We start from the raw sequence: 59,857 nt of genomic DNA on the forward strand, positions 1-59,857 counted from the left end.
TATTGGTGCCAGACAAATTGTCCTTGAATCAGACCAATTGCTTTTTAAAAGTGCGAGATTTAGAGTCTAATGTCTCCTTGATGTTCCAAAACAAGAGAAGGATGGTGCTTAGATAGTGCTCTCTGGGAACTTGAGGATTCATTTTGTATTTAATTCTCTCTGGAAATGGTGTGCCATTGACGGTCAAATTTCTTGACAAATTTTGATGAATGCATAGAAAATAACAAAGGATTTATAACTTTGTTCCTTGGTATAGTTTTTGTTCATCTAAAACCTTTTCTACTTCCTGTGTTGTGGCATTAAAAGGCACGCTGTTGACTGGTTCAGTCTCTTAATAACCAAGATTTGCATGCGTGTTCATTTATTTCAGTTTCAGTGAATGGGAACAAAACAATTGAACTCCCATCATCACATGGGAACTGAGCCTTCTGGCCTTCAAAGTTCCCTTCAAAGTTAATTAGGGTTTGAGACTTTTCACTTGCATCTGCAATTTATTTGCTTTCCATTGGATTTTAAGGCAACTACAACATTCAAAATGAGACAGCATAGTATGCATATTTTAACACTGGACTGGAGGTGATGGTTTCCAACCTATAAGCTAGTCCTGACTGGAATACAGAAAATCTTCATGACCTTCAAGATACGATTTCTAACTTATCTGGTAGATCCTTGGTGTTTCTGAAGAACAGAAAATTTAACCTGAGACTGACAGCGAAGTATAGCCTCTTCCTGGGGGAACTCAAGTATAAATAGCAGAATATCTTTCACTACCCACATTCAATGGGTGTGGGCCGCGTTGCTCACTTGAGATGTGAAACTGGCAGTTGGAGGAACAAGATGGAAGTGCAGGAAATGAATGCTTGCCATGAACATGATAAAGGAGAAGATAAACTGGACTTAAATAAAGGATGGCATAAATAACCATCCGTCTTGAATGCGTAGATTCTTAGCATCATACAAGATCTAATCTAATTGCTTTCGGATCCAATGAAACTACAAATATTTTATCTTGAATCCTGACCATTCTAGCAAAATAATGAGCATCTTTTGCCAGCATCCTTGCCCTGGGAAATGATAATCCATGACTTAACTTTGAATGGCACATTGAGAAGAAAGAATATCATGAGTTAGGGTTAAGTCTAGTTCACATCTCCACTTGGTCAAAGCCAGGGATGAGCTAAAGAATTTGTTGATGTAGAAAGCAAGCCCCTTCAGTTGACTGTTGAGCACATCTGGGAAACAAGCTTGACTACCGCCCACATGGGTGCATCATCCTGCAAGAAACAAATTTACATCAAAATTTGCAGTGGCCACCATAAATGAGGGGGCAGTTTTTCATAAATTATCTCTCTGCATCACTCTCTCTAGTCTCTCCCCAGCCTCTCAAAATTTGTGATGTATTACAGCATTTAAAAGGATTTAATAGGAGGGAAAATCGAGAGAGATAAGAAAAGTGTGAACTTTTACGAGTTATTGACTAGTCAAAGCGTAAATTGAAATCTTTTGGTTACTATAGGAGTAACACTGAAACAACTTAAACTACAAGGATATAATTAAGCAATATTAACATATATAGGGACTAAAGTAAAGTTTTATGTTTACTTAGTAAGAATCCATCCTAAACGTGACGTTTTCCCTTCATTGGGAGTTGGGTTTGTAAGGATTCCTGACTTTGAAGGCAACAACCAGTCCATTAAAACCACACAGCGTTATGCTCTTGAACTTGAACTCCAATTTCTTTTTCTGAAGACAGAGAGAAGATACTTAATGGGTTTTGTCTTTCAACAATTTTGAGCACTCGTTTCTCAAATTAAGAACCGCCAAGGTAACATTTTTCTTCTTCTTTTTCCAAGATAGGTTTTCCTTGTTTTGCTTTTATTCTCCATGTATTGTCTCAGTTAACTTGAAGTCAATGATCTTGATTGATTCTGAAATTGATTTTGTTTAAAGTTCATTTTTTGGAAGTTTTTCACTAGGATATTAAGTTTTGATGGCGGGTTCTTGTATGTTGGAGCTTGTTGGTCTAATAGGCCCTAAACATACTAATTAGTGCATTTTGTGGCGATTTTCACATGTCTTAAACAGGGTTTTGATGGATATAGGTTAACTTAACGCACTGTTCGTTTTTGCATAGATATATACATAGGCAATGTCAAAGGGGTGTTGACTTTGGTTTGTGTATCTGAATAAGGGTTACTTAACTGGTTTTTGCGGTTTGGAATAGTAAGATGGCTAGACAGGCTAATACACTTTTCCTTGAAGAATGGCTGAAGATCTGTAGTGGTAGCAGCAGCAACACTTCTGCAGACCAATCTTCTTCATCGTCTGCCCGTGCCATCATTCAAGCATGGGCTGAGCTTAGAGATTGCCATCAACACCAATCATTTGAGCCCCATCACTTTCAGTCTTTGAAAATTCTTCTTGATGCTCGCACATCCCTTCATGTCGCTGAACCCCAAGCGAAGCTTCTAGTTTCAATTTTATCCTCCACAAACCTCGTCATTCCTCTTGAGGCATATCCTCTCCTTCTCCGGCTTCTTTATATCTGGGTCAGAAAGTCTTTTAGACCCTCTTCTGCACTCATTGATTCAGCTGTGGAGACACTGTCTCACCTTTTAGCTACTGAATTTGGTTCTAAGAAGAGCCCTGAGTTTTTCTCAGAGGGTGTACTGCTACTGGGTGCCTTTTCTTCTGTGCCTTCCGTTTCAGAATCCTCTAAAACAGTCTGCTTGGAGTTGCTCTGTAGGTTATTGGAGGATGAGTACAGACTGGTTAGTCCATTTGGTGGGCTCATTCCAGATGTTCTTGCAGGTATTGGGTATGCTCTATGTTCTTCTGTGATTGTTTATTATGCTAGAACTTTGAATGCATTGCTGGGGATCTGGGGAAGGGAAGATGGACCGCCTGGTAGTGTTTCTCATGGGCTCATGATTTTACATTTGGTTGAATGGGTAATGTCTAGTTTCATCAAGTCACGTTCACAAGATAAATTGCAAATATTTTCTAAAGAGACTTTAGACACTTCGAGGAAAGACCATGTTCCATTTGCTGTTGTCATGGCTGCTGCTGGTGTTCTGAGAGCAATGAATAGATCTGCACCAAGTCAACAGGGATTGCAGATCCTTTCCAGCCTAAGGATTTCTGCAGAAAATAGGATAGAGTCTGTGGCACAATATTTTATTTCTAAAAGTAGAGACTATGATAATTCAGGTGATGATTATGCAACCAGTCTTTTGCTTCAGTGCATTTCATTAGCTTTGGCTCGGAGTGGTTCAGTGTCTTCCCGGCCTCCTCTGCTTCTATCCCTTGCCTCAGCGTTATTAACTGAGATATTTCCTTTGCGGCGTCTACATGCAAGGATTCTTGAGTCAACACATGGAACTTCAGGGGGCCTCGAGCCTGTCAAGATTAAAGAACATCTAAGCAGTGTCACTTTTAAGGAAGCAGGGGCAATTAGCAGTGTTTTCTGCAATCAATACATTTCAGTAGATGACGAGAACAAGATGATAGTGGAAAATATGATATGGCGCTTCTGCCAAGAACTCTACTCAGGGCATCGGAAGGTGGCTTTCTTGCTACATGGGAAAGCAGATGAGTTGCTTGAAGATGTAGAGAAAATTGCTGAATCTGCTTTCCTTATGATCGTGGTGTTTGCTTCGGCTGTTACAAAGCAGAAACTGAATTCAAAATTCTCAACTGAAAGTCAGATGGAGATGTCTGTCCTGATACTAGTTTCATTCTCCTGTTTAGAGTATTTCCGGCGTGTGCGTTTGTCAGAATATATGGATACAATACGAGGGGTTGTTGTGAGTGCACAGGAGAACGAGACCGCGTGTGTCTCATTTGTAGAATCTATGCCCCCTTATGTTGATCTGACAAATCCCCAAGGTATGTGTTCTTTGAATTTTCATTTCAATCTTTTAACATGATAAATTAGGTCTCATAATGGTTTTACTCATTTCACTCAAAAAATTGTTGCTTGTTCACAAGATTTGCAATTTTCTCTTAATGTCTTTGTAGAATTCCAGCAGAAAGTGGACTACATATGGTTCAAGGATGAAGTGCAGACCGCCCGCATTTTGTTTTACCTGCGGGTTATTCCGACTTGCATTGAACGTTTGCCCGGATCTGTTTTTAGCAGAGTTGTTGCTCCAACAATGTTCTTGTATCCTACATTTAACAACTAATTAGATTCATTAGGGAGCTCGCTTCTTATGTAGTGTGTTCCTTATTACAATTGCGATTAGATATATGGGACATCCAAATGGAAAAGTAGCTCGAGCTTCACATTCTATGTTTGCCGCATTCATATCCTCGGGGAAGGACTCTAATGAGAATGAAAGATCATTACTGAAGGAGCAACTTGTTTTCTACTACATGCAGAGATCTTTAGCAGTATGTTAAGCAGTTAAACACCAAATTTGTTAAACATGAACATGATTTCGTTGTTAAAGAAAACCAAGGCTCTAGCTTTTTCCTTTTGTATGAATGTAGGGATTTCCTGGTATCACTCCTTTTGAGGGTATGGCTTCTGGAGTTGCAGCCTTGGTTCGAAATCTTCCTGCTGGAAGTCCAGCCACATTTTATTGTATCCACAGTCTCGTTGAAAAAGCAAGCAAGCTCTGCGCTGATATTGCCACCCAAAAGCCTGATATGTGGAAAAACTGGGAAGGGGAATCAGAGCCTTGTAAGAAAATCCTAGAATTGCTTTTACGGCTTATTTCCCTTGTTGATATACAAGTAAGTGGTGGTCTTTTCATTACACTTTCCATGTTCCTTTGTGTCTGATATCAATTTGGAACATTTGTTAAATTAAGTTGGTGTGCTTCGCTGTGCAGCCATGTTCTGACCTTTGGGCATTGATGATGTTATCGTTTTCTTGGTTTCAGGTACTGCCAGACTTGATGAAGAAGTTGGCGCAGCTATTTGTTGAGTTACCGAAAGAAGGACAGAATGTGGTTCTAAATGAGTTATATGCACAGGTTGCTGAATCTGATGATGTTACACGCAAGCCAACATTAGTTTCATGGCTGCAGTCAGTATCGTACCTTTGTTCTCAATCAACTAGTGGAAGTGCACCATCAAAAGGCATTGGGGGTGAAGGAAGTTCTGCTTCTCTTAGAGACCCATCAAACCGGGATGGAATAAACGCAAGACTGTGAACTATTGAGGTGCACATTTCATTTACCTTCATTTCCTTTTGGTGAAGGTTTTTGTAGTTTAATAATAAAGTCCAGCTAGTGCTGCATTGCTGAATTAGAATTTCGGATTGTTTTAAGGAATGCTAAGATGAAAACTTTTGGCTTGGTCAAGGGAAGGGCTACTTTTACCAGCATTACTTCATATATATTTTCAGCCGACATTTACAATACAAGACATATTGCTTTTCCAGTTTCTGGAACTGCAGATTTTTGGATTTATATAACATTGTGTCAGATGCACAAGCAAAGGACTTGTCAGGTTCTCTTGCTACCTGCCTGCCTGTGTTTACCTGGTGTCCTTGTCTGTTAGATTATGTTATAGGATATCTTTCTTTCAACTGTGAACTGATACAACTTTAAACACCATTTAATTAAATACGTCTCCAGGCTCATAATGCTTCCTGTTAAAAGCTCGAGGAAAGAGTAGTCTTTGGAATAGTTGAGAAGCTAACAGTGTAAGGTTCATCTTGGAAGTGAATTTCAAGTCAGTCCCAAGGCTATTGATATGTTGCAGGTGGTGTGCATCACTTGATTGGTTGCAGTGAGACATCAGTTCGAGTAAAGGCATATGGACAGAAAATGGTGGTGAAACAACTGAGCACCGAATTGGTAGTGCTTGGGAGATTTTGGAGGGTGTGTGCTGGCGTAAAATGCTGAATGCTGGAATTTGTGCGTATTCCACATGGTTCTGGTCGTGGAAACTGTCCTTTGTTGCTGCTGGCCTTTTGGATGGTGCATTTGATGTCTGTTGCGTGAGCTCTTACATGTCTTTGTCGGGCAATTGAAGAGAGAACGCAGGACATGAGCATGTGAGAAGTCTTAATTACCTAGAGTTGGCTTGCATACGGTGCATCATGCCTTTCCTATCTGGCCTGTTGAAAAAGCTTGGGAGGCATTTAATAAATGGCCAAGATATATGCTTTGTATGCTAGGCAGGAAGAATATTAGTTTGACCTATATCTCTTTCTCAATATAAAGTGCAGAGTTTTTTGCCAGGTTATGTAATGGATGTAATCATAAAGATCCATTCATTACACTTGATGATCATGATCTAAAAAACAGTCTTGGCACATCATCAAAGTGTTAACTCATGGAGCTGCTTTTCTTGACAACTTGGTTTTGATGCTTGAAAATGGGGTGAGAAATAAACTCGAAAACTTTTATGCTTATGCCATCTAAATGGCTCAGTTGCTGCTAAAGTAGTTCATCAAGATACCCATGTTTCACAAAGAATGCTGACAAGAATGCTGAAAGGTATAATATGCGTATTCTCCTTTTATTTTACAGAGGTGAATATGGAAAAACTGATTCCAATTCACAAACTAGTACACAATAAAACACCCAAAGATTCCATATTCTTCCAGGGGCATTACAAAAAGAATAGGAAAGAATCCTCCAAACAAGCCTTGAAAGATGCTGAAAAAAATATGTAAGTTATACAAAAGGGACAAATTCAGTACAATTATCTTCAACAGCAAAGGGGACAGGTTACCAGACCGTTCTCATTACAATCCTGGCATATATTTGACAACCCATTTTCGGCGACAACCTTATGGCTGCCACTGCAATTGAAACAGAGAACAAACCTAACACCAGCACATCCTTCACATGGTGAGCCAATGAATCTGTCAATTGGGATCCCGTCAAAGAGTACTCTAAACCAGCCTTGCTCATGCAAACCCAAAACCTCCTCATATCCTCCTATGTATCTCCCCTTGATGAAAAGCCTTGGAGGGTTCACCTTGCCATCCAAAATCCTCCATAACTCCTCCTTAAACTCCATGTGCATTGACACATCTCTCTCAAAAAAAAGTACCTGAAAACTCTCTAAAAGAAAGCGAATGCTGTTACAATCCTCAAAAGTCTTTCTTATCCCTCTAAGTGTTGTTGTGTAGAGAATTACTGAGTCACTGCCTCCTGGTGGACACTTCACTGGGAAGCCTAATATAGGGTCACCTGTATCATCATCGTCTTCGATTCGACGAGCTTTTAAGGGTGGCTCTTCTTCCCTGTCTTCAAGATTCCTCTCTGCTTCTCGGCTCTTTTCAAGATTTTCTTGCTGAGTTCTTGCCTGTGTTTCTGCTTCCCTTATTCTTTCAAGATTCTCCCTGTCAATACTTTCTCTTCTCTCCTCTTCACTCACTCCCATGTGCTCTTTCGCTGCTTTTTCAAAGGCAGTCAATAAATTCGGGTAAAAAAGGCCATCAGACTTCAAATCCGGTCGCTGGAAAGATGAGATATCAATCTCTGACAAAGGGATTTGCCTAAAATGAGACCCTTTTGACTCCACCTTATCTTTAACCCCAAAAAGACCCACTCTTGCCTTCAATACTGGCCTAACATTCTCCTTGTCTTCATCAACCTCCATTTCCATTTCCTCCTCCTCCCCCTGTTCCTCTTCTTCAAGATCTTTCATAAGCTCATTTACATCAATAACATCAGGTTCTTGATCAGCAACAAAGCTACAATCTTTAACCTTTTCTTTTTCCACTTCTTTGGGTACCATCAACTCTGGGGTTTCAGCCTGAGCCTGAGCTTCGAGACTAGGCTTCGTTATCAATGTATCAATGAACCCATCTGCTGCATTTACGTGGAGAACTCTAGTTTCCTTCAGGTACCCTGTTGGCTTCATTGACAACAGCTTCTTCACCAACTTCCCTTTCATTATTCCTTTCATCTTTTCAGCCCCTCTAGACTTGGGTCTTCAAGATTTGATGTGGAGAAGAAAGCAGAAGAAGATTTGAAACCGATTAAAGAAGGTTTAGGTGACAAGATTAGGGCAGAGATGGAGACAAATTTTTCACCTTTTTGTTCTCTTTGACAAAGATGGAGAGGATTTCAGCCTCAACGGCTATAAAGCTGTTTATGGCTTTAAAATCTTTTTTATAAAAAAAAAAAAAAGTGGTGGGGACAGAAGGGAGAGATCCCGTGAGGTAGGACTAGAATTAGGGTATCTACAGCCTACCGTCATCAGGAAGTTGAGTGTGGTGGTGATTTTATAGGGTAACGGTCATGATTAATGTTTGGGGCCCTTCTGCCCTTAGGCCTTTACTTGAGTAGATCCATAATTCTTTGTCTGCCTTTCCCACCTTCCTTTTTCAAAATGAAATTACAAAAGTCTCTCATACTTCTCGCATGTGTAACAAGCCTCTGATTTGTATATAAAAAAAAAACAAGAAGAAGAAGGATTTAGAATATTCTATTTATTTTTACGTTTTAAAATATTTTTAAAATATTTTAATTTTTTTTAATATTTTTACTTTACTTTAAATTAATTTTTTTATATATTTTTAGATCATTTTAATACACTAATGTTAAAAATAAATTTTTAAAAATAAATAAATATTATTAAAATAAAAAATATTTATAAAAACAACTAAAATCACCTTTTCAAACCTAAAAAAACCAGTATCGCCAAGACTTTTCTCAAAGAGAATAAAAAATCATGGAAAGTCGGAATATTCAACTAAACTACCCAAAAAAGCACGAAACATGACTAACGACCCGCCAAATCCTTTTCAACATGAGGAGGCCTTAAGGGTCCCAATTAAAAATAGTCAAACTTGATAAGTCATTGTGATGAGTTATCAACCTGATCGTTATATTGAATTAAGTTTCAAAATGAATTTTGTGAAAGCTGATCAAATATAACTTAACTAACTTCACAGATGCACAGGTGAATCGATGAAGACTCTTCTTGACTCTTTTAAGAAAAAATATTGTAAAACAACACTTATTTAACATTATTTTTATAAAAAAAAAAACATAAAATGATGATTTTTTTTACTAACTTGTTCGGCACTAACAGGGTTTAATAATCTTGCTTTATAGAACATTTTTTTATTTAGTTAATCAATTTTAGAAATATATATACATTTACAAGAATGACCATAAGTCAATGTATTTTCTTATCTAGATTATATTTTATTATCCTTGTATTTTTTTTTAATGACAACATGGACCAATGAACAAAAATACATAAATCAAAACATCTATCCGGAATAGCATAAAAAATGAGAACTGTGATTTTGAAAGAAAAATATAAACAATTCAGGATGGAAAATATAAAAATTATACATATGTATTTTATTTTTATTCAATATTACTACACAAACCATCATAGAAATTCTATATATTATATTAATACATAATATAAACATGAAAAAGTAACGATCTTTTTAAAAATAACTTCATATTTTCTTAAACAAGTCCATATTTTTTTATAATAAAAGACAATGACAATAGAAATAGAGGTTTTCTTTAGAAATTTAAATTGTTTAAAATAAGTAGAAAAAATATATTTCTTCAATTAATTTTTGTTTTTATCAATGCATCTCTCAAGTTGTTTTAGTGAAAAAGTGCCTTTTTAAAATAAAAATTTTAAAAAGTATTTTCTTGATTATAAATATCAATGAGTTTGTTTTTATAGTAGGTACATAGCTATTAAAAAAAAAGCAGTAATACCATCATTAAAATCTACAATATCATTGTAAAACCATTGAAATAGTGATTAAAATATATTGCTAAGTTTTTTTATATATATACTACATTCAAATATAAATAATAATAATAAAAAGTATTAGGAAGTTGGGTTATTGAGAAGTATTTCTATAGTTAATAAACCAATCATGCTTTCCATGCCATGAAAATCCACTTTTATTTTGAATAGATGCATCCATTGTTGCCAATTTTATGATTTGTGAACTAATACTAATTTTTGTTTTTGAGCGGGGGGGTGTAGAAACAAAATAAATGTTGGTGGTTAATAATTTATATATGTGGCTTGAAATCCTCATTAGAATATTATTATAAATTTTAATTTGAATTTTAATAATTTATTTTTCAATTATTATGTATCGAATTTAAAAATAACAATACTAATAATAAATTATTAATGAAGATTATATTGAAATTGGTTTTTTATCATTAAAAGTTGTAAATGGGCTTTGAATATTATTTCATCATATTTATAATTTTTTTTAGCTTTTAATTATGTAAAATATAAATATATTATTTTGAGATTATTTATTAACTTGTTTTAGCAATTATAAAATATATTTTTTAACAAAAACAATAACTTTAGTTAAAAATATTATACTAGCTAAGATAAATAAGAAATTCCAGATATTTTTATAGGACTAAAAAGAAAAGGCCCTTGATAGATTTCTTAAAACTATAGTCGCTGTAATTTTATATCTTATGAAGCATGAAATCTTCGATCCAGCAATAACAGTCCAAGTTAATGAAGATTAAACTATATATTTTTTTATACTAATTTGATATATTTTTTAAAAATTAAATAGCTCTACTGGCTGTTGGTTTTAAAATTTAAAAACAAGTTCAGTCGTGCTTTTCCAAGCCATGAAAATACAATTTTATATTTTTATAGAAGCATTCCATATATATTGCCGATATTATTATATGTGGGGTCTTTATTAGAAGATCGATACTATTAAATTATATATTTTTTTATATTAATTGATACTATTCAGCACTTAACAACAAATACATCTTCTTTCTTTTCCTATCTAACAACAAATTACTTATACATTCATCAATTAATTTATTATTTTTTAAACTTTTTGGATAATTCAGTGTTTTTGAAAATCTCACAACTTTACCTTATTTTTCTATCTGAAAATATTTTTAAAATTTATTAGAATTTTTAATTTTTTTTACCTTTTTTTTGTTCTTTTAAAATATCTAAAATGATTTAAGAAATACGGGTAGTTAAATTTTTTTAATTGAGCACAACTTATTAGCCCATATCTTAATCAAACTAAGACCCAATAGTTGAGCCCTTATAAGCAATTTCTCTAGATGGGTAGGTGGCATAAAAAGGTTTAAATAGAAGAGAAATCACTTGAAACCCTAATTTTTTGCAAACCAAGTTTTCTTCTTCCTTTTTTGTTTTCCTTTTGCAGAGGGGGACTGATGGCTACCTCTTTAGATGGAAAAGCAGGTGAGAGCAAGAACTGCAGCTGTACTAGTTTTCTTTGTTCAAGCTTACCAGATGATGTGTTGGTTGAAATCCTCTGTCGGGTTACTGATCGCAAGCATCTCATTAGATTTAAAAGTGTTTGCAAATGTTGGAACAATCTTATTACTGATGCTTGTGTTCCAAAAATCTCAGATTCTTCACCTCTTCGTGGCTTTATTTATCATGCGTTGAGGTTCAGTAGCGGGAAAACATACATTGATTATATCCCCCACACCAAGACTCCAGCAGTTGCACCGGAACCGCATGAATTTGTCAAGTCCTATTCTTCGTTGTTGCCTTTTGAACCTGCCCGGGGTGATTTCCTTGATTGTTGCAATGGTTTGCTTTTGTTTGTTGAGGGTTCTATTCCGCAGTACTATGTGTGCAACCCTGTGACAAAACAGTGTGTGGCGATTCCTAGAGATTTTACGCTCGAAAACATATGTACATCCGAAATCTCATCCCTTGCATTTGATCCTTTCAAATCACCTCACTACAGAGTTGTTTGCGTTGATTATTCAGAGTCCAAGCCCTTCCAAAGATTCCGCGTGTTCTCATCAGAGACTGGCAGTTGGACTATCCAAGAAACCGCTTTTGGATATGGATCTAAGAAGTCTACAGTGGCCAAGCATTGTATTTACTTGGATGGAGTGTTGTACCGTCAATCTGTCTCAAAACAGATTGGCTCAAAACGACTTTTATGTTTTGATCTTAACAGAGGAAATTCTCGTGCCATTGAGCTTCCAGAGAAGGAGAGACTTGCTCCCAATGACTATGGATGCATTGGGCTGTCTAGGCGCCATTTATGTTATTCCGATCTTGTTGGAACTGCATTACACTTTTGGTTGCTTGAGGATCGTTGCAAGAATGGCAGATGGACTCTGATTCACAATATCAATGTTGATTATTTGGGAAACCACGTGCATCGGCTGGATAGGATTACTATTGCCAGATTTGGTAAAATTTCAGCTTTGAGGCCCTTTGCTTTGCATCCAACTTCTGAAGTTATCTTCTTTGGGACTCGGGGTGCTATGCTCAGTTATCATCCCGAAGACAGAAGGGTGGAATTGATTTATAGAACAAAGAAAGACAGGCAAATAATGAAGGGGCAGATCTCGGTCTTTCCATACACACCATGCCTGGTGAATTTGAAAGATTTTGGTCAATTGGATTGCAGTTTGAGCCAGCCATGAGTAGCCAGCCCACTTCTTTTGTCTCACTTGATGATATTTTTCCGTATCCTCGTTTTCTTTTAATACCATTTATGCTATTGATGGAACATTCAAGCTGTAAAAGTTTTGGTTATTCAGTTAATTTGTGTGTGTGTGTGTGGAGGAGTGGGTCAGGGTTTTACAAGATTGGTTCTTGGTCCAGTAGAATCAAACCAGCAATTTTACGAGATTAAAAGGATTCTTGATCTCCTTCATTGGCAGTTGGATTGTAAGGGTTTCTGAATTTCAAGGCAACAACCAGTCCATTAGAGCCACACAGCTTCTTGCTTTTGAACTTGAATTCCAACTTCTTTTTCCCAGGGCAGAGAGAAGATACTTAATGGGTTTTGTCTTGCAACAATTTTAGATTTCTCATTTCTCAAATTAAGAATCACCAAGGCAACAAGTTTTTCTTCCTTCCCCTCCTTTTTCCAATATGGTTTTCCTTGTTTTACCTGCTTTCTCCATATTTTGTCTCAGTTAACTTGAAATCAATGATCTTTTTGTTACACTTTCCATGTTACTTCGTGTCTGATCTCTATTTGGAACATTTGTTAAGCTGCTTCGCTTTGCAGCCATGTTCTGACCTTTAGGCATTGATGGTGTTGTCATTTTCTTGGTTCCGGGTATTACCAGACTTGAAGTTGTTGTTCTCGAAAGGAGGACAGACTGCGGTCCTAAGCGACAGGTTGCTGAATCTGATGATGTTACACGCAAACCACCATTGGTTTCGTGGCCGCATCATTATTTCTGGTTTTCATTCACTCAATTTTCATTGCCAAATAAAAACAATTTACTGGTGATTCTTTAAACTGAATTTTTTTTCACTACCCGCATTCAATGGGTGTGGGCCGCGTTGCTCACTTGAGATATGAAACTGGCAGTTGGAGGAACAAGATGGAAGTGCAGGAAATGAATGCTTACCATGAACATGATAAAGGAGAAGATAAACTGGACTTAAATAAAGGATGGCATAAATAACCATCCGTCTTGAATACGTAGATTCTTAGCATCATACAAGATCTAATTGCTTTCGGATCCAATGAAACTACAAATATTTTATCTTGAATCCTGACCATTCTAGCAAAATAATGAGCATCTTTTGCCGGCATCCTTGCCCTGGGAAATGATAATCCATGACTTACTTTGAATGGCACATTGAGAAGAAAGAATATCATGAGTTAGGGTTAAGTCTAGTTCACATCTCCACTTGGTCAAAGCCAGGGATGAGCTAAAGAATTTGTTGATGTAGAAAGCAAGCCCCTTCTGTTGACTGTTGAGCACATCTGGGAAACAAGCTTGACTACCGCCCACATGGGTGCATCATCCTGCAAGAAACAAACTTACATCAAAATTTGCAGTAGCCACCATTAATGAGGGGGCAGTTTTTCATAAATTATCTCTCTGCAACACTCTCTCTAGTCTCTCCCCAGCCTCTCATTACAAGTAAGAGATCCTCCTGCAAGATTTGATAGTATTCGTACAATGCCTGTCTTTTATTATCATAGTCTGCATTTCCCTGCCTCAAAATTCCGTGACTGCCTACAAATTTCCATCACATGAAACTCAAAAAACCAAACTTTCTTACAGATTTTCACTCACACAAACTGAAGAACCATAATTAAGACAGTTACATACTTTGCCCTCGACGACCATTCACAAAATATTTGGTTAATGTTCCATCAAAATCTGCTATCACCTTATTTAAGGTCATTAACAGCAAAAATTTATTAAAAGACCGTCTTTGTCAATTATTAAGAGAAAAACATAAATCATCATCACATCACCATGACAAAAAAAATCTCTTGATTCCAATAAACAAAATCAAGAAACCAAAAAAGGGGTTCTTTATTAAACTCAAAAATCAAGAAACTAACATAAAGGAACCTGAAAAAAGATTGAAAGATAAAGAAAAGAAAGACCTGGAGTTTAGTAGGACCAGCCAAACGAACTGCATTAACTTTGTTTTGGAGTAACTGAGGATCACCAGCCACTGTAACCTTTGAAAGATCATGATGACCCTCCTCCATTTTCTTCACTTGATTCCTGAAACTATAACCGCAACACAAAACCCTGCAAAAAAGAAGAAGTGTACAACGAATCTTAGTGCTGAACGAGGAGGACACTTCTCATAATATTTGCAAGAAGACAAAACCTGGAGTTGTTCGAGAGGGATGAAGGAGATGTGGAGCAGCAGGGTTGGGGTTTGGAAGGGATATTAACGCGAGCAGGGAGAGTGGTGACTGGTGAGGCTGTTTTGGAGATGATGACTACTCATTTGAGAGCACAAAATCAGAAGAGAAGGGTTACTCAGTACTATACAACTATGGCCGGGCACTGCAGCTAAACTGTGTAAGCGAAATTAAATTTTATATAATAAGTTTTTTTAAAAACAAATTGTTAAAAATAAAGTTTTAACTTTTAATTAAAACTTATGAGTTATATTTACATTTTCTAATTACACCTTTACCCCTAACATCAAATGTTACACTTCCAAGTTCCACCCCTTAAAAATCCAAATGCTGTGGCCTCCAACAAAAAATTAGCCCACTTTTTATTTTTTTGTGATGTATTATAGCTTTTAAAAGGATTTAGGAGGGAAAATCGAGAGAGATAAGAAAAGTGTGAACTTTTACGAGTTATTGACTAGTCAAAGCGTAAATTGAAATCTTTTGGTTACTATAGGAGTAACACTGAAACAACTTAACCTACAAGGATATAATTAAGAAATATTAAAAGATATAGGGACTAAAGTAAATTTTACCGTTTACTTAGTAAGACACAATCCATCCTAAACGTGACGTTTTCCCTTCATTGGGAGTTGGGTTTGCAAGGATTCCTGACTTAGAAGGCAACAACCAGTCCATTAAAACCACACAGCGGCATGCTCTTGAACTTGAACTCCAATTTCTTTTTCTGAAGACAGAGAGAAGATACTTAATGGGTTTTGTCTTTCAACAATTCTGAGCACTCGTTTCTCAAATTAAGAACCGCCAAGGTAACATTTTTCTTCTTCTTTTTCCAAGATAGGTTTTCCTTGTTTTGCTTTTATTCTCCATTTATTGTCTCAGTTAACTTGAAGTCAATGATCTTGATTGATTCTGAAATTGATTTTGTTTAAAGTTCATTTTTTGGAAGTTTTTCACTAGGATATTAAGTTTTGATGGCGGGTTCTTGTATGTTGGAGCTTGTTGGTCTAATAGGTCCTAAACATACTAATTAGTGCATTTTGTGGCCATTTTCACATGTCTTAAACAGGGTTTTGATGGATATAGGTTAACTTAACGCCCTGTTGTTTTTGCATAGATATATACATAGGCAATGTCAAAGGGGTGTTGACTTTGGTTTGTGTATCTGAATAAGGGTTACTTAACTGGTTTTTGCAGTTTGGAATAGTAAGATGGCTAGACAGGCTAATACACTTTTCCTGGAAGAATGGCTGAGGATCAGTAGTGGTAGCAGCAGCAACACTTCTGCAGACCAATCTTCTTCATCGTCTGCCCGTGCCATCATTCAAGCATGGGCTGAGCTTAGAGACTGCCATCAACACCAATCATTTGAGCCCCATCACTTTCAGTCTTTGAAAATTCTTCTTGATGCTCGCACATCCCTTCATGTCGCTGAACCCCAAGCGAAGCTTCTAGTTTCAATTTTATCCTCCACAAACCTCGTCATTCCTCTTGAGGCATATCCTCTCCTTCTCCGGCTTCTTTATATCTGGGTCAGAAAGTCTTTTAGACCCTCTTCTGCACTCATTGATTCAGCTGTGGAGACACTGTCTCGCCTTTTAGCTACTGAATTTGGTTCTAAGAAGATCCCTGAGTTTTTCTCAGAGGGTGTACTGATACTGGGTGCCTTTTCTTCTGTGCCTTCCGTTTCAGAATCCTCAAAAACAGTCTGCTTGGAGTTGCTCTGTAGGTTATTGGAGGATGAGTACAGACTGGTTAGTCCATTTGGTGGGCTCATTCCAGATGTTCTTGCAGGTATTGGGTATGCTCTATGTTCTTCTGTGATTGTTTATTATGCTAGAACTTTGAATGCATTGCTGGGGATCTGGGGAAGGGAAGATGGACCGCCTGGTAGTGTTTCTCATGGGCTCATGATTTTACATTTGGTTGAATGGGTAATGTCTAGTTTCATCAAGTCACGTTCACAAGATAAATTGCAAATATTTATAAAGAGACTATAGACATTTCGAGGAAAGACCATGTTCCATTTGCTGTTGTCATGGCTGCTGCTGGTGTTCTGAGAGCATTGAATAGATCTGCACCAAGTCAACAGGGATTGCAGATCCTTTCCAGCCTAAGGATTTCTGCAGAAAATAGATAGAGTCTGTGGCACAATATTTTATTTCTAAAAGTAGAGACTATGATAATTCAGGTGATGATTATGCAACCAGTCTTTTGCTTCAGTGCATTTCATTAGCTTTGGCTCGGAGTGGTTCAGTGTCTTCCCGGCCTCCTCTGCTTCTATCCCTTGCCTCAGCGTTATTAACTGAGATATTTCCTTAGCGGCGCCTACATGCAAGGATTCTTGAGTCAACACATGGAAGTTCAGGGGGACTCGAGCCTGTCAAGATTAAAGAACATCTAAGCAGTGTCACTTTTAAGGAAGCAGGGGCAATTAGCAGTGTTTTCTGCAATCAATACATTTCAGTAGACGACGAGAACAAGATGATAGTGGAAAATATGATATGGCGATTCTGCCAAGAACTCTACTCAGGGCATCGGAAGGTGGCTTTCTTGCTACATGGGAAAGCAGATGAGTTGCTTGAAGATGTAGAGAAAATTGCTGAGTCTGCTTTCCTTATGATCGTGGTGTTTGCTTCGGCTGTTACAAAGCAGAAACTGAATTCAAAATTCTCAACTGAAAGTCAGATGGAGATGTCTGTCCTGATACTAGTTTCATTCTCCTGTTTAGAGTATTTCCGGCGTGTGTGTTTGTCAGAATATATGGATACAATACGAGGGGTTGTTGTGAGTGCACAGGTGAACGAGACCGTGTGTGTCTCATTTGTAGAATCTATGCCCCCTTATGTTGATCAGACAAATCCCCAAGGTATGTGTTCCTTGAATTTTCATTTCAATCTTTTAACATGATAAATTAGGTCTCATGATGGTTTTACTCATTTCACTCAAAAAATTGTTGCTTGTTCACAAGATTTGCAATTTTCGCTTAATATCTTTGTAGAATTCCAGCAGAAAGTGGACTACATATGGTTCAAGGATGAAGTGCAGACCACCCGCATTTTGTTTTACCTGCGGGTTATTCCGACTTGTTGCATTGAACGTTTGCCCGGACCTGTTTTTAGCAGAGTTGTTGCTCCAACAATGTTCTTGTATCCTACATTTAACAACTAATTAGATTCATTAGGGAGCTCGCTTCTTATGTAGTGTGTTCCTTATTACAATTGCGATTAGATATATGGGACATCCAAATGGAAAGGTAGCTCGAGCTTCACATTCTATGTTTGCGGCATTCATATCCTCGGGGAAGGACTCTAATGAGAATGAAAGATCATATTTTTCATCACTCGCATTCTATATTTGCTTAGCAGTGTGTTAAGCAGTTAAACACCAAATTGGTTAAACATGAACATGATTTCGTTGTTAAAGAAAACCAATGCTCTAGCTTTTTCCTTTTGTATGAATGTAGGGATTTCCTGGTATCACTCCTTTTGAGGGTATGGCTTCTGGAGTTGCAGCCTTGGTTCGAAATCTTCCTGCTGGAAGTCCGGCCACATTTTATTGTATCCACAGTCTCGTTGAAAAAGCAAGCAAGCTCTGCGCTGATATTGCCACCCAAAAGCCAATTTTATGCTTTATAGAAGCATTCCTTATATATTTTCGATTTTATTATTTATAGGGTTTTTATTAGAAGATCAATACTATTAAATTATATATTTTTTATATTAATTGATACTATTCAGCAAGAACAAAAAACTTACTATTTAACAACAAATACATCTTCTTTCTTTTCCTATCTAACAACAAATTACTTATACATTCATGAATTAATTTATTATTTTTTAAACTTTTGGATAATTCAGTGTTTTTGAAAATCTCGCAATATTTTTCTCTCTGAAAATATTTTTAAAATTTATTAGAATTTTTTATTTTTTAACTTTTGTTTTTCTTAAAAAATATCTTAGATTTAAGAAATACGAGTAGTTAAATTTTTTTAATTGAGCACAACTTATTAGCCCAATCTTAATCAAACTAAGACCCAATAGTTGAGACTTTATAAGCAATTTCTTTAGATGGTAGGTGGCATAAAAAAAGGTTTAAATAGAAGACAAATCACTTGAAACCTTAATTTTTTGCAAACCAGGTTTTCTTTTGTGATCTTATTTACCTTCTTAATTATATTTATATTATTTTTAGTTACTGGTGATCCGACAACTACATGCATCTAATAAATCAGAGAGAGACTTTACCTTAAATTTTTACAATAAGTTATCTATTGTTATTGTTTTCTGCTGATCATTTTTTTCGGTTTCTTCAATTATTCATCTCTACCATCGTTTTGTATATTTAATAACATTGTGTTTTTTGTTTTGTGATTTTCAGCACGCTTTTGTTTTAAATAATGAATGAAAAACCTATTTTAAATCTCTGAAATAAGTTATCACCTTCTGATCTCAAAAGCTATTCTTTTGGTTTTTTTTTTTTTTTTTTTTCTGGCAAAGAGGAGGGCTTGTTGCGGTATTAATTGTTTTTGAAGGGGATGGATTCTCAAATTGCATCTGAAAAGTCAAAAACAGTATGTGGCTAATTTCTTTTCTTTTCCTCTTGTTTTCCCTTTGCTTGTCAAATGCTCAATGAGTTATCTATTGTTTTCTTCTGATCATGTTTTGGTTTCTTTAATTAATTTAGAAAACTATTTATCTCTACCATTGTTTTGTGTATTTAATTAATTCTGTTGTTTTATTTTCCATGTTAGGTAATGTTAGTGTTTTTAATTTTGTGATTTTCAGCATTTTTTGTTTTCAGTCATGAAAACCCTATTTTAAATCTCTGAAACAAGTTACCATATTTATTTTTTTTGGCAAAGAGGAGGACTATCTTAATTATTTCTGAAGAGGATGGATTCCCAAATTGCATCTGATAAGTCAGAAACGGTAAAAGTAGTCACGGGGCTAATGAGAACTGTGATTTTGCAATAAAAATATAAACAATTCAGGATGGAAAATATAAAAATTATACATATGTATTCTATTTTTATTCAATATTACTACCCAAACCATCATAGAAATTCTATATATTAGATTAATACCTAATATATAATCTATAAAGCAATCAATAATATAAACATAAAAAAGTAACGACCTTTTTAAAAATAACATCATATTTTCTTAAACAAGTCCATATTTTTTTATAATAAAAGACAATGACAATAGAAATAGGGGTTTTCTTTAGAAATTTAAATTGTTTAAAATAAGTAGAAAAATATATTTTTTCATTTTTTTTTATCAATGCATCTCTAAAGTTGTTTTAGTGAAAAGTGCCTTTTTAACTACAAATATTATTTTTGTAAACAAAAACCTTTTTAAAAAGTGAAAAAGTGCCTTTTTAAAATAAAAATTTTAAAATTATTTTCTTGATTAAATATCAATTAGTTTGTTTTTATAGTAGGTGCATAGCAATTAAAAAAAGTAGTAATACCATCATTAAAATCTACAACATCATTGTAAAACCATTGAAATAGTGATTAAAATATATTGCCAAGTTTTTTTTTTATATATATACACTACATTCAAATCTAAATAATAAAAAAAGTATTAGGAAGTTGGTTTATTGAGAAGTATTTCTATAGTTAATAAACCAATCGTGCTTTCCATGCCATGAAAATCCAATTTTATTTTGAATAGATGCATCCATTGTTGCCAATTTTATGATTTGTGAACTAATACTAATTTTTGTTTTTGAGCGGGGGGGTGTAGAAACAAAATAAATGTTGGTGGTTAATAATTTATATATGTGGCTTGAAATCCTCATTAGAATATTATTATAAATTTTAATTTGAATTTTAATAATTTATTTTTCAATTATTATGTATCGAATTTAAAAATAACAATACTAATAATAAATTATTCATGAAGATTATATTGAAATCGGTTTTTATTATTAAAAGTTGTAAATGGGCTTTGAATATTATTTCATCATATTTATAATTTTTTTAGCTTTTAATTATGTAAAATATAGACATATTATTTTGAGATTATTTATTAACTAGTTTTAACAATTATAAAATATTTTTTTTAATAAAAAAAATAATTTTAGATAAAAATATTATATTGGCTTAAGATAAATAAGAAATTCCAGATATTTTTACTGGACTAAAAAGAAAAAGCCCTTGATAGATTTCTTAAAACTATAGTCGCTGTAATTTTATATCTTATGAAGCATGAAATCTTCAATCCAACAATAACAGTCCAAGTTAATGAAGATTAAATTATATTTTTTTATACTAATTTGATATATGTTTTAAAAATTAACTAGCTCTACTAGCTGTTGATTTTAAAATTTAAAAACAAGTTCAGTCGTGCTTTTCCAAGCCATGAAAATACAATTTTCTATTTTATAGAAGCATTCCATATATATTGCCGATTTTATTATCTATGGGGTTTTTTATTAGAAGATCGATACTATTAAATTATATATTTTTTTATATTCATTGATACTATTCAGCAAGAACAAAAAACTTACTATTTAACAACAAATACATCTTCTTTCTTTTTCTCTCTAACAACAAATTACTTATACATTCATGAAATAATTTATTATTTTTTAAACTTTTGGATAATTCAGTGTTTTTGAAAATATCACAACTTTACCTTATATTTCTCTCTGAAAATATTTTTAAAATTTATTAGAATTTTTAATTTTTTTTACCTTTTTTTTCTTCTTAAAGAATATCTAAGATGATTTAAGAAATACGGGTAGTTAAATTTTCTTAATTGAGCACAACTTATTAGCCCATATCTTAATCAAATTAAGACCCAATAGTGGAGCCCTTATAAGCAATTTCTCTAGATGGGTAGTGGCATAAAAAAAGGTTTAAATAGAAGAGAACTCACTTGAAACCCTAATTTTTTGCAAACCTAGTTTTCTTCTTCCTTTTTTGTTTTCCTTTTGCAGAGGGGGACTGATGACTACCTCTTTAGATGGAAAAGCAGGTGAGAGCAAGAACTGCAGCTGTGTTGGTTTTCTTTGTTCAAGCTTACCAGATGATATGCTGGTTGAAATCCTCTATCGGATTACTGATCGCAAGCATCTCATTAGACTTAAAAGTGTTTGCAAATATTGGAACAATCTGATTAGTGATGTTTGTGTTCCAAAAATCTCAGATTCTTCACCTTTTCGTGGCTTTATTTACCATGCGCTGAGGGTCAGTAGCCGGGAAACATACATTGATTATATTCCCTGCGCCATGACTCCAGCAAATGCACCAGAACCACATGAATTTGTCAAGTCCTATTCTTCGCTGTTGCCTTTTGAACCTGCCCGGGGTGATTTCCTTGATTGTTGCAATGGTTTGCTTTTGTTTGTTGAGGGTTCTATTCCGCAGTACTATGTGTGCAATCCTGTGACAAAACAGTGTGCGGCGATTCCCAGAGATTTTACGCTCGAAAACATATGTACTGCATCCCTGGCATTTGATCCTTTCAAATCACCTCACTACAGAGTTGTTTGCTTTGATTATTCAGAGCCCAAGCCCCCCCAAAGATCGCGCGTGTTCTCATCGGAGACTGGCAGTTGGACTATCCAAGAAACCGCTTTTGGATATGGACCTAAGAAGTCTAGATTGGCCAAGCATTGTATTTACTTGGATGGAGTGTTGTACCGTCAAACTGCCTCAAAACAGATTGACTCAAAACGACTTTTATGTTTTGATCTTAACAGAGGAAATTCTCGTGCCATTGAACTTCCAGAGAAGGAGAGACTTGCTCCCAATGACTATGGATGCATTGGGCTGTTGAGGCGCCATTTATGTTATTCCGATCTTCTTGGAACTGCGTTACACTTTTGGTTGCTTGAGGATCGTTGCAAGAATGGCAGATGGACTCTGATTCACAATATCAATGTTGATTATTTGGGAAACCACGTGCATCGGCTGGATAGGATTACTATTGCCAGATTTGGTGAAATTTCAGCTTTGAGGCCCTTTGCTTTGCATCCAACTTCTGAAGTTATCTTCTTTGGGACTCGGGGTGCTATGCTCAGTTATCATCCCGAAGACAGAAGGGTGGAATTGATTTATAGAACAAAGAAAGACAGGCAAATAATGAAGGGGCAGATCTCGGTCTTTCCATACACACCATGCCTGGTGAATTTGAAAGATTTTGGTCAATTGGATTGCAGTTTGAGCCAGCCATGAGTAGCCAGCCCCCTTCTTTTGTCTCACTAGATGATATTTTTCTGTATCCTCGTTTTCTTTTAATACCATTTATGCTATTGATGGAACATTCAAGCTGTAAAAGTTTTGGTTATTCAGTTAATTTGTGTGTGTGTGTGTGGAGGAGTGGGTCAGGGTTTTACAAGATTGGTTCTTGGTCCAGTAGAATCAAACCAGCAATTTTACGAGATTAGAAGGATTCTTGATCTCCTTCATTGGCAGTTGGATTGTAAGGGTTTCTGAATTTCAAGGCAACAACCAGTCCATTAGAGCCACACAGCTTCTTGCTTTTGAACTTGAACTCCAACTTCTTTTTCCCAGGGCAGAGAGAAGATACTTAATAGGTTTTGTCTTGCAACAATTTTAGAGTTCTCATTTCTCAAATTAAGAATCACCAAGGCAACAAAGTTTTTCTTCCTTCCCCGCCTTTTTCCAAGATGGTTTTCCTTGTTTTACTTGCTATCTCCTTATTTTGTCTAAGTTGACTTGAAATCAATGATCTTTTTGTTACACTTTCCATGTTACTTCGTGTCTGATCTCTATTTGGAACATTTGTTAAGCTGCTTCGCTTTGCAGCCATGTTCTGACCTTTAGGCATTGATGGTGTTGTCATTTTCTTGGTTCCGGGTATTACCAGACTTGAAGTTGTTGTTCTCGAAAGGAGGACAGACTGCGGTCCTAAGCGACAGGTTGCTGAATCTGATGATGTTACACGCAAACCACCATTGGTTTCGTGGCCGCATCATTATTTCTTGTTTTCATTCACTCAATTTTCATTGCCAAATAAAAACAATTTACTGGTGATTCTTTAAACTGAATTTTTTTTCACTACCCGCATTCAATGGGTGTGGGCCGCGTTGCTCACTTGAGATATGAAACTGGCAGTTGGAGGAACAAGATGGAAGTGCAGGAAATGAATGCTTGCCATGAACATGGTAAAGGAGAAGATAAACTGGACTTAAATAAAGGATGGCATAAATAACCATCCGTCTTGAATACGTAGATTCTTAGCATCATACAAGATCTAATTGCTTTCGGATCCAATGAAACTACAAATATTTTATCTTGAATCCTGACCATTCTAGCAAAATAATGAGCATCTTTTGCCGGCATCCTTGCCCTGGGAAATGATAATCCATGACTTACTTTGAATGGCACATTGAGAAGAAAGAATATCATGAGTTAGGGTTAAGTCTAGCCACATCTCCACTTGGTCAAAGCCAGGGATGAGCTAAAGAATTTGTTGATGTAGAAAGCAAGCCCCTTCTGTTGACTGTTGAGCACATCTGGGAAACAAGCTTGACTACCGCCCACATGGGTGCATCATCCTGCAAGAAACAAACTTACATCAAAATTTGCAGTAGCCACCATTAATGAGGGGGCAGTTTTTCATAAATTATCTCTCTGCATCACTCTCTCTAGTCTCTCCCCAGCCTCTCATTACAAGTAAGAGATCCTCCTGCAAGATTTGATAATATTCGTATAATGCCTGTCTTTTATTATCATAGTCTGCATTTCCCTGCCTCAAAATTCCGTGACTGCATTCAAATTTCCATCACATGAAACTCAAAAAACCAAACTTTCTTACAGATTTTCACTCACACAAACTGAAGAACCATAATTAAGACAGTTACATACTTTGCCCTCGACGACCATTCACAAAATATTTGGTTAATGTTCCATCAAAATCTGCTATCACCTTATTTAAGGCCATTAACAGCAAAAATTTATTAAAAGACCGTCTTTGTCAATTATTAAGAGAAAAACATAAATCATCATCACATCACCATGACAAAAAAAATCTCTTGATTCCAATAAACATAATCAAGAAACCAAAAAAGGGGTTCTTTATTAAACTCAAAAATCAAGAAACTAACATAAAGGAACCTGAAAAAAGATTGCAAGATAAAGAAAAGAAAGACTGGAGTTTAGCAGGACCAGCCAAACGAACTGTATTAACTTTGTTTTGGAGTAACTGAGGATCACCAGCCACTGTAACCTTTGAAAGATCATGATGACCCTCCTCCATTTTCTTCACTTGATTCCTGAAACTATAACCGCAACACAAAACCCTGCAAAAAAGAAGAAGTGTACAACGAATCTTAGTGCTGAACGAGGAGGACACTTCTCATAATATTTGCAAGAAGACAAAACCTGGAGTTGTTCGAGAGGGATGAAGGAGATGTGGAGCAGCAGGGTTGGGGTTTGGAAGGGATATTAACGCGAGCAGGGAGAGTGGTGACTGGTGAGGCTGTTTTGGAGACGATGACTACTCATTTGAGAGCACAAAATCAGAAGAGAAGGGTTACTCAGTACTATACAACTATGGCCGGGCACTGCAGCTAAACTGTGTAAGCGAAATTAAATTTTATATAATAAGTTTTTTTAAAAACAAATTGTTAAAAATAAAGTTTTAACTTTTAATTAAAACTTATGAGTTATATTTACATATTCTAATTACACCTTTACCCCTAACATCAAATGTTACACTTCCAAGTTCCACCCCTTAAAAATCCAAATGCTGGTGCCTCCAACAAAAAATTAGCCCACTTTTTATTTATTTTTATTTTTTTGTGATGTATTACAGCTTTTAAAAGGATTTAATAGGAGGGAAAATCGAGAGAGATAAGAAAAGTGTGAACTTTTACGAGTTATTGACTAGTCAAAGCGTAAATTGAAATCTTTTGGTTACTATAGGAGTAACACTGAAACAACTTAACCTATAAGGATATAATTAAGATATATTAAAATATATAGGGACTAAAGTAAATTTTACCGTTTACTTAGTAAGATACAATCCATCCTAAACGTGACGTTTTCCCTTCATTGGGAGTTGGGTTTGTAAGGATTCCTGATTAGAAGGCAACAACCAGTCCATTAAAAGTTAAAACCACACAGCGTCATACTCTTGAACTTGAACTCCAATTTCTTTTTCTGAAGACAGAGAGAAGATACTTTTAATGGGTTTTGTCTTTCTACAATTTTGAGCACTCGTTTCTCAAATTAAGAACCGCCAAGTTAACATTTTCTTCTTCTTTTTCCAAGATAGGTTTTCCTTGTTTTGCTTTTATTCTCCTTATATCGTCTCAGTTAACTTGAAGTCAATGATCTTGATTGATTCTGAAATTGATTTTGTTTAAAGTTCATTTCTTTTTTCATGTATTTTCATTGTCGGTTTTTTTTTTTTTTTTTTTTTTTTAACTTTGAAGCAAATATTTTGATGGTTTGTGGATTGTTGTTTAAAGATCACTTCTTTTTCACACATGCGTGCTCCTACATGGTTTTCTGCTATTCAAATTTGATGTTGGAAGCGAATTGGTAGCTTCCATTGGAAGTTTTTCACTTGGATATTAAGTTTTGATGGTGGGTTCTTGCATGTTGGAAGGAGGACAGACTGCGGTCCTAAGCGACAAGTTGCTGAATCTGATGATGTTACACGCAAACCACCATTGGTTTCGTGGCCGCATTCTGTATCGTGCCATTGTTCTCAACAATTGGAAGTTCACCATCAAAAGGCATTTGATCCTTCCAAATCACCTCACTAGAGTTCAAAACACATGCTAAAGACTTAAACCTATGAATGTCACTGTACACTCACAGGCATTCATTATTCACCAAACAATGGATACCAGATCAAAAGGTTCTCCATACAAAAATACAAGTCTGTATATGTATAGTAAAAGATATGACAAGTCTGTATATGTATAGTAAAAGATATGACAAGTCTGTCTTTGTCCTGATCAATTAGAAATCTCGTCTTCCAGATTCTGCAATCGAAACAAAAAAAAAAAATTAATTTAGAAGAGGAATCAATAGTGTCAAACAAAATATACAATTCAATCTTCTTAATACCCTAACCTTATCCTGCACATCATCAGCATCTTCCAAATCTGGCATGATGCATGTCATCATCAGCATCTTCCAGCTCTGGCATGTCATCATCAGCATTTTCCAACCCTGGCATGTCATCATCTGCTGCTTGGTGGTCATCACCAATCCGTATCGGGACTCTGTCATCATTCTCTGCCTCTGAAGATGAAACATCAGCCCATATTGGCCATGTGAGAATCTCTTTAGTCGATGGCCTCTCTTCGGGAGAAAATGCAACCAATTGTAAGATGTAATCTTCATATTTGGATATGCTCTCAGGCAACACTCTCATTTCTCGCAGATTGTTAATGGCATGGGCCCGCTCAGACATCGTGGTGAAGCTCCCGAGCAACTCCAAAAACAGGATACCAAGACTATATATGTCCACTTTTTGGTCGATGGGAGCCCCCTTTTCTGCTTCTGGAGCAAGATAAGACTTTGTGCCGGAACTTCCAGATTTAATAGCAGTAGCAGAATTGCCCAATAGTTTGGCTGCAAACAAAAGTTTTTTGGTTAAAAGGTAACAATGAATCTAAACCTAAAAATTTATTAACTTGAAAAGGAAACCTATACCTAAGCCGAAGTCAGCCACCTTGATCACCTTGTTAGCGTCAATGAAGATGTTTTTCCTTGACAGATCCCCATGGATTATTTTCTTCCCATATATGTGGTCCAGACCTTTCACCATCCCTTGAAAGTACTTCAGAGCTGTACCCTCAGTTATGGTTGATTGCTCCAGTAGATTGTCAAGATTCCTATGGAAAAGTAAGCTTGTTAGAATAAAAAACAACCACGGTTCTAAAACAAAATTTAACGGTTTAAGTATTAAAAATTCATTTACTGATGACAATGCTCCATCTGTATGAAAAGCATAGCATCCAAACTCTTAGAAGAAGCACCATCATCATCTCCTTCTTTATCATCATCTTCATCTTCATCAGAAGACTGTACCACTATCCATTCAATCCACGCATTGAAGTATCTAACCACGTTGCTGTGGTTACATTTAGCTAAGGCTTTCACTTCTCTTAAAACCTTATCTTGATCATAATGTCTATTAAATTTTACTATTTTCACTGCATATGCTTGTCCATCCAACTTATGCATGCATGAAAAAACTGTTTCATATGCTCCTTTTCCTGAAATATTTAATGAAATAAATCCAATGAAATTTAACAAAAAAAAAAGTATTATTGAAAATAAAAGTGAAAAAAATACCAACCAATGCCTTTGATTTTATAAAATTCTTTATGAAATCTGGTTGCTTCCATTTTGAAGGATGCTGCATGAAACACCAGCAGAATCATAGAGATAAAGACACTGTACTACTAATGATTTTTCTAGTGATTAATACAAGAAAACTAATTCTCTTATCAGTACAAGAAAAGATAAAATAATACATGGAATGAAACAGTGAGAATGCTAATATTGTTTGGCAAGCTCAGTATCGTATTTATTGACGAAATTATGCAGATATTCTACTAATTGATTAGTTTTTATTTCTGATGAAAATTTAAAAAACATACAAACAAGTCATGGTTCTATTTATCATTATCGAACAAACAAGGAACTAGCAGATCTTAACAATATATTAAATATAAAAAGAAACTATCATCCTGTCCTAATTAATTTGTCTTTTTCTTCGGGTGTTAAGGCATTGAAAGCAGGCATTTTATTTTTTCCAGTAATTAAATGAAGAATTTAACAGAAAGACTTACCTTTAGTGCAATGCACGTGGCTTTGTCTCCGAATAAAAGGACACGTGGGGTAGTGGACTCCTTTTTATAGACAAGATTCACCTGGCACTTCTTTTTTGTTTTCGATGTGGGATGGTCTTACAATGCAAGGGACACTTACATAAGCAATGCATGGCCTGCTATCTGGCTCTGCAGTGGCATCCTTCGCTCCGCCCGGAGCAACCCATGATGGAGCAGCTGTCTTTGTTATGCACCGAGGTAATGTCAAATGCTCATGCTCATTTCCTCTCTTTCTTCACCGAATTCTGGCGTGGGAAGGAAGTGCTAGGAAATGAAGGAAAATTAGAAAACTTGCATCCTAGAAGGGAAAAGGATCTACTGCAATAGCCAATAATTATACTGAAAACATCTCTTATAAAACGATTAACAGAAGAAAGAAGAGCAAGAGGGAGAGAAGGAAATGAAATAGCCATACTGTTCCCTTCATGTAAAAAATTATTGGATGAAGGTTAAAAAATATAGTGCGGAAGATAACGGATGGAGGTTAAAAAATTACACAAACCAGAGTTATCCAAAATTAGAAGAAAAAAAAACAAAATAATTCGTGAATGTATAAGTAATTCGTCGTTAGGTTGGAAAAGAAATGAATGCAGTGAGACAAAGGGAGATTTAAATTATTTTCGATCCATTAATAAATATTCAAGCCTGGATTTATTGTTTTCCTACCAAAAAAATTCGTGGCATTGTCGAGGTACAGGAAGAGAAGACGGTAGCGGACTGCTTTTTATAGAGAGGAATGGCAGTTACCATTTGTTTTCGATGTGGGATTGGTGTACACTGGGGACACTTGCCAGCGCTTTCTGGCTGCAGTGCTATGCGCGATGAGTGATGAAGCCCTTTTCATAGGATGTACTTCTGGGCTTGGCAAGCTAACTTTTCTGGTAATGCCCACTTTTCTTGAGATGCTTCTCCAGTCACCTTCACCGAATCTACTCAATTCAATAAAAAGAACCTGTTACAATGCAAGTTGCAGATGCTAGAAGATGACAGTTTAAACATTTAATGGGTATGATGAAAACATACAACATTCTTTATGAAAGAGGGACCCGGCAAGATTCATTCATCTCCCTCGCAATCCACAATTCTCTCCTGGAGTAGAGCTCTCTGGGTTTCCTCTGTCCCAGAAGAAGAAGAAGAAGAAGAAGAAGAAGAAGATCTATCTTTCCTTCCAAGTAGGCACTCTGTGCGAAAAATCATCTCTACAGCACGCTAACAATACCTTCAAATCTCATGCGTCTAGGAATGTTCGGATGAAGAACAATTGCATCCTAGAAGGGGAAAAAAACTTTCGCAGCAGTCAATACTAGAACTAGCATGATTAAAAAGAAGAAATAGAGAGGAGAGAAAAGGAAATGAAATAGCCATACTGTTCCCTTCATGTAAAGATTGGTTATCTAGAATTATACCCTGTTCATTATGCCATGAATCTTTCCACGTGAAGTGTCTCCTCTGGGTTTTCGCCGTTACCTAATCCCCACCTCTTGAAAAGATAATGATAGCTTATTTTTTGCAAAATTAGGGTTTTGATTTTATCTTCCAAAACGGTTTTAGAAAACTAGACATGCCACAGACCCATCTCCAATTATCGGGCCCTTGTTTTGATTAACGTTTGGGCTAGTTGGTTGGGCTCAGATCAATTTTTTTGGCATTATCCCTGAAGATCACTGTTATATATATTCAAATGGAGAGTTCTATAATGTAAACTTGTTTTCGAAACTAAAAAAAAAAATCATTAAAACCACATACCGTTGTGATTTTATATTCTGTGAAGCACGATTTTTTCAATCCAATAATTACCTAATCAATCTTCTTTTTATGGTACTTCGTTAATTATATAAACAGTGAAGTATCTAAAAATATTATTTTTAATTATAATTTTATGTCGCGGTTGAGTTGGGTAGCGTGCAGGACAAACTTAAAATTACAGGTACTAATATTGAAAGAACAAATATTTTTTGCATTGTTACAGAAAAATAATATAGCAAAGTTGGGTGCGTGTAAATTTATTGAAAAATGACTTATTGTAAATTTACAATAAGTAAAATAAACTAATTTACAATAAGTCATCTTAAGTGAGGTATTGTTTTCCACGTTGATTTTTAGTTTCTTTAATTATATCGATAATTTATAAAATTATTTATTTTTACAAGCCGGTTTGTATAATCGATTAATTCTGCTGTTTTTGCCATGTTAGGGAATATTATTTTTTAATAAAATTGTGCTTTTTGTTTTGTGATTTTCAGTACGCTTTTGTTTTCAATCATGGATGAAAAACCTATTCTACATCTCTGAAATAAGATTTCGTCTTCTGATCTCAAATGTTATAATTTTGGTTTTTTTTCTGGCAAAGAGGAGGACTTGTTACGGTTTTAATTATTTTTGAAGAGAATGGATTCCCAAAGCGCATCTGATAAGTCAGAAACGGTATGTGGCTAATTTCTTTTCTTTTCCTTTTTTTTTTTTTCCCTTTGCTTGTCAAATTGATTAAGTGCGTGTGAAAAAGACAGAGGAGGATTGATGGCTGCTTCTTTAGATGGAAAAGCAAGAGCAAGAACTGCAGCTGTGCAAGTTTTCTTCGTTCAAATTTACCAGATGATGTGCTGGTTGAAATCTTCTGTCGAGTTACTGATCGCAAGCATCTCATTAGACTTAAAAGTATTTGCAAATCTTGGAACAATCTGATCATTGATGCTTGTGTTCCAAAAATCTCAACTTCCTCCCTTGTGCCATTACTCCAGCAGTTGCACCAGAACCACATGAATTTGTCAAGTCCTATTCTTCGCTGTTGCCTTTTGAACCTGCCCGGGGTGAGTTCCTTGATTGTTGCAACGGTTTGCTTTTGTTTGTTGAGGGTTGCACTCTGCAGTACTATGTATGCAATCCCGCGACAAAACACTGTGTAGCGATTCCCAGAGATTCTATGCTCGAGAACATAATTTTTGCGGCTCTGGCTTTTGATCCTTCCTCATCACCTCACTACAGAGTTGTTTGCTTTGATTATTCAGAATCCAGGCCCCCTGTAAGATTGCAAGTGTTCTCATCCGAGACTGGCAACTGGACTGGGCATGAAACACCTTTTGGATATTCAAATAAGAAGTGTAAAGTGGTCAAGCATTGTATTTACTTGGATGGAGCGCTGTACTGTATATCTACCTCAAAACACATCATCTGTTTTGATCTTAACAGAGGGAATTCCCGTGCCATTGAGCTTCCGGAGAAGGAGAGACTTGATCCTAATGGCTTTGGATGCGTTGGGCAGTGGAGGGGCCATTTATGCTATTCTGATCTTGTTGGAACTGCATTTAACTTTTGGTTGCTTGAGGATCGTTGCAAGAATGACAGATGGACTCTGGTTCACAATATCGATGTTGATTATTTGGGAAAGCTCTGGCTTCAGCGGGATAGTATGATTGCTATTGGCAGATTTGGTAAAATCTCATCTTTCAGGCCCTTCGCCTTGCATCCAACCTCTGATGTTATTTTCTTTGGGACACCGGGTGTTATGGCCAGTTATCATCTTGAAGACAAGAGGTTGAAATTGATTTATAGAACAAAGAAAGACAGGCTAATACTCATGGGGCAGCTCATGGTCTTTCCATACACCCCATGCCTGGTGAATTTGAAAGACTTCGGTGGTTAAACGGATTGCAGTTTGAGCCGGCCAGAAGTAGCCAGCCTACTTTGTTTGTCTGATATTTTTCTGAAACTTCGGTTTCGGTTTCTTTTAATACCTTTATGCTATTGATGGAACGTTATCATCTACGGATATGATAAGCAAAATAATCAATACAATTCTAGCTGTAGAAGTTTTGGTTATTCGGTTAATTTTTGGCTATCTGACCCTGCAGTGGCGGAGTGATGCTCCACAATCACAGTAGAGGGCATCAAACAAAGATTGAAGCAAACTCATTCAGCTGGACAATTGGACATCAAACAAAGATCGAAGCCACACAATTAGAAATTAAGAAAAGAATTACTATTGAAAAATTTAACAACTCTAAGTCTCTGTTCATACAGTCTCTTCCATGGTCTCCGCATAGAGCTAAAATCAACACCAACGGACAGTACCGACTAATACCCTACAAATGTAAAAGTTCGATACAATGAAACGCACCGAGTATAATGATGTTGCAAATTACAAAATACAACTATCTTTACAAGGGGAATCTAAAGTCTTGATAACCCTATACCGGTGCCCCACCTCGATCAGTTGGAGGACCAGGCTGAGCAATCCAATTATCTTCAGATGACGGGGCAACTGTCTTGGTATCCACGGCGGTAATGTCAAGAGTGCTCGCCCTTCTCCTCCCTCGCCTCTCATTATTCGCAGAATTCTGTCGCAGGAAGTAGTTCTGAGCATGACTAGTTACTTGAACGGGTGTTTTGGTAATGACTACATTTATTGAGATGCTTCTCCAGTCACCTCTACCAAACCTTCTCAATCCAGTCAAAAACCTCCTGTTTCAATGCTAGCAGAGAGTCATTTACCAGAATGCAAAGATCTGAAGACATCAGTTTAAACATTTAATACACAGAATGGAGACATAACATTCTACAATCTCAAGTATATCAAAGAGGGAGGCAACAACATCCATTCATCTCAATTCTCTCCTGGAGTAGAGCTCTCCGGGGTCCCCTCGGAAGGAGATCTCCTGGAGAAATTCGTTTCTCTGATCTTTCCTACACCATTGTAACAATACCCTTAAAATCTTATTTTTCTATAAAAATCCCAACAAACATTTACAGTCCATATAATTAAATACGAAGAAAAATGGCATCTTTCTGGGAAAAATTTAGAAAGAAAGAAAAATTGCATCTTTCTAGGAAAAAAAATCCAACCGCAGGTCACAACAGCCAATGCCAGTAACAAATACTCAAATTACGATATTGTGTTCAAAATCCACAAAAATCTGCAGAAATTGTTGGGGACAAAGATTCAAGATTCTTAAATTTCAGGGAAAAAAAATTATAAACAAAGATTATAAATTTATTTACTCCAACTTACTCATGTTCTTCCTCTGTCCAAGGGTTGCCTTTCCTTCCCTCGGCTTCTTGTTTTGCTTTACCACCACAAGAAATCTGACCCGACGGCGCTGCAGCCGCCACCATGCCGCCGGAGTCCCAACTCACAGCTTCTTCATCTTTATAACTTGGCAATTCAATACAGTCCGAATCAATCTCATAGACATCCTTTATTAGAATCTCGTAGCGGTCTTTAACTTCCCACGCCGATTGTCCCACGTAAGCTCCGATTCTTTGCCACCGATCCCGGAATTCCTCGGGAAAGTTCACCAGAGCCGCTTCAAAAATCTTGTCCTCCTCGCGAGTCCACAGAGCGGAGGAATGATGAGGGGACTGGGTGAAACGCCGAGTTGGAGGGTTAGTGTATTGATGCATTATGGTTCTTGAAAGTTTACGGAGAGCTTTTTAATGGGGTTTGGCGGGAGAAACTGAGAAGATGATAGTTGGTTGGGACTTGGGAGTGTTACTAAGGATTTTGGACTTTGCAACAGTGAAAGTTTTGTTGAATTGAGTTATAATTGTCTAGTTCAATTTAATGGTAGCTAGATATTTTGCATATAAATTAAGGAGCAGAATAATATTAATTATACAACTATAATAATTAAATTTATCATGCACGTAAATAACGTAAATAAATATTAAACTAGAAGCACAAACTATTTAACAAATTCGAAAACAATTATCTCTACTATAATAAAACTAAAAACTTAAATTCATATCTTGAACTAGAATCTAAATCAGGTTCAATTTAAATTAGAAAATATATTAATCAAGATAAACTTGATTCATCTAGTTAAATTTTATATTAAAAAGTTTTTTTTAAAAAAAATAAAAATAACTTCTTTTAATAAAAAAAATATTAATTCGAATTAACTAGAGACACCTGTTTAATCTTATAGTTTTCTCGGATAACACTATGATCCAAAGTTGTGTCTCAACCTGTCCGGAAACTATCATCCAAAGTTGTGTCTGGATAATTGAAATCTTGTAATTGCATGTTTAAGTAGCCTTAGTTTGCATGATAGAACTGAGTAGAGGAAACAAATCTTGACAACTTCATAAATCACAGCTGGCCATCAAGCCTGCAACGAACAGTGTTCATGCATGACAAAAAATGTTCAAGGGCACAACTATAAGTGCCTGATTCAGTGGAATTACTCAGCACAGAAAGCACAAATCACCCATTCCATCACATATTCAATTTGTTGGAAGGATATGTATACTACTATCCAGAAGATCAAAGCAGGTCTCGCCATGAAGGCATGACATGATCCTAGTCTTGCTACTGTAGCTACATTTAGCTTTAGTTACTTCTTCTTTCTACCTGATCTTTACCATTTCTTCATTCGATTGTTTTCTGCAGAGAAAGAATGAATGTTGTGGTAATAAAACGTTTGCAGTCTGGTTCTTGTAGAATTCTTTTGGCTAAACTTTTCAACTTGAATCCTACTTTATCTGGACCTGCAAAGCGACCATTTCGCATGTCCTTAAGATCAGTTAGACACCAGAAAAATCAATATAAAACAGTCCTAGTTTTTGTGAAATAAAAGTTAATCAATGATATGCAAACGACAAAGGAATTTAAGTATGGTCTGCCTATGAAAAAAGGCATGGCTGAACCCTTGAAATGGATCACAAAAATTAAAAATCAATAAAAAAGAAACAAAGAGAAATGATGATGCTGTTATATAAGGCTCAATGCTGCAGCAGTCTGGTACTTCGGTGAACATACTGCACATTATGTGCTTTTCACTTGAAGCTGAGACACCTGATACTTCATATCTTCATTTGTCATTTAGAAGAAGTGAGAAGGCATATGTTCAGTGAACTCTTTTCTGACAAAGAAGAATGAAGGGTACGTTTAGGTTTATCAATGAATACCATAGACTTCCTCGTGCTCCATCTTCGAACAAAATTAAACCGACAAGTGCTTCGGGTTTTCCGAGGGGAAAGTTACTAACGAAGCAACAGATTGATAATGTGAGAGAATTTCAGAGTCAGCGTGCGACTGGCAAACTGTATAAACTTTGCTACACTGTTATTTATCATCATTTGCTCATGAGTTAGAAACAAAATGAAGAAATACACCAAATGAAAATAAAATCACCACAAAATCCTTCATTGAGCCGTGATAAACACTTATTCACTTCATAAATAAGATGGAAAAAACTGGGAACGTTATGTTAGAGCTGCATCTCAGGCCTTGGGTGCCAAACCTGCCTTGAGTTTTTCTATGGTAGCAACATCAGTCTTGAAAGCCTTAGCCAAAATCCCACTATCAATGCCAGTTGTGAATAAAGTGCTCGGAATCGACCCGGTTCCAGAACTTGCACTACCAAAGGCAGACACTGCTGCAGCCAGATTGTTAGGATCATTATTATACTGGCAGTGAACAAGTCCCTTTGAAAACACAAACATGTCCCCAGATTCAAGTATCTTAGTAAAAAGCTTGTTAGTTGTGTCAACAAAGCCCACTTCAAGGCAACCATCAACAAGAAACAGCAGCTCAGCTGATCGAGGTTGTGTGTGAGGAGGGTTCAGTGTACCGGATGGATATTGTAAAACTGCATAAGAAACACAGTCCATTGAGAGCTGGAAATTCTGCCATTCTTACTTTTGAGGCGGTGAAAGCTGTTGGTGGTTTAGCCCCAACAAGAGACCTTAAGCTGGTAAAAGTGAACAACTTGCCATCAACTTTGGTAACATTTGGCGACACTACAAAATCAGAGATTATATCTGCATGCATCTCCGAATATTGATATTTGATAGCAGGAAAAGGTCAGCACTAATATCAAGAAGAAACCTTGGTTACTGTTTGAAGCCATTAAAAGATCTTTAATGATCCTACAACAACCTGCTATGCCTTTTTGCATTTAAGAAGAAGGTTCCCGTTTATACTACTAATTAGCCCTTCAGTAACTACTTTTGCAGGCCTTGGCAAGCTGGAGTTCCTTGGCATTGTCGATTTATATTTTCTTTCACAGCTAATCCACACGAATACAGAAAATGCCAAAAATTCTAATCGTCATCAAGGCTTCTTATCTCTTCTGTTTACTGCATTTGAGGCTATATACATTGAACTGTTTAATGGCTTTCGAACTGTTTAAAAGATCAAATGATCAGACTATATAGTTTTGGTTGCACAAGGCAGACCAATAAATACAGAATTTCAATATATATATATATTAAAACCCTCTGGACTAAGGTCGGAAGTTGGGGCTCGTAGCAAAGATTTTAACTTATTATCCCAACTTACTGAAAATATTTTGCCTCCTTCAACCAAGCTGTAAAGATGCCCTGCTTCAGTATATACCCACTATGAATTGAGCCTGAAAGAGAAATTTAAAGACCCTTTTCGATAAGGTCTTCGGGTACACAGCCTGCTTGGAAAATCTCAGAAGAGTCCAATTCCCATCTAGCTGGCGAGTGCTATTATAGAGGAATGCGATTGATTTCTTCGTTGAAAACATGGAAGTAACATAGAAATGTCAGCACTTTCTAGCAAGCAGGAGGTTTTTCAGCCTCCAAGAAGCTATAAAAGCATTGCTAGACTATGATCCAGACAACCAAATCCAATCAGCACAAAACTTGAAAGCTCAATATTCAACTGTTGAGCTTACAGCTTATCGATCATGGCCATGAATTCACTCAAACCTATTTCCTTGGTCACTGCCAAGACTGCCTTAGCAAGTGATCCTGATATCCTTTCGGATTTCATTGCACCAACTAACACAAGTGTTGATGGAAAGTTGTTCACTTTCACAGGAATGCGTGGGGTTCTTACTAAATTTCCTCAAAACTTCACTTTAACAAAAGCAACCATGAATGAGTTCCCAGCTCTCAACGGGAAGAGCGTGTCATATGCTGTGCTTCAATACCCTGCCGATGGTCTGAACCCACCTCACACCCACCCTCGCGCTGCTGAACTCTTGTTCCTTGTGTATGGTAGCCTTGAAGTTGGATTTGTTGACACCAAAAATGTGCTTTACACCCATAACCTCCAAGTTGGAGATGTGTTTATTTTTCCAAAGGGTCTTGTGTACTATCAATACAACCCAACCCAGAAATCAGCAATTGCGATTTCTTCTTTTGGTAGTGCAAATACTGGAACAGTTTCTGTGCCTTTGTCTGTCTTTTCAACTGGAATCGATGATCGTATTCTTGCCAAGGCATTCAAGACTGATTTATATACCATTCAGAAGATCAAGTCTGGCTTTGGCAAGCCCTAAACTGAAGGCTAGCTAGCTACTTCCTGCCTCGAAAAATATGCTAGTACCTCAAATTGTTGCTGGCTATCTCAAATAACATGGCATCATCATGTATTTTCATCCTTTCTAGTGATTTTCCTCTTGTACTCCAAGCTATCAATAATGTTCTCGTGGCTCAGAGTCATGTAATCTTTGTTTGTTCATCATTGTCATAAATTTCACTGACTTGAACCCTTCAGTCAAGACTACTGATATTTCAAGCAGCACGTTGCTGTAGTTGAATCCCTTTGGATTTAGATGCTTTTCGTGATCTTCAAAGGAAGATTTGAACCAAATTCGTCAAAAAGTGACCACTTGTGATCAGAAATGAAGTAGCAAAACACCCATCCAGTCAAAGACCTCTTTTCTACTTTCAGACAACAAATTAGTAGCAGGTAGGTCAGCTGGTTTTAGGTCAAGCATCAACAATTGCCGCATGAACTCAATTGTATGATGGGAAATCGTTCAGAGCATCAACAAAAGTAAAGATAAAACGAACTACGAACCCATATCGGTCAAAATTAGGAAAGGAAAACTTCCATCAGGTACAGAACCAGGTAGACGAGCATGGCTATGTTTATGACTGACCGTGCAAGAGTTTTCAAAAGACAAGTCTGTACAAACACCAAATCTCAATACGAGTCACATTTATTTCAGAAGATTATTGCCACAGCAACATTACAGCCTCTGGTGCAGATAACCCCCATCAGGATTTCTGGCTCCCTTCAGCTTTCTGCAAAAAAGGACACAATTGAGGTAGATGAAACTTAATTTTCAAAGACAAACTGCAATAACCAAAAGAAGAGGAAATCAGGTAGAAATCTGCGTCAAGCGTAACAATCACCAAATCCGCAGTTTACACCACATCAAGATATCAATGTCACGCCACCAACCATCTCCTCATATAGTATGATACTAGAATGCATAAACTCAATCCATGTAACCAAAACTGCAGTTTTCACTACATCAAGATATCGATGTCGCACCACCGACCATTTCCTAGTGTAGTATGTTACTAGAATGCATAAACATAATCTATATAACCCAGTATCGATTACTTGAACGACATGCATTTAAAATCATTCAGGTAGTCATTACATTAAACATCAAAGTTGGTGAAAGTAGGGAGTATTGATTTTGAAACACGATAGAAAACCAAGTCACCATCTTCTCATAATTAACCCATCACCCCGACGCATTCCATTAACAACAATGCAACCCTATATCATGCTTAACCAAAAGTAAAACATGACGGAGAAAATGTTGTTACAGGAGCAATGTGACAGCTTTACTTCCATAATGAGGAGCAAAATTACCTTGTCACTACCCTGATTCTCATTCTCTGTCTTCTCTTTCTCCTGCTTTAGCTTCAGTTTCTCCGACCTTTCCTTCTCCATTTTCTACCGCAAAAAAAAAATATATCATACTACAATTATCAATCATCAAGCTCAGTTTGAGGGAACATTTTTCATTAACTGAAGCAAAACCAAATCTAACTCGTGTAATTCATTTATTTTTCCCTTTACTCTATCATCTTCCTGCACTTTATCAGCTGGAGGCGGAAAACAATCAATGGAAAAATTGTAGATAAATCAAGAAACAATAAACTTAACTCATAATACACTGATTTTCTCTATTGCTTTCACTGTATCTTTCATTTTCCTGGAGTTTATAAGGGGAACCAAACAGGAGCTAAAATAAAACGACAAAACATTTTTCAAGCTCGATCGATCGCCAAAAGCAATGGTTTCCTACTCTTTCTCAGCAACCAAACAGAACCGGTAGAACCGTTAAGAAGAGGAAGAGAGAAGCGAGGAGGGGGAAACCTTAATATAGACGTTCTCAGCAGCGCGTTCCTCTTCGCTCAGAACTCGGCCCCTGTCATCACTGAAGTAACGAGTAGCTCCACGAGCCGGCTCCATCGAGCGAGTAGCAGTTAAGCTAAGTCGGCTCAGTGCGGATCTCGATGCCATTTTTCTAGGTTGACTTCTGCTTTCTTAACACGACAAGTAAACAAGGAACTCTCTCGCTTCCTTTAAACCCCTAGAAGGCGGCTATAACTAGGACCTTCTGCATGACGGCTGACATGTCGTCTGGTAGACAAAGCCCAAGGATAGGTGATATGGGCCACGATAGAGCGTGGATTTAGGCCAACCTTCCCACCGAACCCATCTCGAAAGATAGCTTACATGGGCTCCAATTGCTGGTGCCTTGTTTTGATTAGGGCTTGGGCTAGTAATTAGCTCTCTGTCCACTCACTGTTTCAACTTAGATGAATTATCTTTTTATTATTATTATTATTATTATTATTATTTAATATAAAATGAATTGTCATGGTAAGATGGACATCTAGAAGCATGCTTAGTATAGGACATAGGTCGACGGCTAAGATTGAGATTGGTTCAACAACTAGTGGAAATCTACCTACAAGAATAAGAGACCGTTCAACAAAGCAGCCAATATTGTTGACAAAAGAGAGGGAAAAGGCACACGTGACAATCCAACACATAAAATATATGTACAAATATAGGTATGGAACTAGAAAAGTACTTTATATTATTTTGATAAGTTTAATTTAATAAATTACTCTAGATTTTTCAAATCGACTAAAAATCTACGTGAAAACAGGGTATGATAGCCATGAAAACACTCTTTTTTATATATATATATTCTGGACACGGAAGAACTATATATTACATGGAAGAATTGGAATTTTATATCAAAACACCATGTATGTATGTATGGATGGTATCATTTGAAACCAAAGCCTCAATCACAAGTTGAAGGAAAAAAGAGAGAATGTTGTGGCTTCTGCGTGGGCGTTTGGTAATGAGGTTACGTCTGCGTTTTAAACAAAACGCAGATGCAACCCGTTTGGTAAATATAAAAAGCAACTTACTATTCATGGGTCCCACACTGTTTTTTCGTTCAAAACGCTGGGTAAAGAAAAGCAGACGAATCCTGCTTCCTACGCACTTCATGCAAATTAGCATGAACAGTGGATAGTCATGCTCCACTGTTCATGCTAATTAATCCGTTCTCCTATTTGTTCAGAAAAGAAAACGAAAGATCACTCTTCTAAATATTTTTTATTATGGTTAAAAGGAACAGTGTAGCATGCTACACTGTTCCGGTCCGACCAGTTTTGGCCAGACCGGTCCCAGGATCAAAATACATTGAACCATGTCCGACTCAGTAAAATAAAAAATAAAAATTATGTTTTTTTTTTATTTTTTAATTGTGTTTTATTCAAAAAACTAGTGTTTAACATTATTCAATGACACTATATAAATTAGACAAAGATCGCTTGATGACGTAACATTTGCAGAATTTAATTGTAATTTCAATTTTTTTCCTGATTATATTTTACCTGATATTATTACGTGCTTAAAAAAAAAAAACTATAGTCCTTGTCAAATGTATTTTATACATAGTGGAATTGTAGATAGTTTAATGGAATAATAAAAAATATTTTATATAAAATATTATTTATTTCATAATGTAATAACAATAGTTAAATCTATAATATTTAAATTAAAAACCATCAATATTAATAATAATTTTTTAAAATTATTTTATAACCTTAATTTCAAAAGCATTATTAACCAAACACATTAAACAACTTTTTGCTCAACCTCAATTTTAACCACAGTTTTAACCAAACACCTATTTTTTCAAACCAACCTCAATTAAAAGTACTTTTTATAAAACAATTTTTTTCAAACCACAATCACAACAGCTACCGCAATATCAAACACACCCTGCGTGTCGAGTTAAAAAAAAACATGATCAATAAATAAGAAGGTTGAGAGTGGCGACGATTAGGGGCTAGGATTGTCGAAGCCCTTTGACATAGCAACATGCTCGAAGCATCCTAGACTTTCTCTCCCTCATAAATATCTTGTCGGGTCCCAAAAGCAAAATAAGTTGACCGGTAAAAACTTCTGGGGTATCCAACCTGGCAATGACCGACCCCACTTGTTAATTTAACTCAAAGTCAAACCCCACTGGCCTCTGACAAGAAGGTCATCCCTTACGTCACTGCCGCTACTAAAACATCTCTTTTTTTTTTTTTTTTTGTACGTTGCTACTAAAACATTTCGATAGACTTGAAACTAGCTGACCCGAGATTTTTATACGGGCCGGATGATACCTCAGTCTTCTCCTCCAAGACCCGTTTAGGCCCTCTTCTCCTCCTATTCCAGATCTTATAACCTCCATACCCAAGCACAACTCCGGTCAGAACCACAATAACCGCCCCAAGAACCCGAATACCCACTTTCATTTTCTTATGCCAACTACTTTTGGTTCGCACCTTGAAATACCCGACTTTACTCTCATCACCCACACCCACCAGTGTTTGGATCGGGTAACTCAAAGGGTAACAAAACCGGGTTGCGTTGTTGTAAACTGCACCCCAGCAGCTGCAGTTCCTCTGACAAGATAGCTCACATTCCTCCACAGACGATGATGTTGTGTCCGACTCCATCAACTCCTTAAACGGTAACTCCACCCCTTTCCTTCTCAGAACCCAGAAATCATCACTTCCAGTGCAAAAATCGCCGGACTGATCATCCCCATCAATGCACTGAAATGACGCGGTGTCCACCTGGGTCCGGTTATCCAAACAGGAGCAGCCCGACCCGGGTCTGCACAAACCGTAGGGACCGCAGGGACTGGGCAACTCACACGTTTCAGTGATAGCCTGGTAGTCCAAGACCCAGTCGGTTTGAGCCCAGTAATAGCCTTTGAGGTTCCCGTCCGGTTCTAACTGGACCATCAGGAATCTGTCAATAGGTCGATGAAAGCTGTTGAAAGGTTGAATATCTACCGGGGTTTTTCCAATTTGGTACATGCCCAAAAACCCATCGGATTCGAGTCGGGCATGGATCGGACCTTGTCCTTGAACAACTTCTGCTTTAGCTTCCAAGGCTTTGTGTTTCCAGTACATTTGTTGCGTTTTCCCATCTTTGAACCCTGCGTACAGGGCCATGAAGTCATCTCCTAAGCGCATGGAGTAAAGCCCATTGGAGGAAACGAGAGACATGTTAGAAGTGAAATTCTGGTTCTCGACGAGGGTACTTGTGGGAAAATCGAAACTTTGCCAGAGTACAACTTGTTTTTGTAGTATTTGTAGGTTTGAGGAGTTGAGGAGGACAACTTTGTCACCTTGTTGGGACGTTCCTGTGGACCAAAATGACCTCTTTTGTGGATCAGATATCACAAGACTACCATTGAAGAAGAGCTGGGTCTCGTCTGACCAACGAAACGAGCTTGTTGGGTTGGCCTGCCAGAGTGGCCGGAGGGAAGGGAGGTGGATGACTGTGAGGGCGAGTTGAGTTTGGTTGACTCGGAGGAAACCTAGAGAAAAGGTGCTTGTTGAGTCATTCAAGAGAGACTGAAAGGATGAGACTGATGAACTTGGGTTGGCTTTGAAGCCAACGAGAAGCTCTTGAGCTGTGGCCGAAGTGCACGTGTAGAGAATACTTGAAATTAGGAAGAGAAGCTGAGTGGCTAGTGATCGGGTTGCTGAGATTACTGGTTTCTTTTCCATTTTGACCTGTGAGATGAGAAGGGAAGGGAGAGGTAGTGGAAAGATAAGAGTGTTGTGGAAGAAGACATGCAAAGAATATATAATGATTTCTTGTTTTGGAAATGGGTGTCCATGCACCAAATTATTATGATTTTAAAATTGGATGCTGTGGATCTTTGATTATGAAAAAAACAATTGCTGGCTACGACTATATATATATATATATATATATATATATATATATATATATATATATATATATCTCGCAAGTGGAATAGTTAGGATCCGTTTGGTACGGTAGAGCTGCCAAATTTAAGTAGTTGTTTGTGGGCAGTATGTGCTGGTTTACGTCTTTTAAAAAAGTTTCATATTAACTCATGTATTAGTGGGTTAAATTAAGTCTAAGTGTTTTTCTTAAAAAAGCATTATTTCAGGGTTCTTTTTCTAATCCTTGATTTTAACCTAGCCAAGTTTTGTGATTTAAAATAATATTTTTTTATTTGGTTGAATTAATTAAGTGATGTAAAAATATAATTTTTTAAAAAAATATTTCGGTATGATACCAGATTTAACTCATTATGTTTTTATTTTTTAATTATATTATACTTTAAACCATCTTGAAAAATTACCGTATTAGTATTATATACATAAATTATTTGTAAATAATATTATAGATGTTTAGAGGATCATGGGCTTTTTATTATTATTATTTTAAAAGTTGTTAATGCATGTTAGATCATGATTGTTGGATGTAAATTTATTAAATATTAAACTTAAATTATTTAAAATATTTTTTATACGAGCGTGATCCAATATGGTACATATTATTAAATGCGGAAAGATGTTTTATGCTAAATGGTGCTTGAAATTTCAAAAAGTTCTATCTAACATTATGGCTTTTGATTTCTAAAGTTTACAGAGTCATTTACTTTGTGTTTGGAGAAAAACAGCATAAAATGATTAAAGAAGAGAGACCTCCTTCACTTGATGTGACATGAACTAATAAAAACAAAAGACTTCACTTGTTCCTTTGATTTTATATCTCCAACTCTCTCTCTCTCTCTCTCTCTCTCTCTCTATATATATATATATATATATATATATATATATTATAATATTTCTAACGCCTAAAGTAAGATCTTAATTTAAACTTTAAAGTGGGTTTCGTGACATTGATTTGATAGGTAGCGGATATGAACGCATCTTGTATTTTTTTAAAACTAATTTACATTACTATTGCGAGAGGTTTCTTTATCTATTGTTGCAATTCTTTAGACAAGGAACCAGGAAACCACTACATTGAGATTTGAATATTTTAATGAAGCTGTCATTCGTTACGTCGATATAGTTGTTAAACTTGGTTTCAATATTCATAAATAACTTTCGAAACTTGGACATGATCCTCGCTTAAATCAAGTTTCTGGATAAAAAATTAATTAGATGAACCTTGGTGTAGTTGTGATTATTTTTTTTTAAATATTTTTAATATTGAAATATATTAAAATAATTTATTTTTTTAAAAAAATATTTTTAAAATTAGTGTATTAAAACATATAAAAATAATAATTTTTTTAAAAAAATACAGGTGTCACCGCGTTTTCGAATCAAGTTTTTGGATAAAAAATTAATAAGATATTAGTTTTATAAAACCCAGCTGACCTTTTAAGAATTTAATTGATTGATCCATGCATACAAAATCAGGTTAAAAAGAAAAGGAATTAAACCTTTACAATTTATTAAAAACAATTTACTTGATTTAATCTAATATATAATTTGTGGTTGATTTAAAGACCTCACAAGTTAGATTACTTTTCAGATAAATCTTCAAGTTGGGTTCGGCATAACAATTATCAATATTAATAAATTATGAAATCGATAAAGCTTGAATAAAAAGTCTCCACAGCAAAATAGTGTTTTTCTTTTTTTTGCACTGAAAATTTTCAACTCGAGTGCCATGGAATTCATGGCCAAAACCGAGTCAAACCTCGAAAGAATTAACAATTAGGTCGTAGATGGCTCTGAAAATATGGCTCATTTGCTATTTCATCCAACCATCCCAAATCGCCCTAATACATCTCTCATTTGCTCATGGTGGTCGAATATTGGGGTTAGCAATGGTGACAGCATGATGCTCTTCTTCCATTACATTTATCTGTTTTAAACTCACCAAATATTCAAAAGAGATCTATCTAAATAAAATATGTCTAAGAAACCCTAAAAGAAGCAAAAGGCCAATTAAACATCAAGGAGCATGGACCCGAGCAAGTATTCCAAACCCAACGCCCATATGAGGCTGGACATGCACCCCAGCCTTTTAATTCATGAGCTTCGGTCATCATGCTCAAATTCAATGTGTTTAGATCCAGGCTTGGTTGGATCCAAGCAGTAGAGTTGGAATCATTTTTAACATTAAAAAAGTTCGATATCTTACTCAAACCCAATATTTTCTTTAAAATTTTTATAAGATTTCACGTGAGTTTCTTGATATTTTACTCTGATTCTATACGTATCGTTTTGAGTATATTACAACTCATCTTTTTTTCCTACAAAGTTACCGATTTAAACATTGCAAAGTCCCTATATCCATCGAATATAACCTTTTAGAATGATGAGTTATCTTGGTTTAACAAACACCATTTATTTCTTGTTATTAACAACCCAAGCTTTTTATATAAGTCATCAAATACTCTAATCAAAGAGCATAAATTATATTATTTGTATTAAGAGATTAATTAAATGTCAAATACATCAGATTTATTTCTATGCATTAAGGTACTCGTAAAGAAATCCACTAAGCTGAGCACTAGTCAGAAAAACGACATGCATGCATGAGAGATTGTATTTCCAGACTCGAGAAAGATGACGAAAAAACATGGTATCAAATCAGGCCATGGAAGCAACTATTCTAAGTCAATAAAGCATTGTGTGATGTGTATTTCGCATCAGAACAAGCTTAATGCATTCAGTTCACTCAAAGGACGGCAATGAAATAAAAATCTATGTCGAGGTAGTTATAAAAGTTTCAATCAGATTGTTACTTCTTTTATTATTATCATAAATAAAACCATGTTTGTTTTTACGTAAAGGATAAATTTTTGTATCGAGGTATTGTCTGGATTATTGTAGAATAACTCCACTGTAAATATAAAACCACAACGGTAGGTCCATTTCGATAGAGATGCAGCCGGTGGGTCATCAGAAATGCTTTTCCAGTGGACCTCTCTCTGGATCGGTTGGATTATACTGGGCCAAGCCGTCTCTTCCCAGGGGAACGGAAACCACAAAAGCACGAGACGTGGGCCGGATGGCTATGATTTTAGAGGTTGCAATTTAAACCAGGAAAAACGAAGTTCGAGCCTATGGTGCTGTCGAAACATCAAAATATTTAATGGAAGCAAACCGTGTAACAATCATGCAAACCAAATGGGCTGGCTTAAACGGCAGCGGAGAGGGATAGGGCTTGAACGAAGTCATGGGGCCCTAGTTCTACTGCTGCTGAGGGTGATACTGCTGCTGAGGGTGATGGTTAAGGAGCATGGTCATTAAATGCATTGAATTTCATCATCGTTTTATGGAAAAGAAAGACACAAGTGATTGATCTCTCCGAGGTAGAAAATAATAAAAAAATTCATGAAACATGTTTGAAACGCAATTCTAAACAGTCCGCCTTCAAATAGCTACGTCATATGGTATCTGCCAACCGAATCAGGTTAGTCTTGCTACTCTTGATGATGGCAGACAATGCATGGGCTAAAATAATTTGTTATGGAATATGTTTCTTCGAAGAAAACACCCGAGTTTATTTTATTCAGTGGATGCATACCTCGTGGTACCGAGAACCAGCACCGAGCTCTTTGGGCAGCACAATATAAAATAATTTTGGGTACCGAACATCACGTGTCCCTACCATAATCTAAGAGATGTTTTGTATACCTTCCATTGCCGAATTAATAATGATCTTTAATAACATTATAGTCGGAAAGAGGACCATGCATGTGGAGTTTGACCGAGCCACCATCGCACAATGAGGCATAATTATAATGGTTTTGACAACGTTAATGAACTAGCCTTTGGAAGTAAGAAATGGTTTGAATTCCAATTTCAAGCAGGAGAGGGAGGGTGGTCGACGTGGATACAAACAGGAGCAACGGGGACCTAGAGAAAAAAACTATCTATGGCGATTTTGTGGGAACCAGCCGTGGACCCAAATCTTAGACAACTCGAAGGTCTGTTTGGATGGTCATGGATGGACTGATAAGATCGTGCCCGTGCTAGAGCCATGGCTTCGGTGCAGGCCCCCCCTCCTTGCCCTGACAAAGGCTGCACGGAGGATTGCAGATGATTTTATCCGTTTTGGGAGAGACGGTGCGCACTGATTAACCACTTGTGCACATGATAGATATGAAACTTTTGCGTCAGCTTTTTTTTTTTTTACATTAAAATTATTTTTAGCTATTGCTTTCACGTTTTGGATGTTTAAGGTGGTTTCTATTTCTGTTTCTATATGCTTTTTAAAATTGTTTTTAGTTTTTAAAAACATTAAATTTATTTATTTCATAATTTTAATATTCTAATGTTAAAAATATATAAAATATTTTAAAAAATATCTTACATGAAGTACCCTCTTGGTGGCTCGTATTCATGTCCATGCCAGCCAGCAGGTCGCCTATCTTCTTTTTCCTGCCTTAAATCAATGCTTATCTTCCGAAGATTTGCCTTTCCATCTCCTACACGTGTCGTTGTGGGTTCTAAAGCTTGGTGCAAAGTGACTTGCCTTCTACAGAGCCACGTGCCTTGTAGTACACGAGCAGTCAAGAACCCGTCGGCACCACCATCTGGCTGGCTGACCCCGTTCTGGTTCAACTGTGACGTCTTGCGATTCCTCTGCCAAGCTGGTGTCGTCCTCATGTTTCCTTCCCGGTCCGTTTCAACTGGCTCGGGAGGTTACAATCAAAACTCAAATGTCAGGACTGAAATCCACCATGAACACTTATGGTGCAGATTTCCAGTAGAAAAGTGATAGCATGGAATAACTCTCGATTCTTATTCGTGCTTTTTGCTTTTGTGATTTCTTTGAGTTGGTGGCTCAAATAAATAGTTTGCTTGTTTTTATATCATTGTATTAGATTGAGATTTTAAAGAATTATATAAAACAGTATTTTCATTTCTAAATCCAACAGCATGCATGTAAATCTTATATTTTTTATTTCAAAATTACAAATAAATGTATTTTTATATCCTTATCTTCTTCAGAAACATCTTTAATCGAGATTTATAATACGGAATGACGTTTTTTTCCTAGAAAAGGAGATTTCATGGCTTGCACATCAGCAGTACCTTAAATTAGCTGGGAAGATTTATTAGAGTTTGTCGTTTTATGGGTTTCAGTCATGTCTTTCCACAAAAAGTGTCATTAATGTATTAAACAGAGGAAAAGCTAGTGCAGTCCTCCTGGACGTCTCTGGCCAAGATCATGGATATCAGTCCCGACTGGTATGAAAATTCCATCCAAACCTGATTTTCATGAGCATCACTGAATGGGTTTTCTAAATAATCTATTTTACCTCATGAAAATGATAAACAGAGTATAGGTATTATCAAGATTTAATCAAAATAAATACGTTAAACACCCTTGTTTTCTCAACCTTTACTTATCAATGTTCATGCATACACACGTTACCAAATCAATCCAAACCAACTGGACAGTGGATATATATACCACAGAACAAAGCAAGGGAAATTGATTGACATAAGGGAGTTACTGAGCTGGAAAGAAAAAAAAAAAACAGAGAGAAAAGCTTGAAGCCCTTTTATTCACCGTCCATTGGCAGTCACTCTCACCCCTTTATAACTCCACTCCTCTCCCCTTCTCCTTGCACGAACGCGGTAGCTAGAGAAAGAGATACAAAATAGCACTAAAAGAAGAATTTCTACCAATGGAGAGCCATGGCTCCTCTTTCTCTGGCTTGGACTCTTATTTTCGAGCCCTGGCACAGACCCCAGCCCGTCTAGCCAGGCGAGCTTGTTCAGTCTCAACATCGCATGAAGAAATGAGCCAGGTCAAAGCAAGGTCTGGTTCTGTCATGCAAAGAACTCTTCGTTGGTACGACCTTGTTGGGTTTGGCATCGGTGGTATGGTTGGTGCTGGTGTTTTCGTCATCACTGGTCATGCCAGCCGTCTCCGCGCTGGCCCTTCAGTTATTATCTCCTATGCCATTGCTGGTCTCTGTGCTCTGCTCTCTTCCTTCTGTTACACCGAGTTTGCCGTTGACATGCCCGTCGCCGGCGGGGCTTTCAGTTATCTCCGTGTCACTTTCGGTCCGCTACAACCACTAATGTATTGTAAATGAGTTGTTGCTCTGCCAGCATAAATACTCACGGGGTTTTTCTTCTTTTCCTGAACAGGTGAATTTGCTGCGTTCTTAACCGGTGCAAATCTTTTAATGGATTATGTCATGTCAAACGCTGCTGTTGCTAGGGGCTTCACTGCTTATCTAGGCTCAGCAATCGGCATCTCTACATCAAAATGGAGACTTGTCATCCACGGACTCCCCGATGGCTTCAATGAAATTGACACTTTCGCCGTTCTTGTTGTCTTAGCCATTACTCTCATCATCTGCTACAGGTACCGTTATTGTTTGTTCTTTTAATGCTCAGCGTATTCTCATCAGACCAGCTAATTACGCGTACTAAATTTGATTGGCTTGTTCTTGTTTTGTAGCACAAGAGAGAGTTCATTGGTGAACATGTTGTTAACAATTCTACACATTTTGTTCATTGGATTTGTGATACTGATGGGATTTTGGAAAGGAGATTGGAAAAACTTCACACAGCCTGCAAACCCAAACAACCCATCTGGGTTTTTCCCATTTGGAGCTCCTGGTGTGTTCAATGGAGCAGCCATGGTGTATTTGAGTTATATTGGATATGATGCTGTTTCTACTCTAGCTGAAGAAGTCCATAACCCTGTTAAGGATATCCCCATCGGAGTTTCAGGCTCTGTTATAATTGTCACCATTCTTTATTGCCTCATGGCTGCTTCAATGTCCATGCTCCTCCCTTATGATATGGTAATTACTAATCAATCAATCAGAACGATAACTAATTTAATGCTACTACAAATTAATTATAAGTAACTGAAATGTTCTTGTAATCGGGTGTGGTGGCCACCATGTAGATAGATGCGGACGCACCATTCTCAGCAGCATTCAGAGGGGAATCAGATGGCTGGCAATGGGTTTCTAATGTGATAGGGATGGGGGCCAGCTTTGGGATTCTTACATCATTATTAGTTGCAATGCTGGGACAAGCTAGATACCTGTGTGTGATCGGACGGTCCAATGTTGTCCCTGCTTGGTTTGCTAAGGTCCACCCAAAGACATCAACGCCTGTTAATGCTTCCGCATTTCTTGGTACGTGTTTTTATCTTCTTGTTGCTTGTTTTCATTGGAAATTTTCCTGTTCTTGTGAAGAAATGATACAGCTCTTTGCCATAGCTTTTACTGGGCTCGATGTTGTTTTTTATTTTTATTTTTTCTCTTCTTTTGGTGCTCACGACAAAAAAAATCGGTGTGTTTTCAGTTTGGTTTTTGTAACGAGATAATCTTAAAACCACAATTATACGTATAATTAAGATATTAGATTTGATTAATCATTAAACTGATTGAATAAATGTTTGAATAAAACAAAGCTATTTCCGAATCAGCTTGATGACCTCCACCCTATTTCGGGACGCTTTTTCGGGTTATGACACTGCGTTCGTGGCATTATCTTTGGTGCTTTGTAGTTTGTCCTCGAAGATAAGCTGCTGGGGGCTCGGGACCTACTTGAACCGTTTCGGTTTTGCCGGTGGTGGTGCATTTATGTTTTGATTAATGTTGTATCCCTAATCACTGGTAGATATATGGACCATTAATTAGCAGTAGCCGTTTTGCCTTGTTGTTGTGACTAGGATACAGCCATGCATGTCTCTACAGAAATGCTTAGATTTGACATTATCTGGTTGTTTAACAGTGTGTGTGAGCCTGGACAAATATTTTTCCCGGAAAATTATCGAGGCTGAGTGCATCCAAGAGCATCCCTTATAGGAAAACTTTACAAGGAACTTGCCCTTCGTCTAATGGTGTTTTAGAGACTCCTAGTTGTACCTCAGTACTAGCCAAATTGGCATGCCTCTGCTTTGTAGAAAGTGAAGAGGATGCGTGAGCATGCTATTAGGGTCTCCAAATGGGTCTGTCTTGGTTCTTTCGGTACCGCGTCGTCCTTTCTGTTTGCATTACTTAGTTAATTACAAGTTCTGGAAGTAGGATTTGTTGTTTAATTAAGAAATACTAAAAGTCTTCTTGGAGACTACAAATCTTTTCTAAAGAGCGGTGAATCATATTTATATATACAGATTAGGCAGGATTTAGCACGCGTCTCTGAAAAGAAGTGGATGGATTGAAGAGAGCACATGCCGCGCATTCACATAGATACGGGCTAGATCTCAGCAGCATTTTTTTTTTTATGTATACTCGATAGCCAAGACATCACCTAATCACCAATCCATCCCCTGTTTTCCAAACAATTAGTAATTGCATGTATTTATTTTTCCTAAAAATAAACACCAGAGATAGATATGGATAGTTAATCTTGGGTTTGGTACATGTTTTTATCAATTCTTTTTAATATATAAATTGACTTGTAAATTGAATGCCCTGTGTAATCTTAATCACGTGGCATGATTTCTCTTTCAGGAATCTTCACTGCAGCAATTGCGCTGTTCACTGATTTGAATGTCCTCCTCAACCTTGTATCAATAGGCACGCTATTTGTCTTCTACATGGTGGCCAATGCTTTGGTTTACAGACGTTACGTCGCGATAGGGACGACTAATCCATGGCCGACATTATCCTTCCTGTGTTCATTTTCCTTCACCTCTGTTCTATTCACTCTCATATGGCATTTCATGGCTAATGGAAAGGGAAAAGCCTTTATGCTCGGTGCTTGCGCGGTGATAGCGATTGCAATAATACAGCTCTTGCATTGCATTGTGCCACAGGCAAGAAAGCCTGAATTTTGGGGTGTTCCGTTGATGCCATGGATACCATGTGCATCCATCTTCTTGAACATATTCCTGTTGGGGTCTCTTGATGGTCCATCCTACGTGCGGTTCGTCTTCTTCTCAGCTCTCGCTGTGCTTGTATATGTGCTCTACAGTGTCCACGCTAGCTTTGATGCTCAAGGGGGAGGCTCTATCGGTCAAAAGAATGGCGAGATTACGAGGGAATCAGACCATGGTGAGGACCATGATTCTTTCAAAGTGTAGAAATCTCTCCTCTCTCTCTACCTTTTTTCTTGGTGATGACTACTACTTTTTGAGCGATTGATGGATAAGAACAAGGGAGGGCATAGGATAGAATAAAGAATTGTGCAATTTTGCTGGAGTCGCTACCTTGTATAGCTGGTAAATGGGAGTAGGAAAAGAAGTCAATCCCCTCGTGCTCTCTCAACTAAAATCCAAGTATTATTGTTGAATAAAAGGGATTTTGACATTGAATAAAAAGTGGGATTTTGTAGAAAATATACTTGGATGATCTCGATGGATTGATTGATTGATTCAAAGAAATGGGTCTCGAGAGCAAAGTGTATGTGATGTCAATTTGAAAAGGGCAAGATGCTTTGATGATTTGATGATTATTGACGTTGATTGGCTAATTAATTACAAATTGACAATTACCGAAACACTTCTTTCACTCGAATATTCACTTGAATAAGTGGTTGGCAAATATAATGGTTCAAAGTTGGAACCACGCTGTCTATGGTTGCTCGAAAAGGACAATTTCCCCATGTCCCATCACTCCTTTCCTGGCCTCAACCTAGGCCAAATTATGTCCGATTATTACAGGGTAGAGGCGAGTCATGGAGCTGATTCTTCATCTTCTTCTGACTGCAAGAAGCATGATCCATGATCAAGCTGAGAGTCCCAGTTAGGGTTTAGGGTAGGCTCATAGGTGAACTAATCCTTCGGAGAGATTTGTCTATTTCAATGATAAGCAACTTTTCAATCTAATCATCTCTCTCTCTCTCTCGTGACTCGAGCTCTCTTAATTAGAGACTGGTCAAGGATTTTCTCTCCCACAATAAAAAGAAAGAGAAGGGAAAATAAAAGCAAAAGGCCAAGCCTTGTGACAAAATAAACATGGAAACAAAGAATTATGGGCCAGCTACTGGTTCCATGTCCTTACCGAATCCTTTTTGTCTAGTGCATTAGTCAATTTGCGCCTGTTTTTTCATTCTCACCCACAAAACTTTGTCCTCACCTTATTATTGTTGTTATGAAAATATATAAAAATAATATTTTTTATATTTTTAACATTAACAAATCAAAAACACATAAATTTACATTTTTGAAGGAATAAAACAATTGAAAAGACAAAAACTAGGATGAAAAAAAAGTCATTTTGCTTTTGTTGTAGGTAAGGGTTTTAATTATGATTTGATTCTCCTCCAATCCCTGTTCATACTAGAATACTTGAATTGTCATCATCCTTTATTTTCTACTAAAATCTGATTTTCACGTCTGGGATTTTTCCGGGGGATCAATTTACGATGAGAATTATGCTCCATGACTATGAGCATCTTGGAAATCGAGGGCAGTGGATGCCTGCATCAAGGAGTGGGTGGTCGCAGTTGTGTGGTTAATTTCCACTAAAATCTCCGAGTGATGACGCAATGCTTATATTCTTTCACTTTCTGCACTGCTCCCTTTTCCCCTTTTCTAACCAGAAAATAAACAGTTCTTCGCGATGTTAGTGTACTGTCAAGAGACAAAGTATATTCCTCGAGGTCATGTTGTGTCAATGGATTTTGCCATAAAGATAAAGAACTGTGCATCAGTCACATCTTTAAAATCAACCATGTGAACTCATCGTAAAAGAGAGTAATGTCACCTTATTGTAAAATTATATTTTTACAAATCATGCGATTTTCATTTTCAAAGAAGAAAACATGAATGGGAATCAACTTCATATATATATATGCACATGAGAGCAATTTATTCATTTTGTTGTATTGAAAAAAATTTGTAATTGAAAACGTGTCGAACCTTAGGAGATTTTTTTTGTAATTACTCCAAAGTTTAAACATAACTATTTGTTGGAGGAGGAGAGGAGATGACGAATATGGTCTCGGAAATAAATCTCAAAAACCAAGTTGTATATTTAATTAGATACTACCCAATTACCCATAATCTAATTAAATCCTAGAAGATGAACAAACTGATGACATCATGGGAGGGGTTAAAGGGATTATAACTTCTATTTACGTACATATTATATTCAACATGGAAATCATTTGTACGTAAGAGGACTCGATCAAGATGGAGTAATAGTCGGAGGACACATTTTATCCCCTCTTTTTAAATTTCTTTCCCATTTCCCACTCCACCATTAAAATTGAATTCAGATTCCCATTAGGGCTTGTATAGCTCGTTAAATTGATTTTTTTTTTTTGTAATTTTTTCTAATAATTTTAATACACCGATATTAAAAATAAATTTTAAAAAACATCATTTACCGCAATCTCAATCACAGCAACCTTTAAACAAGAGAATTGCTGGGAGAGTCTGAGTGGTGCTATCACTATCCGAACCACAAAAATCATGAGATGCTCGTCGTCACCACGACCTGCTACTAGCCTACAACTCTTTAACAGGGAAAAGCATACCCAGTAAAAGCAAGGCATAGAAAGAAAAGAGAGGGGGCTAGCTGGAATATCTCTTATTTGGCCCCTCGACAGTGACTTCCAGTTGAATTCTCGGTGATGATCCTGTGAAAAGACTTCTCCTTCCGAGAGATAACACTGCCCGACTTGTGTGGTTTTACAGGGATTTTGCAAGCAGGAGATAGAAAAAATCGGAGGATAAAGAATGAGAGAGTCGGGGTCATGTAATTTTCAAAGAAAAAACACGAGGGTCCACAAAATTCGGGGCTCGGTGATTTTGAAGATTTTTGTCTTAGTTTCCTGGGGCCCCTTGTGCCTCTTCTGTGTTTATTTGCCATGCAAGCTTGATAATCTGTGTCGGTCCTTACCCATGTTCCTGTCTCCATCGTCATAAAGATCATTTTGCGTCCACCCACCATCAACTTAATTGCTCGAATGACATGCAATTCCTTGCAATTGAGATTCTTTCTTCACAACAATTTTTTCAGTGTTCTCTCTCGGAGATAAAATCTTCATTTTTCCATGTCCGGTTGAATTCATGGGATCTTAAATAATATGACAAGGCATAAGTTATTAAATTATTGAAACTTATATTGTTTTAGTGAGTTCATGATATTTATGGTCTATATTATGCTTTTTTAAAAAGAGTTTTTTTAATTGAAAATACATTATTTTTTTTATATTAATACATTAAAATCATTAAAAAAACACAAAAAATAATAATTTGATATATTTTTCTGCCAAAAACAAATTGAGCAGCACTTTTATTGTGAAAACCCACAACAATTTTTTGATGAATATTGCAATAAAAGAGAATCTAGAAATAGTGGTTCCGCAGTATGTCTATTTCCATAGGGGTAAGAAGGGTTTTTTTTTTTTTTTTTTTTTTTAAGATATCAAAATAGAAATACATAATATAAATCTATATTATAGCTTAAACCACTCAAAAAATCTTAGCAATCCAAAAAATATTAATAATTTTTCATAATATTCATTTTACCACACCACAAGGTGCCCACCCCCAAACTTATTATTCATAATTGACAATAAAATAAAAAAATAAATCCTAAAAAGACATATTTCATCATTTCCCTATAACAACAGCAACATCCACCACAACAAAACTACTAAAATGTTAAAAATACACCAAATAAATGGTGATTTGACAGGTTACCTCTATGGAGCTTTTATTTTCACGATATTAAATTAGAATTACATGATATAAATCATTAATTGATCCTAAACTACCCAAAAAATCTTAGCAATCCAAAAAAAAATTATAATACACATTTATCATATCACGATGGTGTTGCCCATTCACCCCAACTTAATGTTCATCCCTGATAGTAAAAACAGGAAATAAATCACAGCAAGACAGATGCTGCCGTTTCAATCTGGCATCTGTAGCATCTGCATGTGAGCCAGAAACTTTAAAATCAAAGCTACTAGAATGTCAAAATTACCTTCTTATCTTACTAGCCACCTCTAGATCCTTCTCAAATGTCCAAAACAAAATAAAGAAAAATAATTTTCTTTGTTATTTCCATGTGAAAAATTTGGAACCGGGCTAATGCAATTGAAAAAACGAAGAAAATTGTTCACCCAGCAAAGCCCAGTTTTTAAAGCCTTCTCCTGACCTATTCAAATTCTCTCGCCCTTACCTAAAGAAAACATGTCTGGTCCACAAGAAAGAAGAAATGAAGAAACATCCCTTGCAAGAACATTAAAATATTTAGGACCATATGCAACAAGAGGAGATTCAATTACAATTTTATTGATTACAACAAACAGTTCTGTTCCTTAGCTAATGCTACCAAAAAACCTGATATGATAACTCAACAAGACCTTTTCTTCGAGGCCATCAAAGTATAAAGTTGCATTCTTTATTACAATTCCGTGCAAAAAATCGAGAACCCGTTAAAGGGACGGCCTGCCATGAGCAAGTTATTGGATTGGGGTTAGAAACAGACACCTTAACATCAAAAATGTTAATGAGCTAGAAGTGTGGTTTAATTCGTACTGCTTGCAAAGTGTTTGATGAAACACCTGAGAGATGTGTGGTTTCATGGAATACGATGAGTTGTACTTGTATACAGAACGGATAGGAGGAAAGGGGCATTGATATTTTCTTGGAAATGCGAAGAGGAGGAAGCCCGTGTAGTGAATTCACGTGTTGTTTTGTGTAGGCAATTGCATGCCTTTTCTGTCAGGGCTGCAGTGGATGCTAACGTTTTTGTGGGAACTGCATTTCTTGATGTTTATGCAAGAAGTGGGTTGATAGAGGAATCGAGTTGTATTTTGAAGGCAGTGTCTTTTTGTGTGGGTAATCAAAGCTTTATGAGGAGGGCTTGGTGTTGTTTGCTAGAGGGCAGGAAATGGGGCTTGATACATTCAGTTTATGATATCAACCTTGGCAGCTTCGATTGAAGGCTGGCTGGTGCATGCTATTGTCTGTAGAACTTGTTTTTAGTTTCAAATAATTTTTTTTTCGCTTCCACTCTAGTAGACATGTATGCCAAATTTGGTACCATAAAAGAGGCTTATGCTGTGTTTTGTGACATAGAAAGAATAGGATGTTGTCTAGTGGAATGTGATGATTTCTGAGTTTGCTAAACACGCTTGCTCTTTGGAAGTGATGAATTTATTTGAGGAAATGCAGCAGATGGGTATGCACCCTGATGAAGTGCACTTATGCATGGTCGACAAGGGACGAAGCTATTTCAAACTTAAGACCGGAGAGCACAATGTGTCACCAAATGTCCTTCACTATTCATGCATGGTTGATACTCCATGAAGCTCATGAATTGATGAAGAGAATGCCATTTGTTGCTACTGCTTCAATGTGGGGATCGCATCTTGTCTCTTGCAGGATTCATGGGAATCTTGAATTAGCTGAGATTGCAGCGAAGAACCTTTTCGAGATGGAACCTTGACAACAGGGGAAACTATGTTTTACTGGCAAACACTTATGCTGCTAGTAAAACTGGGAGGAAGCTGCAAAAGCAAGGAAGTTTCTTAAAGAAATCGAGGTCATGAAGGAGAGGCGTCGAAGTTGGATTGAAATTAAGGAAAACGTTCACACTTTTATGTCCAGTAAGAGAACCCATCCCAGAACTACCGATATATATTTAGAGTTGGATAACTTGCTAGGAGAGATGATTAAACTGGGTAATAAAGCTGAAACTGACTGTAGCCTTCATGATCTTTAAGAGAGTTGAAAGCAAGGACCCTTGAACCACCATAAAGAGAAGCTTACATTTGGGCTGATGTACATGCTTCCTAGGGCACATATGAGGATTATGAAAAGTCTCCGTATTTTTGTGGTGATTGCCATTCTTTCATGAAGCTTGCTTCTAGCATTACTGGTCAGGAAATTATTGTTCGGGACACAAATAAGTTTCAGCATTTCTGAAATGGATGCTGTTCTTGAGGGAGTTTTTGCGAGATGCTAGTTTACCTACTGATAGTCATGGCTTTCAGTATGTTGTGTTTCTTGGGTGGTTTACCATCTGTGGTATTTGTATGCAAAATGTCAGGAGTTACAGTTTGAGTGATCGAAACTTCATTCATCTGAACATCATGGTAACTTTTGCTCCAGCATACGGTAAACGGACCTGTCTCCAAACTTGACCGAAGAATATATTAAGCAGAGATGGAATCTCACCTTCTGAGATAGAATTTTAGCAGGCAGATTGACTTACTTCTGTAATAACATGGGAGATCTCCCCGGTTACAAGCTCATGGTAATCTAATGGTTTTCACATTTTAGTCTTGCTTGTGTATTTATTTATTTATCTCCCCTCTTTTGTTTTGTGTGGGAAGGAAGTCTTCCTAGTTTCTCTCGTTTTCTAACTTCAGGGTGCTTTGCTAGGCTCTGAAGCTGTATATCCAGTTACATTCTGAAGCTACGGCAACTACATGGCCACCGTAATGTGCTTGGAGCCAGGGATGGATGTGGTATATTCATATCATACTCGTAAAGATGAAAATATATCGCTGCCAGTCAGAAAGAAAGAGGGAGATCCTCTAAAACCATATTTTTGGGCGTTTGGAATATGTTTATTAGTTCTATGCTTTCATTTGTCTCTGTTTTCAATCATATTTTTGGGCATTTGGAATCGGAACACTTCTAAATTCTTAGAAATTCCCAACTAAAGATTTCCATCCATTTTAAGGTTTTCTATCTATATTTTCATTCAAATTACACATTAAAAAAAGTCATCATCTTTAAATTATTAGGTATAATAATTTGGGTATAATTAAAATTGAGACTAACATAATAATTTGGGTATATATTTTAAGTTTTCTCTGAATAAAATCCAACCATTTAATGTAAAAAAAAAGGAGGAGAAATACAATATTAATTTGTTTTTAAGGGAACAAGTTCACTGGATTGCTAATAATTCATGCCTCTAAAATTTGATTTATATCTCAGTATTTGACAAAAGAAGAACCACACACATGCCTTGCGATAATATAAATTTGAAGAGAAAAATAAAAGAAAAAAGAGAGAGCTAGCAATTGGTCATTTTAGCTTCATATCCTAATAGAATCATTTTTTTCCCAGTGCAGCGTATATTCTTTTTGTAGTTACCCCAACTAAAGATTAAGAAAGGAAAAGAAAATATATTAAACTTGACGGGTATAGTTTAACTGGTCAGGTTTTAAGTTTGCTTTTTAGATGTTACCAGTTCGAATCGCACAAACCTCAGAATCACTGGAAGCTTACATAGTCATTAACGTTATAGCCCGTAAAATTAGTTGAGATATACGTAAACTAGTCAAGATATTCACATTAATTAATTAATTATATATATATATATATATATATATATTATATATATATATATATATTGCTTGAAGATTATATTTTATCGTAATTAAAGTAAGATGGTTCGATTAAATATTCCCCTAATAAATTTTCTGGAAAATATA

General features: G+C 36.5%; 11 protein-coding genes, 2 long non-coding RNA genes and 1 pseudogene across 27 annotated transcripts; 6 read left to right on the plus strand and 8 right to left on the minus strand.

Moving 5' to 3' along the window:
* Positions 1 to 1,635: 1,635 nt before the first annotated feature.
* Positions 1,636 to 6,201, plus strand: LOC118045019 (uncharacterized). Of its 6 annotated transcripts, none has more exons than XM_035053504.2 (7): positions 1,636 to 1,825; positions 2,135 to 3,888; positions 4,021 to 4,165; positions 4,248 to 4,395; positions 4,495 to 4,740; positions 4,890 to 5,171; positions 5,280 to 6,201. In XM_035053504.2, the coding sequence occupies exons 2-6, from the start codon at positions 2,229 to 2,231 to the stop codon at positions 5,160 to 5,162; spliced, it is 2,472 nt and encodes an 823-aa protein (XP_034909395.1). In that variant the 5' UTR covers positions 1,636 to 1,825; positions 2,135 to 2,228; the 3' UTR covers positions 5,163 to 5,171; positions 5,280 to 6,201. The 6 variants fall into 6 exon arrangements, with proteins under 6 accessions (XP_034909395.1, XP_034909391.1, XP_034909396.1 ...); XM_035053500.2 differs by having other exon boundaries at positions 5,589 to 6,201; XM_035053505.2 differs by having other exon boundaries at positions 5,716 to 6,201.
* Positions 6,202 to 6,470: 269 nt separating this feature from the next.
* On the minus strand, positions 6,471 to 8,275 carry LOC118045022 (uncharacterized). The gene has a single exon (XM_035053509.2). It carries the CDS (start codon positions 7,876 to 7,878, stop codon positions 6,670 to 6,672), a length of 1,209 nt encoding a protein of 402 aa, XP_034909400.1. The 5' UTR covers positions 7,879 to 8,275; the 3' UTR covers positions 6,471 to 6,669.
* A 2,785-nt stretch (positions 8,276 to 11,060) lies between these two features.
* LOC118045197 (uncharacterized) lies at positions 11,061 to 12,808 on the plus strand. The gene is made up of 2 exons (XM_035053766.2): positions 11,061 to 11,163; positions 11,335 to 12,808. Exons 1-2 carry the CDS (start codon positions 11,136 to 11,138, stop codon positions 12,372 to 12,374), a joined length of 1,068 nt encoding a protein of 355 aa, XP_034909657.1. The 5' UTR covers positions 11,061 to 11,135; the 3' UTR covers positions 12,375 to 12,808.
* A 541-nt stretch (positions 12,809 to 13,349) lies between these two features.
* On the minus strand, positions 13,350 to 14,720 carry LOC118045170 (uncharacterized). 2 transcript variants are annotated; one of them, XR_004686938.2, is made up of 3 exons: positions 14,548 to 14,720; positions 14,354 to 14,465; positions 13,350 to 13,720 (listed from the first exon to the last, which is right to left on the minus strand). It is a non-coding gene; the product is annotated as an uncharacterized lncRNA (long non-coding RNA). The 2 variants fall into 2 exon arrangements; XR_004686939.2 differs by having other exon boundaries at positions 14,315 to 14,465.
* A 475-nt stretch (positions 14,721 to 15,195) lies between these two features.
* Positions 15,196 to 18,308, plus strand: LOC140955892 (uncharacterized). Of its 4 annotated transcripts, none has more exons than XR_012170578.1 (4): positions 15,196 to 15,390; positions 15,779 to 17,450; positions 17,583 to 17,730; positions 17,813 to 18,301. XR_012170578.1 is itself a non-coding variant. In XM_073411059.1 (4 exons), the coding sequence occupies exons 2-4, from the start codon at positions 17,066 to 17,068 to the stop codon at positions 17,955 to 17,957; spliced, it is 678 nt and encodes a 225-aa protein (XP_073267160.1). In that variant the 5' UTR covers positions 15,196 to 15,390; positions 15,779 to 17,065; the 3' UTR covers positions 17,958 to 18,308. The 4 variants fall into 4 exon arrangements, 1 of the variants encoding a protein (XP_073267160.1); XM_073411059.1 differs by having other exon boundaries at positions 17,813 to 18,308; XR_012170579.1 differs by having other exon boundaries at positions 15,699 to 17,450; positions 17,583 to 18,304.
* Positions 18,309 to 21,542: 3,234 nt separating this feature from the next.
* LOC140955853 (F-box protein At5g07610-like) lies at positions 21,543 to 22,772 on the plus strand. The gene has a single exon (XM_073410868.1). The coding sequence runs from the start codon at positions 21,543 to 21,545 to the stop codon at positions 22,770 to 22,772; it is 1,230 nt and encodes a 409-aa protein (XP_073266969.1).
* A 976-nt stretch (positions 22,773 to 23,748) lies between these two features.
* Positions 23,749 to 25,170, minus strand: LOC118045155 (uncharacterized). Of its 3 annotated transcripts, none has more exons than XR_004686937.2 (3): positions 24,945 to 25,170; positions 24,729 to 24,862; positions 23,749 to 24,118 (listed from the first exon to the last, which is right to left on the minus strand). It is a non-coding gene; the product is annotated as an uncharacterized lncRNA (long non-coding RNA). The 3 variants fall into 3 exon arrangements; XR_004686936.2 differs by having other exon boundaries at positions 24,678 to 24,862; XR_004686935.2 differs by having other exon boundaries at positions 24,751 to 24,862; positions 24,945 to 25,168.
* A 1,121-nt stretch (positions 25,171 to 26,291) lies between these two features.
* On the minus strand, positions 26,292 to 29,949 carry LOC118045154 (uncharacterized). Of its 4 annotated transcripts, XM_035053706.2 has the most exons (9): positions 29,824 to 29,949; positions 29,441 to 29,685; positions 29,165 to 29,346; positions 28,379 to 28,681; positions 27,883 to 27,942; positions 27,502 to 27,799; positions 27,234 to 27,415; positions 26,649 to 27,152; positions 26,292 to 26,557 (listed from the first exon to the last, which is right to left on the minus strand). In XM_035053706.2, the coding sequence occupies exons 5-8, from the start codon at positions 27,929 to 27,931 to the stop codon at positions 26,665 to 26,667; spliced, it is 1,017 nt and encodes a 338-aa protein (XP_034909597.1). In that variant the 5' UTR covers positions 27,932 to 27,942; positions 28,379 to 28,681; positions 29,165 to 29,346; positions 29,441 to 29,685; positions 29,824 to 29,949; the 3' UTR covers positions 26,292 to 26,557; positions 26,649 to 26,664. The 4 variants fall into 4 exon arrangements, with proteins under 4 accessions (XP_034909597.1, XP_073267159.1, XP_034909595.1 ...); XM_073411058.1 differs by lacking the exon at positions 27,883 to 27,942; XM_035053704.2 differs by having other exon boundaries at positions 27,883 to 28,681.
* A 1,883-nt stretch (positions 29,950 to 31,832) lies between these two features.
* LOC118045162 (transcription factor SRM1) lies at positions 31,833 to 34,061 on the minus strand. The gene is made up of 2 exons (XM_035053718.2): positions 33,423 to 34,061; positions 31,833 to 32,875 (listed from the first exon to the last, which is right to left on the minus strand). The coding sequence occupies exons 1-2, from the start codon at positions 33,812 to 33,814 to the stop codon at positions 32,602 to 32,604; spliced, it is 666 nt and encodes a 221-aa protein (XP_034909609.1). The 5' UTR covers positions 33,815 to 34,061; the 3' UTR covers positions 31,833 to 32,601.
* Positions 34,062 to 34,283: 222 nt separating this feature from the next.
* On the minus strand, positions 34,284 to 38,026 carry LOC118045152 (germin-like protein 9-3; annotated as a pseudogene).
* LOC118045142 (germin-like protein 9-3) lies at positions 37,072 to 37,668 on the plus strand. The gene has a single exon (XM_035053696.1). It carries the CDS (start codon positions 37,072 to 37,074, stop codon positions 37,666 to 37,668), a length of 597 nt encoding a protein of 198 aa, XP_034909587.1.
* A 149-nt stretch (positions 38,027 to 38,175) lies between the features above and the next one.
* On the minus strand, positions 38,176 to 39,718 carry LOC118045153 (uncharacterized). The gene is made up of 3 exons (XM_035053703.2): positions 39,513 to 39,718; positions 39,003 to 39,086; positions 38,176 to 38,419 (listed from the first exon to the last, which is right to left on the minus strand). The coding sequence occupies exons 1-3, from the start codon at positions 39,657 to 39,659 to the stop codon at positions 38,393 to 38,395; spliced, it is 258 nt and encodes an 85-aa protein (XP_034909594.1). The 5' UTR covers positions 39,660 to 39,718; the 3' UTR covers positions 38,176 to 38,392.
* A 1,741-nt stretch (positions 39,719 to 41,459) lies between these two features.
* On the minus strand, positions 41,460 to 43,391 carry LOC118045151 (PAN domain-containing protein At5g03700). The gene has a single exon (XM_035053702.2). The coding sequence runs from the start codon at positions 43,238 to 43,240 to the stop codon at positions 41,777 to 41,779; it is 1,464 nt and encodes a 487-aa protein (XP_034909593.1). The 5' UTR covers positions 43,241 to 43,391; the 3' UTR covers positions 41,460 to 41,776.
* Positions 43,392 to 48,805: 5,414 nt separating this feature from the next.
* LOC118045194 (cationic amino acid transporter 6, chloroplastic) lies at positions 48,806 to 52,859 on the plus strand. Its single transcript, XM_035053762.2, has 5 exons — positions 48,806 to 49,537; positions 49,625 to 49,844; positions 49,941 to 50,289; positions 50,397 to 50,631; positions 51,955 to 52,859. The coding sequence occupies exons 1-5, from the start codon at positions 49,156 to 49,158 to the stop codon at positions 52,524 to 52,526; spliced, it is 1,758 nt and encodes a 585-aa protein (XP_034909653.1). The 5' UTR covers positions 48,806 to 49,155; the 3' UTR covers positions 52,527 to 52,859.
* Positions 52,860 to 59,857: the final 6,998 nt, after the last annotated feature.

This window comes from Populus alba, chromosome 8 (genome assembly GCF_005239225.2).
Source record: "Populus alba chromosome 8, ASM523922v2, whole genome shotgun sequence".
NCBI classification, from domain to species: Eukaryota; Viridiplantae; Streptophyta; class Magnoliopsida; order Malpighiales; family Salicaceae; genus Populus; species Populus alba.

What these genes read in the sequence shown, in the direction of transcription:
- LOC118045019 (XM_073411056.1), top strand. Translation starts at nt 2,229, where the DNA reads ATGGCTAGACAGGCTAATACACTTTTCCTTGAAGAATGGCTGAAGATC. An exon ending in TGATCTGACAAATCCCCAAG is followed by an intron (nt 3,889 to 4,020) that starts GTATGTGTTCTT and finishes ATGTCTTTGTAG; the next exon opens with AATTCCAGCAGAAAGTGGAC. An exon ending in GTTGCTCCAACAATGTTCTT is followed by an intron (nt 4,166 to 4,247) that starts GTATCCTACATT and finishes AATTGCGATTAG; the next exon opens with ATATATGGGACATCCAAATG.
- LOC118045022 (XM_035053509.2), bottom strand. Translation starts at nt 7,878, where the DNA reads ATGAAAGGAATAATGAAAGGGAAGTTGGTGAAGAAGCTGTTGTCAATG.
- LOC118045197 (XM_035053766.2), top strand. Translation starts at nt 11,136, where the DNA reads ATGGCTACCTCTTTAGATGGAAAAGCAG. An exon ending in CTCTTTAGATGGAAAAGCAG is followed by an intron (nt 11,164 to 11,334) that starts GTGAGAGCAAGA and finishes CAAAAATCTCAG; the next exon opens with ATTCTTCACCTCTTCGTGGC.
- LOC140955892 (XM_073411059.1), top strand. Translation starts at nt 17,066, where the DNA reads ATGATAGTGGAAAATATGATATGGCGATTCTGCCAAGAACTCTACTCA. An exon ending in TGATCAGACAAATCCCCAAG is followed by an intron (nt 17,451 to 17,582) that starts GTATGTGTTCCT and finishes ATATCTTTGTAG; the next exon opens with AATTCCAGCAGAAAGTGGAC. An exon ending in GTTGCTCCAACAATGTTCTT is followed by an intron (nt 17,731 to 17,812) that starts GTATCCTACATT and finishes AATTGCGATTAG; the next exon opens with ATATATGGGACATCCAAATG.
- LOC140955853 (XM_073410868.1), top strand. Translation starts at nt 21,543, where the DNA reads ATGACTACCTCTTTAGATGGAAAAGCAGGTGAGAGCAAGAACTGCAGC.
- LOC118045154 (XM_035053704.2), bottom strand. Translation starts at nt 27,967, where the DNA reads ATGATTCTGCTGGTGTTTCATGCAGCATCCTTCAAAATGGAAGCAACC. An exon ending in TTATAAAATCAAAGGCATTG is followed by an intron (nt 27,800 to 27,882) that starts GTTGGTATTTTT and finishes TAAATATTTCAG; the next exon opens with GAAAAGGAGCATATGAAACA. An exon ending in GGTGGCTGACTTCGGCTTAG is followed by an intron (nt 27,153 to 27,233) that starts GTATAGGTTTCC and finishes TTTTGTTTGCAG; the next exon opens with CCAAACTATTGGGCAATTCT.
- LOC118045162 (XM_035053718.2), bottom strand. Translation starts at nt 33,814, where the DNA reads ATGCATCAATACACTAACCCTCCAACTCGGCGTTTCACCCAGTCCCCT. An exon ending in TGGACAGAGGAAGAACATGA is followed by an intron (nt 32,876 to 33,422) that starts GTAAGTTGGAGT and finishes GCATTGAAACAG; the next exon opens with GAGGTTTTTGACTGGATTGA.
- LOC118045142 (XM_035053696.1), top strand. Translation starts at nt 37,072, where the DNA reads ATGGCCATGAATTCACTCAAACCTATTTCCTTGGTCACTGCCAAGACT.
- LOC118045153 (XM_035053703.2), bottom strand. Translation starts at nt 39,659, where the DNA reads ATGGCATCGAGATCCGCACTGAGCCGACTTAGCTTAACTGCTACTCGC. An exon ending in CTGAGAACGTCTATATTAAG is followed by an intron (nt 39,087 to 39,512) that starts GTTTCCCCCTCC and finishes TTTTTGCGGTAG; the next exon opens with AAAATGGAGAAGGAAAGGTC. An exon ending in AGAATCAGGGTAGTGACAAG is followed by an intron (nt 38,420 to 39,002) that starts GTAATTTTGCTC and finishes CCTTTTTTGCAG; the next exon opens with AAAGCTGAAGGGAGCCAGAA.
- LOC118045151 (XM_035053702.2), bottom strand. Translation starts at nt 43,240, where the DNA reads ATGGAAAAGAAACCAGTAATCTCAGCAACCCGATCACTAGCCACTCAG.
- LOC118045194 (XM_035053762.2), top strand. Translation starts at nt 49,156, where the DNA reads ATGGAGAGCCATGGCTCCTCTTTCTCTGGCTTGGACTCTTATTTTCGA. An exon ending in TGCTCCTCCCTTATGATATG is followed by an intron (nt 50,290 to 50,396) that starts GTAATTACTAAT and finishes GCCACCATGTAG; the next exon opens with ATAGATGCGGACGCACCATT. An exon ending in TAATGCTTCCGCATTTCTTG is followed by an intron (nt 50,632 to 51,954) that starts GTACGTGTTTTT and finishes TTTCTCTTTCAG; the next exon opens with GAATCTTCACTGCAGCAATT.